The following is a 72,089-nucleotide window of genomic DNA, read 5'->3' on the forward strand; positions in this document are numbered from 1 at the left end:
TATCAGAGTGTTGATGAAACACAGAAGATGCATCGGGATTAAATACAACACTCACCATGCGCACTTTCCTCCACGGGAGTAATGTCTCAAACAGTCTACGCTTTGATCGTTCCCTGGAAGTCCAGTAGTAGTTTCCGATGAACATCTGGAGGCATTCTGTAATCTATGGACCTTCAAAGTGTTGATGAAACACAGATATTGCATCGGGTTTGAATAAAACAGTCACCATGCGCACTTTCCTCCATGTTAGTAATGTCTCAATAAGTCTACGCTTTGATCGTTAACTGGAAGACCAGTGGTAGTTTCCAATGCACATTTGGAGGCATTCTGTAATATGCTGACTATCAGAGTGTTGATGAAACACAAAAATTGCATTGGGATTGAATACAACAGTCACCATGCGCACTTCCCTTCATCGGGATTGAATACAACAGTCACCATGCGCACTTCCCTCCATGGGCGTAATGTCTCTAACAGTCTACGCTTGGATCGTTCCCAGGAAGACCAGTAGTAATTTACGATGCACATCTGGAGTCATTCTGTAATCTGTGGAGTATCAGAGTGTTGATGAAACCCAGAAATTGCACCGCGATTGAATACAAAAGTCACCATGCGCACTTCCCTCCATGGGAGTAATATCTCTAACAGTCTACGCTTGGATCGTTCCCAGGAAGACCAGGAGTAGTTTACGATGCACATCTGGAGTCATTCTGTAATCTGTGGAGTATCAGAGTGTTGACGAAACACAGAAATTGCACCGCGATTGAATACAAAAGTCACCATGCGCACTTCCCTCCATGGGAGTAATGTCTCTAACAGTCTACGCTTGGATCGTTCCCAGGAAGACCAGGAGTAGTTTACGATGCACATCTGGAGGCATTCTGTAATCTGTTCACTATCAGAGTGTTGACGAAACACAGAAACTGCATCGCGAATGAATACAACAGTCACCATGCGCACCTTCCTCCAAGGGAGTTATGTCTCAAAGAGTTTACGCTTTGATCATTCCCTGGAAGACCAGTAGTAGTTTCCGATGCACATCTGGAGGCATTCTGTAATCTGTGGACTATCAGAGTGTTGATGAAACACAGAAGATGCATCGGGATTAAATACAACACTCACCATGCGCACTTTCCTCCACGGGAGTAATGTCTCAAACAGTCTACGCTTTGATCGTTCCCTGGAAGTCCAGTAGTAGTTTCCGATGCACATCTGGAGGCATTCTGTAATCTATGGACCTTCAAAGTGTTGATGAAACACAGATATTGCATCGGGTTTGAATAAAACAGTCACCATGCGCACTTTCCTCCATGTTAGTAATGTCTCAATAAGTCTACGCTTTGATCGTTAACTGGAAGACCAGTGGTAGTTTCCAATGCACATTTGGAGGCATTCTGTAATATGCTGACTATCAGAGTGTTGATGAAACACAAAAATTGCATTGGGATTGAATACAACAGTCACCATGCGCACTTCCCTTCATCGGGATTGAATACAACAGTCACCATGCGCACTTCCCTCCATGGGCGTAATGTCTCTAACAGTCTACGCTTGGATCGTTCCCAGGAAGACCAGTAGTAATTTACGATGCACATCTGGAGTCATTCTGTAATCTGTGGAGTATCAGAGTGTTGATGAAACACAGAAATTGCACCGCGATTGAATACAAAAGTCACCATGCGCACTTCCCTCCATGGGAGTAATGTCTCTAACAGTCTACGCTTGGATCGTTCCCAGGAAGACCAGGAGTAGTTTACGATGCACATCTGGAGTCATTCTGTAATCTGTGGAGTATCAGAGTGTTGACGAAACACAGACATTGCACCGCGATTGAATACAAAAGTCACCATGCGCACTTCCCTCCATGGGAGTAATGTCTCTAACAGTCTACGCTTGGATCGTTCCCAGGAAGACCAGTAGCTGTTTCCGATGCACATCTGGAAGCATTCTGTAATCTGTGGAGTATCAGAGTGTTGTTGAAACACAGAACTTGCATCGGGATTGAATAAAACAGCCACCATGTGCACTGTCCTCCACGGGGGGTATGTCTCAAACAGTCTACGCTTGGATCGTTCCCAGGAAGACTAGTAGCAGTTTCCGATGCACATCTGGAGGCATTCTGTAATCTGTGGAGTATCAGAGTGTTGATGAAACACAGAAATTCCATCGGGATTGAATAATTCAGTCATCATGCGCACTTTCCTCCACAGGAGCAATGTCTCAAACAGTCTACGCTTTGATCGTTCCCTGGAGGACCTGTAGTAGTTTCCGATGCACATCTCGTGGCATTCTGTAATCTGTGGACTATCAGAGTGTTGATGAAACACAGAAACTGCATCGGGATTGAATACAACAGTCACCATGCGCACTTTCCTCCATGTTAGTAATGTCTCAATAAGTCTACGCTTTGATCGTTCCCTGGAAGACCAGTGGTAGTTTCCAATGCACATCTGGAGGCATTCTGTAATATACTGATTATCAGAGTGTTGATGAAACACAAAAATTGCATTGGGATTGAATACAACAGTCACCATGCGCACTTCCCTCCATGGGAGTAATGTCTCTAACAGTCTACGCTTGGATCGTTCCCAGGAAGACCAGTAGCAGTTTCCGATGCACATCTGGTGGCATTCTGTAATCTGTGGACTATCAGAGTGTTGATGAAACACATAAATTGCATAGGGATTGAATACAACAGTCACCATGCGCACTTTCCTCCACAGGAGCAATGCCTCAAACAGTCTACGCTTTGATCGTTCCCTGGAAGACCAGTAGTAGTTTCCGATGCACATCTGGTGGCATTCTGTAATCTGTGGACTATCAGAGTGTTGATGAAACACAGAAAATGCATCGGGATTGAATACAACAGTCACCATGCGCACTTCCCTCCATAGGAGTAATGTCTCTAACAGTCTACGCTTGGATCGTTCCCAGGAAGACCAGTAGTAATTTACGATGCACATCTGGAGTCATTCTGTAATCTGTGGAGTAACAGAGTGTTGATGAAACACAGAAATTGCACCGCGATTGAATACAACAGTCACCATGCGCACTTCCCTCCATGGGAGTAATGTCTCTAACAGTCTACGCTTGGATCGTTCCCAGGAAGAGCAGGAGTAGTTTACGATGCACATCTGGAGGCATTCTGTAATCTGTTCACTATCAGAGTGATGACGAAACACAGAAATTGCATCACGAATGAATACAACAGTCACCATGCGCACCTTCCTCCAAGGGAGTAATGTCTCAAAGAGTTTACGCTTTGATCATTCCCTGGAAGACCAGTAGTAGTTTCCAATGCACATCTGGAGGCATTCTGAAATCTGTGGACTATCAGAGTGTTGATGAAACACAGAAATTGCTTCGGGATTGAATACAGCAGTCACCATGCGCACCTTCCCCCATGTTAGTAATGTCTCAAACAGTCTACGCTTTGATCGACCCTGAAAGACCAGTGGTTGTTTCCAATGCACATCTGGAGGCATTCTGCAATCTGTGGACTTTCGGAGTTTTGATGAAACACAGAAATTGCATCGGGATTGAATACAACAGTCTCCATGCATACTTTCCTCCATGGGAGTTATGTCTGAAACAGTCCACCCTTTGATCGTTCCCTGGAAGACCAGTAGTAGTTTCCGATGCACATCTGGTCGCATTCTGTAATCTGTGGACTATTGGAGTGTTGATGAAACACAGAAATTGCATCGGGATTGAATAATTCAGTCACCATGCGCACTTTCCTCCACGGGAGGTATGTCTCAAAGAGTCTACGCTTTGATCGTTACCTGGAAGTCCAGTAGTAGTTTGCGATGCACATCTGGTGACATTCTGTAATCTGTGGACTATCAGAGTGTTGATGAAACACAGAAATTGCATCGGGATTGAATACAACAGTCACCATGCGCACATTCCTCCACGGGAGTAATGTCTGAAACAATCCAACCTTTGATCGTTCCCATGAAGACCAGTAGTAGTTTCCGATGCACATCTGGTGGCATTCTGTAATCTGTGGACTATCAGAGTGTTATGAAACACAGAAATTGCATCGGGATTGAATACAACAGTCACCATGCGCACTTCCCTCCATGTTAGTAATGTCTCAAACAGTCTACGCTTTGATCGTTTCCTGGAAGACTAGTGGCAGTTTCCAATGCACATCTGGAGGCATTCTGTAATCTGTGGACTATCAGAGTGTTGATGAAACACAGAAATTGCATCGGGATTGAATACAACATTCACCAGGCGCACTTTCCTCCATGGGAGTAATGTCTGAAACAGTCCACACTTTGATCGTTCCCTGGATGACCAGTAGTAGTTTCCGATGCACATCTGGTGGCATTCTCTTATCTGTGGACTATCAGAGTGTTAATGAAACACAGAAATTTCATCGGGATTGAATAAAACAGCCACATGCGCACTTTCCTCCACGGGAGGTATGTCTCAAACAGTCTACAATTTGATCGTTCCCTGGAAGACCAGTTGTAGTTTCCGAAGCACATCTGGAGGCATTCTGTTATCTGTGGACCTTCAAAGTGTTGATTAAACACAGAAATTGCATCGGGATTGAATAAAACAGTCACCTTGCGCACTTTCTTCCACGGGAGGTATGTCTCAAAGAGTCTACGCCTTGATCGTTACCTGGAAGACCCGTAGTAGTTTCCGATGCACATCTGGAGGCATTCTGTAAACTGTGGACTATCAGAGTGTTGATGAAACACAGAAGATGCATCGGGATTAAATACAACACTCACCATGCGCACTTTCCTCCACGGGAGTAATGTCTCAAACAGTCTACGCTTTGATCGTTCCCTGGAAGTCCAGTAGTAGTTTCCGATGCACATCTGGAGGTATTCTATAATCTATGGACCTTCAAAGTGTTGATGAAACACAGATATTGCATCGGGTTTGAATAAAACAGTCACCATGCGCACTTTCCTCCATGTTAGTAATGTCTCAATAAGTCTACGCTTTGATCGTTAACTGGAAGACCAGTGGTAGTTTCCAATGCACATTTGGAGGCATTCTGTAATATGCTGACTATCAGAGTGTTGATGAAACACAAAAATTGCATTGGGATTGAATACAACAGTCACCATGCGCACTTCCCTCCATGGGAGTAATGTCTCTAACAGTCTACGCTTGGATCGTTCCCAGGAAGACCAGTAGCAGTCTCCGATGCACGTCGGGAGGCATTCTGTAATCTGTGGAGTATCAGAGTGTTGATGAAACACAGAAATTGCATCGGGATTGAATAAAACAGCCACCATGCGCACTTTCCTCCACGGGGGGTATGTCTCAAACAGTCTACGCTTTGATCGTTCCCTGGAGGACCTGTAGTAGTTTCCGATGCACATCTCGTGGCATTCTGTAATCTGTGGACTATCAGAGTGTTGATGAAACACAGAAAATTCATCGGGATTGAATACAACAGTCACCATGCGCACTTCCCTCCATGGGCGTAATGTCTCTAACAGTCTACGCTTGGATCGTTCCCAGGAAGACCAGTAGTAATTTACGATGCACATCTGGAGTCATTCTGTAATCTGTGGAGTATCAGAGTGTTGATGAAACACAGAAATTGCACCGCGATTGAATACAAAAGTCACCATGCGCACTTCCCTCCATGGGAGAAATGTATCTAACAGTCTACGCTTGGATCGTTCCCAGGAAGACCAGGAGTAGTTTACGATGCACATCTGGAGGCATTCTGTAATCTGTTCACTATCAGAGTGTTGACGAAACACAGAAACTGCATCGCGAATGAATACAACAGTCACCATGCGCACCTTCCTCCAAGGGAGTTATGTCTCAAAGAGTTTACGATTTGATCATTCCCTGGAAGACCAGTAGTAGTTTCCGATGCACATCTGGAGGCATTCTGTAATCTGTGGACTATCAGAGTGTTGATGAAACACAGAAATTGCAACGGGATTGAATGCAACAGTCACCATGCGCACTTTCCCCCATGTTAGTAATGTCTCAAACAGTCTACGCTTTGATCGACCCTGAAAGACCAGTGGTTGTTTCCAATGCACATCTGGAGGCATTCTGTAATCTGTGGACTTTCAGAGTTTTGATGAAACACAGATATTGCATCGGGATTGAATACAACAGTCTCCATGCATACTTTCCTCCATGGGAGTAATGTCTGAAACAGTCCACCCTTTGATCGTTCCCTGGAAGACCAGTAGTAGTTTCCGATGCACATCTGGTCGCATTCTGTAATCTGTGGACTATCGGAGTGTTGATGAAACACAGAAATTGCATAGGGATTGAATAATTCAGTCACCATGCTCACTTTCCTCCACGGGAGGTATGTCTCAAAGAGTCTACGCTTTGATCGTTACCTGGAAATTCAGTAGTAGTTTCCGATGCACATCTGGTGACATTCTGTAATCTGTGGACTATCAGAGTGTTGATGAAACACAGAAATTGCATCGGGATTGAATACAACAGTCACCATGCGCACTTTAGTCCATGGGAGTAATGTCCGAAACAATCAACCCTTTAATCGTTCCCTGGAAGACCAGTAGTAGTTTCCGATGCACATCTGGAGGCATTCTGTAATCTGTGGAGTATCAGAGTGTTGATGAAACACAGAAATTGCATCGGGATTGAATACAACAGTCACCATGCGCACTTCTCTCCATGGGAGTAATGTCTCAAATTGTCTACGCTTTGATCGTTCCCTGGAATACCAGTAGTAGTCTCCGATGCACATCTGGAGGCATTCTGTAATCTGTGGACTATCAGAGCGTTGATGAAACACAAAAATTGCATTGGGATTGAATACAACAGTCACCATGCGCACTTCCCTCCGTGGGAGTAATGTCTGTAACAGTCTACGCTTGGATCGTTCCCAGGAAGACCAGTAGCAGTTTCCGATGCACATCTGGAGGCATTCTGTAATCTGTGGAGTATCAGAGTGTTGATGAAACACAGAAATTGCATCGGGTTTGAATAAAACAGCCACCATGCGCACTGTCCTCCAGGGGGGGTATGTCTCAAACAGTCTAGGCTTTGATCGTTACCTGGAAGACCAGTAGTAGTTTCCGAATCACATCTGGTGGCATTCTGTAATCTGTGGACTATCAGAGTGTTGATGAAACACAGAAATTGCTTCCGGATTGAATACAACAGTCAATACGCGCACTTTCCTATATGGGAGTAACGTCTCAAACAGTCTATGTTTTTATCGTTCCCTGGATGACCAGTAGTAGTTTCCGATGCACATCTGGTGGCATTCTGTAATCTGCGGACTATCAGAGTGTTGATGAAACACAGAAATTGCATCGGGATTGAATAATTCAGTCATCATGTTCACTCTCCTCCACAGGAGCAATGTCTCAAACAGTCTACGCTTTGATCGTTCCCTGGAGGACCTGTAGTAGTTTCCGATGCACATCTCGTGGCATTCTGTAATCTGTGGACTATCAGAGTGTTGATGAAACACAGAAATTGCATAGGGATTGAATACAACAGTCACCATGCGCACTTTCCTCCACAGGAGCAATGTCTCAAACAGTCTACGCTTTGATCATTCCCTGGAAGACCAGTAGTAGTTTCCGGTGCACATCTGGTGGCATTCTGTAATCTGTGCACTATCAGAGTGTTGATGAAACACAGAAAATGCATCGGGATTGAATACAACAGTCACCATGCGCACTTCCCCCCAAGGGAGTAATGTCTCTAACAGTCTACGCTTGGATCGTTCCCAGGAAGACCAGTAGTAATTTACGATGCACATCTGGAGTCATTCTGTAATCTGTGGATTATGAGAGTCTTGATGAAACACAGAAATTGCACCGCGATTGAATACAACAGTCACCATGCGCACTTCCCTCCATGGGAGTAATGTCTCTAACAGTCTACGCTTGGATCGTTCCCAGGAAGACCAGGAGTAGTTTACGATGCACATCTGGAGGCACTCTGTAATCTGTTCAGTATCAGAGTGTTGACGAATCACAGAAATTGCATCGCGAATGAATACAACAGTCACCATGCGCACCTTCCTCCAAGGGAGTAATGTCTCAAAGAGTTTACGCTTTGATCATTCCCTGGAAGACCAATAGTAGTTTCCGATGCACATCTGGAGGCATTCTGAAATCTGTGGACTATCAGAGTGTTGATGAAACACAGAAATTGCATCGGGATTGAATACAACAGTCACCATGCGCACTTTCCTCCATGTTAGTAATGTCTGAAACAGTCTACGCTTTGATCGACCCTGGAAGACCATTGGTTGTTTCCAATGCACATCTGGAGGCATTCTGTAATCTGTGGTCTTTCAGAGTGTTGATGAAACACAGAAATTGCATCGGGATTGAATACAACAGTCACCATGCGCCCTTTCCTCCACGGGAGTAATGTCTGAAACAATCCACACTTTGATCGTTCCCTGGAAGACCAGTAGTAGTTTCCGATGCACATCTGGTGGCATTCTGTAATCTGTGGACTATCAGAGTGTTATGAAACACAGAAATTGCATCGGGATTGAATACAACACTCACCATGCGCACTTTCCTCCACGGGAGTAATGTCTCATACAGTCTACGCTTTCGTCGTTCCCTTGAAAACCAGTAGTAGTTTCCGATGCACATCTGGAGGCATTCTGTTATCTGTGGACCTTCAAAGTGTTGATGAAACAGAGAAATTGCATCGGGATTGAATACAACAATCACCATGCGCACTTTCCTCGTCGGGAGTAATGTCTCATACAGTCTACGCTTTCGTCGTTTCCTTGAAGACCAGTAGTAGTTTCCGATGCACATCTGGAGGCATTCTGTTATCTGTGGACCTTCAAAGTGTTGATGAAACAGGGAAATTGCATCGGGATTGAATACAACAGTCACCATGCGCACTTCCCTCCATGGGAGTAATGTCTCTAACAGTCTACGCTTGGATCGTTCACAGGAAGACCAGGAGTAGTTTACGATGCACATCTGGAGGCATTCTGTAATCTGTTCAGTATCAGAGTGTTGACGAATCACAGAAATTGCATCGCGAATGAATACAACAGTCACCATGCGCTCCTTCCTCCAAGGGAGTAATGTCTCAAAGAGTTTACGCTTTGATCATTCCCTGGAAGACCAGTAGTAGTTTCCGATGCACATCTGGAGGCATTCTGTATTCTGTGGACCTTCAAAGTGTTGATGAAACAGAGAAATTGCATCGGGATTGAATACAACAGTCACCATGCGCACTTTCCTCCACGGGAGTTATGTCTCAAAGAGTCTACGCTTTGATCGTTACCTTGAAGACCAGTAGTAGTTTCCGATGCACATCTGGTGACATTCTGTAATCTGTGGACTATCAGAGTGTTGATGAAACACAGTAATTGCATCGAGATTGAACACCACAGTCACCATGCGCACTTCCCTCCGTGGGACTAATGTCTGTAACAGTCTACGCTTCGATCGCTCCCAGGAAGACCAGTAACAGTTTCCGATGCACATCTGGAGGCATTCTGTAATCTGTGGACTATCAGAGTGTTGATGAAACACAGAAATTGCATCGGGATTGAATACAACAGTCACCATGCACACTTTCCTCCATGGGAGTAATGTCAGAAACAGTCCACCTTTTGATCGTTCCCTGGAAGACCAGTAGTAGTTTCCGTTGCACATTTGGTGGCATTCTGTTATCTGTGGACTATTGGAGTGTTGATGAAACACATAAATTGCATCGGGATTGAATAAAACAGTCACCATGCGCACTTTCCTCCACGGGATGTATGTCTCCAGGAGTCTACGCTTTGATCCTTACCTGGAAGACCAGTAGTAGTTTCCGATGCACATCTGGTGGCATTCTGTAATCTGTGGACTATCAGAGTGTTGATGAAGCACAGAAATTGCATCGAGATTGAATACAACAGTCACCATGCGCACTTCATTCCATGGGAGTAATGTCTCTAACAGTCTACGCTTGGATCGTTCTCAGGAAGACCATTAGTAGTTTACGATGCACATCTGGAGTCATTCTGTAATCTGTGGAGTATCAGAGTGTTGATGAAACACAGAAATTGCATCGCGATTGAATACAACAGTCACCATGCGCGCTTGCCTCCATGTTAATAATGTCTCAAACAGTCTACGGTTTGATCGTCCCTGGAAGACCAGTGGTAGTTTCCAATGCACATCTGCTGGCATTCTGTAATCTGTGAACTATCAGAGTGTTGATGAAACACAGAAATTTCATCGGGATTGAATACAACAGTCACTATGCACACTTTCCTCCATGGGAGTAATGTCTGAAACAGTCCACCCTTTGATCGTTCCCTGGAAGACCAGTAGTAGTTTACGATGCACATCTGGAGTCATTCTGTAATCTGTGGAGTATCAGAGTGTTGATGAAACACAGAAATTGCACCGCGATTGAATACAACAGTCACCATGCGCACTTTCCTCCATGTTAATAATGTCTCAAACAGTCTACGCTTTGATCGTCCCTGGAAGACCAGTGGTAGTTTCCAATGCACATCTGCAGGCATTCTGTAATCTGTGGACTATCTGAGTGTTGATGAAACACAGAAATTGCATCGGGATTGAATACACCAGTCACCATGCGCACCTTCCTCCAAGGGAGTAATGTCTCAAAGAGTTTACGCTTTGATCATTCCCTGGAAGACCAGTAGTAGTTTCCGATGCACATCTGGAGGCATTCTGTAATCTGTGGAGTATCAGAGTGTTGATGAAACACAGAAATCGCATCGGGATTGAATACAATAGTCACCATGCACACTTTCCTCCATGTTAGTAATGTCTCAAACAGTCTACGCTTCGATCGACCCTGGAAGACCATTGGTTGTTTCCAATGCACATCTGGAGGCATTCTGTAATCTGTGGACTTTAAAAGTTTTGATGAAACACAGAAATTGCATCGGGATTGAATACAACAGTCTCCATGCATACTTTCCTCCATGGGAGTAATGTCTGAAATAGTCCACCCTTTGATCGTGTCCTGGGTACCAGTAGTAGTTTCCGATGCACATCTGGTCGCATTCTGTAATCTGTGGACTATTGGAGTGTTGATGAAACACAGAAATTGCATCGGGATTGAATAATTCAGTCACCATGCGCACTTTCCTCCATGGGAGGTATGTCTCAAAGAGTCTACGCTTTGATCGTTACCTGAAAGTCCAGTAGTAGTTTCCGATGCACATCTGGTGAAATTCTGTAATCTGTGGACTATCAGAGTGTTGATGAAACACAGAAATTGCATCGGGATTGAATACAACAGTCACCATGCGCACTTTCCTCCACGGGAGTAATGTCTGAAACAATCCACCCTTTGATCGTTCCCTGGAAGACCAGTAGTAGTTTCCGATGCACATCTGGTGGCATTCTGTAATCTGTGGACTATCAGAGTGTTGATGAAACAGAGAAATTGCATCGGGATTGAATACAACAGTCGACACGCACACTTTCCTCCATGGGAGTAATGTCTCAAAGAGTCTACGCTTTGATCGTTACCTGAAAGTCCAGTAGTAGTTTCCGATGCACATCTGGTGACATTCTGTAATCTGTGGACTATCAGAGTGTTGATGAAACACAGAAATTGCATCGGGATTGAATACAACTCTCACCAAGCGCACTTTCCTCCATGGGAGTAATGTCTCTAACAGTGTACACTTGGATCGTTCCCAGGAAGACCACGAGTAGTTTACGATGCACATCTGGAGGCATTCTGTAATCTGTTCAGTATCAGAGTGTTGACGAAACACAGAAATTGATCGCGAATGAATACAACAGTCACCATGCGCACCTTCCTCCAAGGGAGTAATGTCTCAAAGGGTTTACGCTTTGATCATTCCCTGGAAGACCAGTAGTAATTTACGATGCACATCTGGAGGCATTCTGTAATCTGTGGAGTATCAGAGTGTTGATGAAACACAGAAATTGCAAAGGGATTGAATACAACAGTCACCATGCGCACCTTCCTCCAAGGGAGTAATGTCTCAAAGAGTTTACGCTTTGATCGTTCAATGGAAGACCAGTACTAGTTTCTGATGCACATATGGAGGCATTCTGTAATCAGTGGACTATCAGAGTGTTGATGAAACAGAGAAATTGCATCGGGATTGAATACAACAGTCGACACGCACACTTTCCTCCATGGGAGTAATGTCTCAAACAGTCTACGTTTTGATCGTTCCCTGGATGACCAGTAGTAGTTTCCAATGCACATCTGGTGACATTCTGTAATCTGCGGACTATCAGAGTGTTGATGAAACACAGACATTGAATAGGGATTGAATACAACAGTCATCAAGCGCACTTTCCTCAACAGGAATAATGTCTCAAACAGTCTACGCTTTGATCGTTCCCAGAAAGACCAGTAGTAGTTTACGATGCACATCTTTAGGCATTCTGTAATCTGTGGAGTATCAGAGTGTTGACGAAACACAGAAATTGCATCGGGATTGAATACAACAGTCACCATGCGCACTTTCCTCCATGTTAGTAATGTCTCAAACAGTCTACGCTTTGATCGACCCTGGAAGACCAGTGGTTGTTTCCAATGCACATCTGGTGGCATTCTGTAATCTGTGGACTATCAGAGTGTTGATGAAACACAGAAATTGCATGGGGATTGAATACAACAGCCACCATGCGCACTTTCCTCCACGGGAGTAATGTCTGAAACAGTCCACCTTTTGATCGTTCCCTGGAAGAAAAGTAGTAGTTTCCGTTGCACATGTGGTCGCATTCTGTTATCTGTGGACAATCGGAGTGTTGATGAAACACAGAAATTGCATCGGGATTGAATAAAACAGTCACCATGCGCACTTTCCTCCACGGGATGTATGTCTCAAACAGTCTACGCTTTGATCGTTACCTGGAAGACCAGTAGTAGTTTCCGATGCACATCTGGTGGCATTCTGTAATCTGTGGACTATCAGAGTGTTGATGAAACACAGAAATTGCATCGAGATTGAATACAACAGTCACCATGCGCACTTCATTCCATGGGAGTAATGTCTCTAACAGTCTATGCTTGGATCGTTCCCAGGAAGACCGGTAGTAGTTTACGATGCACATCTGGAGTCATTCTGTAATCTGTGGAGTATCGGAGTGTTGATGAAACACAGAAATTGCATCGCGATTGAATACAACAGTCACCATGCGCACTTTCCTCCATGTTAATAATGTCTCAAACAGTCTACGCTTTGATCGTCCCTGGAAGACCAGTGGTAGTTTCCAATGTACATCTGCAGGCATTCTGTAATCTGTGGACTATCTGAGTGTTGATGAAACACAGAAATTGCATCGGGATTGAATACAACAGTCACCATGCGCACCTTCCTCCAAGGGAGTAATGTCTCAAAGAGTTTACGCTTTGATCATTCCCTGGAAGACCAGTAGTAGTTTCCGATGCACATCTGGAGGCATTCTGTAATCTGTGGAGTATCAGAGTGTTGATGAAACACAGAAATCGCATCGGGATTGAATACAATAGTCACCATGCACACTTTCCTCCATGTTAGTAATGTCTCAAACAGTCTACGCTTCGATCGACCCTGGAAGACCATTGGTTGTTTCCAATGCACATCTGGAGGCATTCTGTAATCTGTGGACTTTAAGAGTTATGATGAAACACAGAAATTGCATCGAGATTGAATACTACAGTCTCCAAGCATACTTTCCTCCATGGGAGTAATGTCTGAAATAGTCCACACTTTGATCGTTCCCTGGATACCAGTAGTAGTTTCCGATGCACATCTGGTCGCATTCTGAATTTCTGTGGACTATTGGAGTGTTGATGAAACACAGAAATTGCATCGGGATTGAATAATTCAGTCACCATGCGCACTTTCCTCCATGGGAGGTATGTCTCAAAGAGTCTACGCTTTGATCGTTACCTGAAAGTCCAGTAGTAGTTTCCGATGCACATCTGGTGACATTCTGTAATCTGTGGACTATCAGAGTGTTGATGAAACACAGAAATTGCATCGGGATTGAATACAACAGTCACCATGCGCACTTTCCTCCACGGGAGTAATGTCTGAAACAATCCACCCTTTGATCGTTCCCTGGAAGACCAGTAGTAGTTTCCGATGCACATCTGGTGGCATTCTGTAATCTGTGGACTATCAGAGTGTTATGAAACACAGAAATTGCATCGGGATTGAATACAACACTCACCATGCGCACTTTCCTCCATGGGAGTAATGTCTCTAACAGTGTACGCTTGGATCGTTCCCAGGAAGACCACGAGTAGTTTACGATGCACATCTGGAGGCATTCTGTAATCTGTTCAGTATCAGAGTGTTGACGAAACACAGAAATTGATCGCGAATGAATACAACAGTCACCATGCGCACCTTCCTCCAAGGGAGTTATGTCTCAAAGGGTTTACGCTTTGATCATTCCCTGGAAGATCAGTAGTAGTTTAAGATGCACATCTGGAGGCATTCTGTAATCTGTGGACTATCAGAGTGTTGATGAAACACAGAAATTGCATCGGGATTGAATACAACAGTCACCATGCGCACTTTCATCCATGTTAGTAATGTCTCAAACAGTCTACGCTTTGATCGACCCTGGAAGACCATTGGTTGTTTCCAATGCACATCTGGAGGCATTCTGTAATCTGTGGACTTTAAGAGTTATGATGAAACACAGAAATTGCATCGAGATTGAATACTACAGTCTCCAAGCATACTTTCCTCCATGGGAGTAATGTCTGAAATAGTCCACACTTTGATCGTTCCCTGGATACCAGTAGTAGTTTCCGATGCACATCTGGTCGCATTCTGAATTTCTGTGGACTATTGGAGTGTTGATGAAACACAGAAATTGCATCGGGATTGAATAATTCAGTCACCATGCGCACTTTCCTCCATGGGAGGTATGTCTCAAAGAGTCTACGCTTTGATCGTTACCTGAAAGTCCAGTAGTAGTTTCCGATGCACATCTGGTGGCATTCTGTAATTTGTGGACTATCAGAGTGTTGATAAAACACAGAAATTGCATCGAGATTGAATACAACAGTCACCATGCGCACTTCATTCCATGGGAGTAATGTCTCTAACAGTCTACGCTTGGATCGTTCCCAGGAAGACCAGTAGTAGTTTACGATGCACATCTGGAGTCATTCTGTAATCTGTGGAGTATCAGAGTGTAGATGAAACACAGGAATTGCATCGCGATTGAATACAACAGTCACCATGCGCACTTTCCTCCATGTTAATAATGTCTCAAACAGTCTACGCTTTGATCGTCCCTGGAAGACCAGTGGTAGTTTCCAATGCACATCTGGAGGCATTCTGTAATCTGTGGACTATCAGAGTGTTGATGAAACACAGAAATTGCATCGGGATTGAATACAACAGTCACAATGTACACTTTCCTCCATGGGAGTAATGTCTGAAACAGTCCACCCTTTGATCGTTCCCTGGAAGAGCAGTAGTAGTTTCCGATGGACATCTGGTGGCATTCTGTAATCTGTGGACTATCGGAGTGTTGATGAAACACAGAAATTGCATCGGTATTGAATAACACAGTCACCATGCGCACTTTCCTCAACGGAAGGTATGTCTTAAAGAGTCTACGCTTTGATCGTTACCTGGAAGACCAGTATTAGTTTCCGATGCACATTGGTGGCATTCTGTAATCTGTGCACTATCAGAGTGTTGATGAAACACAGAAATTGCATCGAGACTGAATACAACAGTCACCATGCGCACTTCCCTCCGTGGGAGTAATGTCTCTAACAGTCTAGGCTTGGATCGTTCCCAGGAAGACCAGTAGCAGTTTCCGATGCACATCTGGAGGCATTCTCTAATCTGTGGAGTATCAGAGTGTTGATGAAACACAGAAATTGCAACGGGATTCAATACAAGAGTCACCATGCGCACCTTCCTCCAAGGGAGTAAAGTCTCAAAGAGTTTACGCTTTGATCGTTCCCTGGAAGACCAGTAGTAGTTTCCGATGGACATATGGAGGCATTCTGTAATCAGTGGACTATCAGAGTGTTGATGAAACACAGAAATTGCAACGGGATTGAATACAACAGTCGACACGCACACTTTCCTCCATGGGAGTAATGTCTGAAACAGTCTACGCTTTGATCGTTCCCTGGATGACCAGTAGTAGTTTCCAATGCACATCTGGTGACATTCTGTAATCTGCGGACTATCAGAGTGTTGATGAAACACAGAAATTGCATAGGGATTGAATACAACAGTCATCATGCGCACTTTCCTCAACATGAATAATGTCTCAGACAGTCTAGGCTTTGATCGTTCCCTGGAAGACCATTGGTAGTTTCCGATGCACATCTGGAGGCATTCTGTAATCTGTGGACCTTCAAAGTGTTGATGAATCACAGAAATTGCATCGGGATTGAATACAACAGGCACCATGCGTACATTTCTGCATTGGATTATTGTCTCAAACTGTCATCGCTTTGATCGTTCCCTCAAGACCAGTAGTAGTTTCCGATGCACATCTGGAGGCATTCTTTAATCTGTGGAGTATGAGATTGTTGATGAAACACAGAAATTGCAAAGGGATTGAATACAACAGTCACCATGCGCACCCTCCTCCAAGGGAGTAATGTCTCAAAGGGTTTACGCTTTGATCGTTCCCTGGAAGACCAGTAGTAGTTTCCGATGCACATCTGGAGGCATTCTGTAATCTGTGGACTATCAGAGTGTTGATGAAACACAGTAATTGCATCGGGAATGAATACAACAGTCACAATGCACACTTTCCTCCATGGGAGTAATGTCTGAAACAGTCCACCTTTTGATCGTTCCCTGGAAGACCAGTAGTAGTTTCCGTTGCACATGTGATGGCATTCTGTAATCTGTGGACTATCGGAGTGTTGATGAAACACAGAAATGGCATCGGGATTGAATAAAACAGTCACCATGCGCACTTTCCTCCATGGGATGTATGTCTCAAAGAGTTTACGCTTTCATCATTCCCTGGAAGACCAGTAGTAGTTTCCGATGCACATCTGGAGGCATTCTGTAATCTGTGGACTATCAGAGTGTTGATGAAACACAGAAATTGCATCAGGATTGAAAACAACCGTCACCATGCGCTATTTCATCAATGGGAGTAATGTCTCCAACAGATTACGCTTTAATCGTTCTCTGGAAGACCAGTTGTAGTTTCCGATGCACACCTGTGTGCATTCTGTATTGTGTGGACTATCAGAGTGTTGTTGAAACACAGAAATTGAATCGGGATTGAATACAACAGCCACCATGCGCAATTTTCCTAAATGGGAGTAATGGCTCAAACAGTCTACGCTTTGATCGTTCCCTGAAAGACCAGTAGTAGTTTCCGATGCACATCTGGGTTCATTCTGTAATGTGTGGACTATCAGTGTGTTGTTGAAATACAGAAATTGCATCGGGATTGAATACAACAGTCACCATGCGCACTTTCCTCCATGGGACTAACGTCTCAAACAGTCTACGCTTTGATCGTTCCCTGGATGAGCAGTAGTAGTTTCCATTGCACATCTGGAGGCATTCTGTAATCTGTGCACTATAAGAGTGTTGATGAAACACAGAAATTGCATCGAGATTGAATACAACAGTCACCATGCGCACTTCCCTCCGTGGGAGTAATGTCTCTAACAGTCTACGCTTGGATCGTTCCCAGGAAGAACTGTAGCAGTTTCCGATGCACATCTGGAGGCATTCTAAAATCTGTGGAGTATCAGAGTGTTGATGAAACACAGAAATTGCAAAGGGATTGAATACAACAGTCACCATGCGCACCTTCCTCCAAGGGAGTAATGTCTCAAAGAGTTTACGCTTTGATCGTTCCCTGGAAGACCAGTAATAGTTTCCGATGCACATATGGCGGCATTCTGTAATCAGTGGACTATCAGAGTGTTGATGAAACACAGATATTGCATCGGGATTGAATATAACAGTCGACACGCACACTTTCCTCCATGGGAGTAATGTCTCAAACAGTCTACGTTTTTATCGTTCCCTGGATGACCAGTAGTAGTTTCCTATGCACATCTGGTGACATTCTGTAATCTGCGGACTATCAGAGTGTTGATGAAACAAAGAAATTGCATAGGGATTGAATACAACAGTCATCATGCGCACTTTCCTCAACAGGAATAATGTCTCAAACAGTCTACGCTTTGATCGTTCCCTGGAAGACCATTGGTAGTTTCCAATGCACATCTGGAGGCATTCTGTAATATGTGGACTATCAGAGTGTTGATGAAACACAGAAATTGCACCGGGATTAAATACAACAGTCACCATGCGCACTCCCCTCCATTGGAGTAATGTCTCAAACTGTCTACGCTTTAATCGTTCCCTGGAAGACCAGTAGTATTTTCCGATGCACATCTGGAGGCATTCTGTAATCTGTGGACTATCAGAGTGTTGATGAAACACAGATATTGCATCGGGAATGAATACAACATTCACCATGCACACTTTCCTCCATGGGAGTAATGTCTGAAACAGTCCACCTTTTGATCGTTCCCTGGAAGACCAGTAGTAGTTTCCGTTGCACATGTGGTGGCATTCTGTAATCTGTGGACTATCGGAGTGTTGATGAAACACAGAAATTGCATCGGGATTGAATAAAACAGTCACCTTGCGCACTTACCTCCACGGGATGTATGTCTCAAAGAGTCTACGCTTTGATCGTTACCTGGAAGACCAGTAGTAGTTTCCGATGCACATCTGGTGGCATTCTGTAATCTGTGCACTATCAGAGTGTTGATGAAACACAGAAGTTGCATCGAGATTGAATACAACAGTCACCATTCGCACTTCCCTCCATAGGAGTAATGTCTCTAACAGTCTACGCTTGGATCGTTCCCAGGAAAACCAGTAGTAGTTTACGATGCACATCTGGAGTCATTCTGTAATCTGTGGAGTATCAGAGTGTTGATGAAACACAGAAATTGCATCGCGATTGAATACAACAGTCACCATGCGCACCTTCCTCCAAGTGAGTAATGTCTCAAAAAGTTTACGCTTTGATCATTCCCTGGAAGACCAGTAGTAGTTTCCGATGCACATCTGGAGGCATTCTGTAATCTGTGGACTATCAGAGTGTTGATGAAACACTGAAATTGCATCAGGATTGAATACAACCGTCACCATGCGCACTTTCATCCATGGGAGTAATGTCTCCAACAGATTACGCTTTAATCATTCTCTGGAAGACCAGTTGTAGTTTCCGATGCACATCTGGGAGCATTCTGTAATGTGTGGACTATCAGAGTGTTGTTGAAAAACAGAAATTGCATCGGGATTGAATACAACAGCCACCATGCGCAATTTTCCTAAATGGGAGTAATGGCTCAAACAGTCTACGCTTTGATCGTTCCCTGCAAGACCAGTAGTAGTTTCCGATGCACATCTGGGTTCATTCTGTAATGTGTGGACTATCAGTGTGTTGTTGAAACACAGAAATTGCATCGGGATTGAATACAACAGTCACTATGCGCACTTCCTCCATGGGACTAATTTCTCAAACAGTCTACGCTTTGATCGTTCCCTGGATGAGCAGTAGTAGTTTCCATTGCACATCTGGAGGCATTCTGTAATCTGTGCACTATCAGAGTGTTGATGAAACACAGAAATTGCATCAGGATTGAATACAACCGTCACCATGCGCACTTTCATCCATGGGAGTAATGTCTCCAACAGATTACGCTTTAATCGTTCTCTGGAAGACCAGTTGTAGTTTCCGATGCACATCTGGGTGCATTCTGTAATGTGTGGACTATCAGTGTGTTGATGAAACACAGAAATTGCATCGGGATTGAATACAACAGCCACCATGCGCAATTTTCCTAAATGGGAGTAATGGCTCAAACAGTCTACGCTTTGATCGTTCCCTGCAAGACCAGTAGTAGTTTCCTATGCACATCTGGTGACATTCTGTAATCTGCGGACTATCAGAGTGTTGATGAAACAAAGAAATTGCATAGGGATTGAATACAACAGTCATCATGCGCACTTTCCTCAACAGGAATAATGTCTCAAACAGTCTACGCTTTGATCGTTCCCTGGAAGACCATTGGTAGTTTCCAATGCACATCTGGAGGCATTCTGTAATATGTGGACTATCAGAGTGTTGATGAAACACAGAAATTGCATCGGGATTAAATACAACAGTCACCATGCGCACTCCCCTCCATTGGAGTAATGTCTCAAACTGTCTACGCTTTCATCGTTCCCTGGAAGACCAGTAGTAGTCTCCGATGCACATCTGGTGGCATTCTGTAATCTGTGGACAATCAGAGTGTTGATGAAACACAGAAATTGCCTCGTAATTGAATACAGCATTCACCACGTGCACTTTCCTCCATGGGAGTAATGTCTCAAACAGTCTACGTTTTGATCGTTTCCTGGATGACCAATAGTAGTTTCCGATGCACATCTGGTGGCATTCTGTAATCTGCGGACTATCAGAGTGTTGATGAAACACAGAAATTGCATAGGGATTGAATACAGCTTTCATCATGCGCACTTTCCTCCTCAGGAGTAATGTCTCAAACAGTCTACGCTTTGATCGTTCCCTAGAAGACCAGTGGTAGTATCCGATGCACATCTGGAAGCATTCTGTAATCTGTGGACTATCAGAGTGTTGATGAAACACAGAAGTTGCATCGCAATTGAATACAACACTCACCATGCGCACTTTCCCCCAAGGGAGTAATGTCTCAAACAGTCTACCCTTTGATCGTTCCCTGGAAGACCAGTAGTAGTTTCCGATGCACATCTGGTCGCATTCTGTAATCTGTGGACTATCGGAGTGTTGATGAAACACAGAAATTGCATCGGGATTGAATAATTCAGTCACCATGCGCACTTTCCTCCACGGGAGGTATGTCTCAAAGAGTCTACGCTTTGATCGTTACCTGGAAGACCAGTTCTAGTTTCCGATGCACATCTGGTGGCATTCTGTAATCTGTGGACTATCAGAGTGTTGATGAAACACAGAAATTGCATCGGGATTGAATACAACAGTCACAATGCGCACTTCCCTCCGTGGGAGTAATGTCTCTAACAGTCTACGTTTGGATCGTTCCCAGGAAGACCAGTAGCAGCTTCCGATGCACATCTGGAGGCATTCTGTAATCTGTGGACTATCAGAGTGTTGATGAAACACAGAAATTGCATCGGGATTGAATACAACAGTCACCATGCGCACTTTCCTCCACGGGAGTAATGTCTCAAACAGTCTACGCTTTGATCGTTCCCTGGAAGACCAGTAGTAGTCTCCGATGCTCATCTGGAGGCATTCTGTAATCTGTGGACTATCAGAGTGTTGATGAAACACAAAAATTGCATCGGGATTGAATACAGCAGTAACCATGCGCACTTCACTCCATGGGAGTAATGTCTCTAACAGTCTACGCTTGGATCGTTCCCAGGAAGACCAGTAGCAGTTTCCGATGCACATCTGGAGGCATTCTGTAATCTGTGGAGTATCAGAATGTTGATGAAACATAGAAATTGCATCGGGATTGAATACAACAGTCACCATGCACACTTTCCTCCATGGGAGTAATGTCTGAAACAGTCCACCTTTTGATCGTTCCCTGGAAGACCAGTAGTATTTTCCGTTGCACATGTGGTGGCATTCTGTAATCTGTGGACTATCGGAGTGTTGATGAAACACAGAAATTGCATCGGGATTGAATAAAACAGTCATCATGCGCACTTTCCTCCACGGGATGTATGTCTCAAAGAGTCTACGCTTTGATCGTTACCTGGAAGACCAGTAGTAGTTTCCGATGCACATCTGGTGGCATTCAGTAATCTGCGGACTATCAGAGTGTTGATGAAACATAGAAATTGCATAGGGATTGAATACAAGAGACACCATGCGCACTCTCCTCCATGGGAGTAATATCTCAAACTGCCTACGCTTTGATCGTACCCTGGAAGACCAGTAGTAGTCTCCGATGCACATCTGGAGGCATTCTGTAATCTGTGGAGTATCAGAGTGTTGATAAAACACAGAAATTTCATCGGGATTGAATACAACAGCCACCATGCGCACATTCCTCCATGTTAGTAGTGTCTCAAACAGTCTACGCTTTGATCGTCCCTGGAAGACCAATGGTAGTTTCCAATGCACATCTGGAGGCATTCTGTAATCTGTGGACTATCAGAGTGTTGATGAAACACTGAAATTGCATCGGGATTGAATACAACAGTCACAATGCGCACTTTCCTCCACTGGAGTAATGTCTCAAACAGTCTACGCTTGGATCGTTCCCTGGATGACCAGTAGTAGTTTCCGATGCACATCTGTTGGCATTCTGTAATCTGTGGACTATCAGAGTGTTGATGAAACACAGTAATTGCATCGGGATTGAATAAAACAGTCATCATGCGCACTTTCCTACACAGGAGTAATGTCTACAACAGTCTACTCTTTGGTCGTTCCCTGGAAGACCAGTGGTAGTTTCCGATGCACATCTGGAGGCATTCTGTAATCTGAGGACTATCAGAGTGTTGATGAAACACAGAAGTTGCATCGGGCTTGAATACAGCAGTCACCATGCGCACTTCTCTAAATGGGAGAAATGTCTCTAACAGTCTACGCTTGGATCGTTCCCAGGAAGACCAGTAGCAGTTTCCGATGCACATCTGGAGGCATTCTGTAATCTGTGGAGTATCAGAATGTTGATGAAACCCAGAAATTGCATCGGGATTGAATACAACAGTCACCATGCACACTTTCCTCCATGGGAGTAATGTCTGAAACAGTCCACCTTTTGATCGTTCCCTGGAAGACCAGTAGTATTTTCCGTTGCACATGTGGTGGCATTCTGTAATCTGTGGACTATCGGAGTGTTGATGAAACACAGAAATTGCATCAGGATTGAATAAAACAGTCACCATGCGCACTTTCCTCCACGGGATGTATGTCTCAAAGAGTCTACGCTTTGATCGTTACCTGGAAGACCAGTAGTAGTCTCCGTTGCACATCTGGAGGCATTCTGAAATCTGTGGACTAACTGAGTGTTGATGAAACACAGAAATTGAATCGGGATTGAATACAACAGTCACCATGTGCACTTTCCTCCATGGGAGTAATGTCTCAAACAGTCTACGCTTCGATCGTTCCCTGGAACCCCAGTGGTAGTTTCCGATGCACATCTGGAGGCATTCTGTAATCTGTGGACTATCAGAGTGTTGATGAAACACAGAAATTGCATCGGGATTGAATACAACAGTCACCATGCGCACTTCCCTCCATGGGAGTAATGTCTCTAACAGTCTACGCTTGGATCGTTCCCAGGAAGACCAGTAGTAGTTTACGATGCACATCTTTAGGCATTCTGTAATCTGTGGAGTATCAGAGTGTTGATAAAACACAGAAATTTCATCGGGATTGAATACAACAGTCACCATGCGCACATTCCTCCATGTTAGTAATGTCTCAAACAGTCTACGCTTTGATCGTCCCTGGAAGACCAATGGTAGTTTCCAATGCACATCTGGAGGCATTCTGTAATCTGTGGACTATCAGAGTGTTGATGAAACACTGAAATTGCATCGGGATTGGATACAACAGTCACAATGCGCACTTCCCTCCATGGGAGTAATGTCTCTAACAGTCTACGCTTGGATCGTTCCCAGGAAGACCAGTAGCAGTTTCCGATGCACATCTGGAGGCATTCTGTAATCTGTGGAGTATCAGAGTGTTGATGAAACACAGAAATTGCATCGGGATTGAATACAAGAGTCACCATGCGCACCTTTCTACAAGGGAGTAATGTCTCAAAGAGTTTACGCTTTGATCGTTCACTGGAAGGCCAGTAGTAGTTTCCGATGCACATCTGGAGGCATTCTGTAATCTGTGGACCTTCAAAGTGTTGATGAAACACAGAAATTGCATCGGGATTGAATACAACAGTCACCATGCGCACTTTCCTCCATGTTAGTAATGTCTGAAACAGTCTATGTCTTGATCGTTCACTGGAAGACCAGTGGTAGTTTCCAATGCACATCTGGAGGCATTCTGTAATCTGTGGACTATCAGAGTGTTGTTGAAACACAGATTTTGCATCGGGATTGAATACAACACTCACCATGCGCAGCTTCCTAGATGGGAGTAAGGTCACAAACAGTCTACACTTTGATCGTTCCCTGGAAGAATAGTAGTAGTTTCCGATGTACATCTGGAGGCATTCTGTAATCTGTGGACTATCAGAGTGTTGATGAAACATAGAAATTGCATCAGGATTGAATACAACAGTCACCATGCACACTTTCCTCCATGGGAGTAATGTCTTAAACATTCCACCCTTTGATCGTTCACTGGAAGACCAGTAGTAGTTTCCGATGCACATCTGGTGGCATTCTGTAATCTGTGGACTATCAGAGTGTTGATGAAACACAGAAATTGCATCGGGATTGAATAAAACAGTCACCTTGCGCACTTTCCTCCACGGGAGGTATGTCTCAAAGAGTCTACGCTTTGATCGTTACCTGGAAGACCAGTAGTAGTTTCAGATGCATATCTGGTGGCATTCTGTAATCTGTGGACCTTCAAATTGTTGATTAAACACAGAAATTGCATCGGGATCGAATACTACAGTCACCATGCGCACTTTCCTACATGTTAGTAATGTCTCAAACAGTCAACGCTTTGATCGTTCCCTGGAAGACCAGTGGTAGTTTCCAATGCACATCTAGAGGCATTCTGTAATCTGTGGACTACCAGAGTGTTGATGAAACACAGAGATTGCATCGGGATTGAATACAACAATCACCATGCACACTTTACTCCACGGGAGTAATGTCTCAAACAGTCTACACTTTGATCGTTCCCTGGAAGAATAGTAGTAGTTTCCGATGTACATCTGGAGGCATTCTGTAATCTGTGGACTATCAGAGTGTTGATAAAACACAGAAATTTCATCGGGATTGAATACAACAGCCACCATGCGCACATTCCTAAATGTTAGTAATGTCTCAAACAGTCTACCCTTTGATCGTCCCTGGAAGACCAATGGTAGTTTCCAATGCACATCTGGAGGCATTCTGTAATCTGTGGACTATCAGAGTGTTGATGAAACACTGAAATTGCATCGGGATTGGATACAACAGTCACAATGCGCACTTCCCTCCGTGGGAGTAATGTCTCTAACAGTCTACGCTTGGATCGTTCCCAGGAAGACCAGTAGCAGTTTCCGATGCACATCTGGAGGCATTCTGTAATCTGTGGAGTATCAGAGTGTTGATGAAACACAGAAATTGCATCGGGATTGAATACAAGAGTCACCATGCGCACCTTTCTACAAGGGAGTAATGTCTCAAAGAGTTTACGCTTTGATCGTTCACTGAAAGGCCAGTAGTAGTTTCCGATGCACATCTGGAGGCATTCTGTAATCTGTGGGCTATCAGAGTGTTGATGAAACACAGAAATTGCATCGGGATTGAATACAACAGTCACCATGCGCACTTTCCTCCACTGGAGGTATGTCTCAAACAGTCTACGCTTGGATCGTTCCCTGGAAGACTAGTGGCAGTTTCCAATGCACATCTGGAGGCATTCTGTAATCTGTGGACTATCAGAGTGTTGATGAAACACAGAAATTGCATCGGGATTGAATACAACAGTCACCAGGCGCACTTTCCTCCATGGGAGTAATGTCTGAAACAGTCCACCCTTTGATCGTTCCCTGGATGACCAGTAGTAGTTTCCGATGCACATCTGTTGGCATTCTGTAATCTGTGGACTATCAGAGTGTTGATGAAACACAGAAATTGCATCGGGATTGTATACAACAGGCACAATGCGCACTTCCCTCCGTGGGAGTAATGTCTCTAACAATCTACGCTTGGATCGTTCCCAGGAAGACCAGTAGCAGTTTCCGATGCACATCTGGAGGCATTCTGTAATCTGTGGAGTATCAGAGTGTTGATGAAACACAGAAATTGCATCGGAATTGAATACAAGAGTCACCATGCGCACCTTTCTACAAGGGAGTAATGTCTCAAAGAGTTTACGCTTTGATCGTTCACCGGAAGGCCAGTAGTAGTTTCCGATGCACATCTGGAGGCATTCTGTAATCTGTGGACTATCAGAGTGTTGATGAAACACAGAAATTGCATCGGGATTGAATACAACAGTCACCATGCGCACTTTCCTCCACTGGAGTAATGTCTCAAACAGTCTACGCCTGGATCGTTCCCTGGAAGACTAGTGGCAATTTCCAATGCACATCTGGAGGCATTCTGTAATATGTGGACTATCAGAGTGTTGATGAAACACAGAAATTGCATCGGGATTGAATACAACAGTCACCAGGCGCACTTTCCTCCATGGGAGTTATGTCTGAAACAGTCCACCCTTTGATCGTTCCCTGGATGACCAGTAGTAGTTTCCGATGCACATCTGTTGGCATTCTGTAATCTGTGGACTATCAGAGTGTTGATGAAACACAGAAATTGCATCGGGATTGAATAAAACAGTCATCATGCGCACTTTCCTCCACAGGAGTAATGTCTACAACAGTCTACTCTTTGGTCGTTAACTGGAAGACCAGTGGTAGTTTCCGATGCACATCTGGAGGCATTCTGTAATCTGTGGACTATCAGATTGTTGATGAAACACAGAAGTTGCATCGGGATTGAATACAACACTCACCATGCGCACTTTCCTCCACGGGAGTAATGTCTCAAACAGTCTACGCTTTGATCGTTCCCAGGAAGACCAGTAGCAGTTTCCGATGCACATCTGGAGGCATTCTGTAATCTGTGGAGTATCAGAATGTTGATGAAACACAGAAATTGCATCGGGATTGAATACGACAGTCACCATGCACACTTTCCTCCATGGGAGTAATGTCTGAAACAGTCCACCTTTTGATCGTTCTCTGGAAGACCAGTAGTATTTTCCGTTGCACATGTGGTGGCATTCTGTAATCTGTGGACTATCGGAGTGTTGATGAAACACAGAAATTGCATCGGGATTGAATAAAACAGTCACCATGCGCACTTTCCTCCACGGGATGTATTTCTGAAAGAGTCTACGCTTTGATCGTTACGTGGAAGACCAGTAGTAGTTTCCGATGCACATCTGGTGGCATTCTGTAATCTGCGGACTATCAGAGTGTTCATGAAACACAGAAATTGCATAGGGATTGAATACAAGAGTCACCATGCGCACTCTCCTCCATGGGAGTAATATCTCAAACTGCCTACGCTTTGATCGTACCCTGGAAGACCAGTAGTAGTCTCCGATGCACATCTGGAGGCATTCTGAAATCTGTGGACTAACTGAGTGTTGATGAAACACAGAAATGGAATCGTAATTGAATACAACAGTCACCATGTGCACTTTCCTCCATGTTAGTAATGTCTGAAACAGTCTATGTCTTGATCGTTCACTGGAAGACCAGTGGTAGTTTCCAATGCACATCTGGAGGCATTCTGTAATCTGTGGACTATCAGAGTGTTGATGAAACACAGATATTGCATCGGGATTGAATACAACACTCACCATGCGCAGCTTCCTAGATGGGAGTAAGGTCACAAACAGTCTACACTTTGATCGTTCCCTGGAAGACCAGTAGTAGTTTCCGATGCACATCTGGAGGCATTCTGTAATCTGTGGACCTTCAAATTGTTGATTAAACACAGAAATTGCATCGGGATTGAATACTACATTCACCATGCGCACTTTCCTACATGTTAGTAATGTCTCAAACAGTCAACGCTTTGATCGTTCCCTGGAAGACCAGTGGTAGTTTCCAATGCACATCTGGAGGCATTCTGTAATCTGTGGACTACCAGAGTGTTGATGAAACACAGAGATTGCATCGGGATTGAATACAACAATCACCATGCGCACTTTACTCCACGGGAGTAATGTCTCAAACAGTCTACACTTTGATCGTTCCCTGGAAGAATAGTAGTAGTTTCCGATGTACATCTGGAGGCATTCTGTAATCTGTGGACTATCAGAGTGTTGATGAAACATAGAAATTGCATCAGGATTGAATACAACAGTCACCATGCACACTTTCCTCCATGGGAGTAATGTCTTAAACATTCCACCCTTTGATCGTTCACTGGAAGACCGGTAGTAGTTTCCGATGCACATCTGGTGGCATTCTGTAATCTGTGGACTATCAGAGTGTTGATGAAACACAGAAATTGCATCGGGATTGAATAAAACAGTCACCTTGCACACTTTCCTCCACGGGAGGTATGTCTCAAAGAGTCTACGCTTTGATCGTTACCTGGAAGACCAGTAGTAGTTTCAGATGCATATCTGGTGGCATTCTGTAATCTGTGGACTTTCCGAGTGTTGATGAAACACAGAAATTTCATAGGGATTGAATACAACAGTCACCATGCGCACTTTCCTCCATGGGAGTAATGTCTAAACAGTTTACGCTTTGATCGTACCCTGGAATACCAGTAGTAGTTTCCGATGCACATCTGGAGGCATTCTGTAATCTGTGGAGTATCAGAGTGTTGATGAAACACAGTAATTGCAACGGGATTGAATACAACAGTCACCATGCGCACCTTCGTCCAAGTGAGTAATGTCTCAAAGAGCTTACGCTTTGATCGTTCCCTGGAAGACCAGTAGTAGTTTCCGATGCACATATGGAGGCGTTCTGTAATCTGTGGACTAACAGAGTGTTGATGAAACACAGAAAATGCATCGGGATTGAATACAACAGTCACCATGCGCACATTCCTCCATGTTAGTAATGTTTCAAACAGTCTACGCTTTGATCGTTCCCAGGAAGACCAGTAGTAGTTTCTGATGCACATCTGGAGGCATTCTGTAATCTGTGGAGTATCAGATTGTTGATGAAACACAGAAATTGCATCGGGATTGAATACAACAGTCACCATGCTCACCTTCCTCCAAGGGAGTAATGTCTCAAACAGTTTACGCTTTGATCGTTCCCTGGAAGACCAGTAGTAGTTTGCGATGCACATCTGGAGGCATTCTGTAATCTGTGGACTATCAGAGTGTTGATGAAACACAGAAATTGCATAGGGATTGAATAGAACAGTCACCATTCGCACTTTCCTCTACAGGATCAATGTCTCAATCTGTCTACGCTTTGATCGTTACCTGGAAGACCAGTAGTAGTTTCCGATGCACATCTGGTGGCATTCTGTAATCTGTGAACTATCAGAGTGTTGATGAAACACAGGAAATTGCATCGGGATTGAATACAACACTCAACATGCGCACTTTCCTCCACGGGAGTAATGTCTCAAAGAGTCTACGCTTTGATCGTTCCTTGGAAGACCAGTAGTAGTTTCCGATGCACATCTGGAGGCATTCTGTAATCTGTTGACCTTCAAAGTGTTGATGAAACACAGAAATTGCATCGGGATTGAATACAACAGTCACCATGCGCACATTCCTCCATGTTAGTATTGTTTCAAACAGTCTACGCTTTGATCGTTCACTGTAAGACCCGTGATAGTTTCCATTGCACATCTGGATGCATTCTGTAATCTGTGGACTATCAGAGTGTTGATGAAACACAGAAATTGCATCGGGATTGAATACAACAGTCACCATGCGCACTTCCCTCCATGGGAGTAATGTCTCTAACTGTCTACGATTGGATCGTTCCCTGGAAGACCAGTAGTAGATTCCGATGCACATCTGGAGCCATTCTGTAAACTGTGGAGTATCAGAATGTTGATGAAACACAGAAATTGCATCGGGATTGAATACAATAGTCACCATGCGCACTTTCCTCCATGGAAGTAATAACTCAAACAGTCTACGCTTTGATCGTCCATTGGAAGACCAGTAGTAGCTTCCGATGCACATCTGGTGGCATTCTGTAATCTGTGGACTATCAGAGTGTTGATGAAACACAGAAATTGCATAGCGATTGAATACTACAGTCACCATGCGCACTTTCCCCCATAGGAGTAATGTCTCAAACTGTCTAAGCTTTGATCGTACCCTGGAAGGCCAGTAGTTGTTTCCGATGAACATCTGGTCGCATTCTGTAATCTGTGGACTATCAGAGTGTTGATGAAACACAGAAACTGCATCGGGATTGAATACAACACTCACCATGCGCACTTTCCTCCACGGGAGTAATGTCTCAAACAGTCTACGATTTGATCGTTCCCTGGAAGACCAGTAGTGGTTTCCGATGCACATCTGGAGGCATTCTGTAATCTGTGGACCTTGAAAGTGTTGATGAAACACAGAAATTGCATCGGGATTGAATACTACAGTCACCATGCGCACTTTCCTCCATGTTAGTAATGTCTCAAACAGTCTACGATTTGATCGTTCCCTGGAAGACCAGTGGTAGTTTCCAATGCACATCTGGAGGCATTCTGTAATCTGTGGACTATCAGAGTGTTGATGAAACACAGAGATTGCATCGGGATTGAATACAACAGTCACCATGCACACTTTCCTCCATGGGAGTAATGTGTCAAACAGCCTACGCGTGGATCGTTCCCTGGAAGACCAGTAGTAGTTTCCGATGCACATCGGGAGGCATTCTGAAATCTGTGGACTAACTAAGTGTTGATGAAACAAGAAATTGCATCTAGATTGAATACAACAGTCACCATGCGCACTTTCCTCCATGGGAGTAATGCCTCAAACAGTCTACGCTTTGATCGTTCCCTGGAAGACCAGTGGTAGTTTCCGATGCACATCTGGAGGCATTCTGTAACGTGTGGACTATCAGAGTGTTGATCAAACACAGAAATTGCATCGGGATTGAACACAACAGTCACCATGCGCACTTTCCTCCATGTTAGTAATGTCTCAAACAGTCTAGGTCTTGATCGTTCCCTGGAAGACCAGTGAAAGTTTCCAATGCACATTTGGAGGCATTCTGTAATCTGTGGACGATCAGAGTGTTGATGAAACACAGATATTGCATAGGGATTGAATACAACAGTCAACATTCGCACTTTCCTCCACTGGAGTAATGTCTCAAACAGTCTGCGCTTGGATCGTTCCCAGGAAGACAAGTAGTAGTTTCTGAAACACATCTGGATGCATTCTGTAATCTGTGGACCTTCAAAATGTTGATGAAACACAGAAATTCCTTTGGGAGTGAATACAACAGTCACCATGCGCACTTTCCTCCACGGGAGGTATGTCTCAATCAGTCTACGCTTTGATCGTTACCTGGAAGACAAGTAGTAGTTTCCGATGCACTTCTAGTGGCATTCTGTAATCTGTGGACTATCAGAGTGTTGATGAAACACAGAAATTGCATAGCGATTGAATACAACAATCACCATGCGCACTTTCCGCCATGGGAGTAATGTCTCAAACAGTCTACGCTTTGATCGTTCATTGGAAGACCAGTAGTAGTTTCCGATGCACATCTGGAGGCATTATGTAATCTGTGGACCTTCAAAGTGTTGATGAAACACAGAAATTGCATCGGGATTGAATACTACAGTCACCATGCGCACTTTCCTCCATGTTAGTAATGTCTCAAACAGTCTACGATTTGATCGTTCCCTGGAAGACCAGTGGTAGTTTCCAATGCACATCTGGAGGCATTCTGTAATCTGTGGACAATCAGAGTGTTGATGAAACACAGAGATTGCATCGGGATTGAATACAACAGTCACCATGCACACTTTCCTCCATGGGAGTAATGTGTCAAACAGCCTACACGTTGATCGTTGCCTGGAAGACCAGTAGTAGTTTCCGATGCACATCGGGAGGCATTCTGAAATCTGTGGACTAACTGAGTGTTGATGAAACAAGAAATTGCATCTAGATTGAATACAACAGTCACCATGCGCACTTTCCTCCATGGGTGTAATGTCTCAAACAGTCTACGCTTTGATCGTTCCCTGGAAGACCAGTGGTAGTTTCCGATGCACATCTGGAGGCATTCTGTAACGTGTGGACTATCAGAGTGTTGATGAAACACAGAAATTGCATCGGGATTGAACACAACAGTCACCATGCGCACTTTCCTCCATGTTAGTAATGTCTCAAACAGTCTAGGTCTTGATCGATCCCAGGAAGACCAGTGGTAGTTTCCAATGCACATCTGGAGGCATTCTGTAAACTGTGGACTATCAGAGTGTTGATGAAACACAGAAATTGCATAGGGATTGAATACAACAGTCACCATTCGCACTTTCCTCCACTGGAGTAATGTCTCTAACAGTCTGCGCTTGGATCGTTCCCAGGAAGACAAGTAGTAGTTTCTGAAACACATCTGGATGCATTCTGTAATCAGTGGACCTTCAAAATGTTGATGAAACACAGAAATTCCATCGGGAGTGAATACAACAGTCACCTTGCGCACTTTCCTCCACGGGAGGTATGTCTCAATCAGTCTACGCTTTGGTCTTTACCTGGAAGACAAGTAGTAGTTTCCGATGCACTTCTGGTGGCATTCTGTAACCTGTGGACTATCAGAGTGTTGATGAAAGACAGAAATTGCATAGCGATTGAATACAACAATCACCATGCGCACTTTCCTCCATGGGAGTAATGTGTCAAACAGTCTACGCTTTGATCGTTCCCTGGAAGACCAGTAGTAGTTTCCGATGCACATCTGGAGGCATTCTGTAATCTGTGGAGTATCAGAGTGTTGATGAAACACAGAAATTGCATCGGGATTGAATACAACAGTCCCCATGCGCACTTCCCTCCATGTTTGTAATGTCTCAAACAGTCTACGCTTTGATCGTTCCTTGGAAGACCAGTAGTAGTTTCCGATGCACATCTGGAGGCATCCTGTAATCTGTGGACTATCAGAGTGTTGATGAAACACAGAAATTGCATCGGGATTAAATACACAGTCACCATGCGCACTGTCCTCCATAGGAGTAATGTCTCAAACAGTCTACGCTTTGATCTTTCCCTGGAGGACCAGTAGTAGTTCCCGATGCACATCTGGAGGCATTCTGAAATCTGTGGACTATCAGAGTGTTGATGAAACACAGAAATTGTAACCGGATTGAATACAACAGTCACCATGCGCACCTTCCTCCAAGGGAGTAATGTCTCAAAGAGTTTACGCGTTGATCGTTCCCTGGAAGACCAGTAGTAGTTTCCGATGCACATCGGGAGGCATTCTGAAATATGTGGACTAACTGAGTGTTGATGAAACAAGAAATTGCATCTAGATTGAATACAACAGTCACCATGCGCACTTTCCTCCATGGGAGTAATGTCTCAAACAGTCTACGCTTTAATCGTTCCCTGGAAGACCAGTGGTAGTTTCCGATGCACATCTGGAGGCATTCTGTAACGTGTGGACTATCAGAGTGTTGATGAAACACAGAAATTGCATCGGGATTGAACACAACAGTCACCATGCGCACTTTCCTCCATGTTAGTAATGTCTCAAAGAGTCTAGGTCTTGATCGTTCCCTGGAAGACCAGTGGTAGTTTCCAATGCACATCTGGAGGCATTCTGTAATCTGTGGACTATCAGAGTGTTGATGAAACACAGAAATTGCATTGGGATTGAATACAACAGTCACCATTCGCACTTTCCTCCACTGGAGTAATGTCTCAAACAGTCTGCGCTTGGATCGTTCCCAGGAAGACAAGTAGTAGTTTCTGAAACACATCTGGATGCATTCTGTAATCTGTGGACTATCAGAGTGTTGATGAAACACAGAAATTGCATAGCGATTGAATACAACAATCACCATGCGCATTTTCCTCCATGGGAGTAATGTCTCAAACAGTCTACGCTTTGATCGTTCCCTGGTAGACCAGTAGTAGTTTCCGATGCACATCTGGAGGCATTCTGTAATCTGTGGATTATCAGAGTGTTGATGAAACACAGAAATTGCAACGGGATTGAATACAACAGTCACCATGCGCACCTTCCTCCAAGGGAGTAATGTCTCAAAGAGTTTACGCTTTGATCGTTCCCTGGAAGACCAGTAGTAGTTTCCGATGCACATCTGGAGGCATTCTGTAATCTGTGGACTAACAGAGTGTTGATGAAACACAGAAATTGCATCGGGATTGAATACAACAGTCCCCATGCGCACTTCCCTCCATGTTAGTAATGTCTCAAACAGTCTACGCTTTGATCGTTCCTTGGAAGACCAGTAGTAGTTTCCGATGCACATCTGCAGGCATACTGTAATCTGTGGACTATCCGATTGTTGATGAAACACAGAAATTGCATTCGGATTGAATACAACAGACAGCATGCGCACTTTCCTCCATGTTAGCAATGTCTCAAAGAGTCTACGTTTTGGTCGTTCCCTAGAAATCCAGTGGTAGTTTCCAATGCACATCTGGAGGCATTCTGTAATCTGTGGACTATCAGAGTGGTGATGAAACACAGAAATTGCAACGGGGTTGAATACAACAGTCACCATGCGCACTTCCCTCCATGGGAGTAATGTCTCAAACTGTCTACGCTTGGATCGTTTCCAGGAAGACCAGTAGTAGCTTCTGATGCACATCTGGAAGCAATCTGTAATCTGTGGAGTATCAGATTGTTGATGAAACACAGAAATTGCATCGGGATTGAATAAAACAGTCACCATGCTCACCTTCCTCCAAGGGAGTAATGTCTCAAACAGTTTACGCTTTGATCGTTCCCTGGAAGACCAGTAGTAGTTTGCGATGCACATCTGGAGGCATTCTGTAATCTGTGGACTATTAGAGTGTTGATGAAACACAGAAATTGCATTCGGATTGAATACAACAGTCAGCATGCGCACTTTCCTCCATGTTAGTAATGTCTCAAACATTCTACGCTTGGACGTTCCCTGGAAGACCGGTAGTAGTTTCCGATGCACATCTGGTGGCATTCTGTAATCTGTGAACTATCAGAGTGTTGATGAAACACAGAAATTGCATCGGGATTGAATACAACACTCACCATGCGCACTTTCCTCCACAGGAGTAATGTCTCAAAGAGTTTACGAATTGTTCGTTCCCTAGAAGACCAGTAGTAGTCTCCGATGCACATCTGCAGGCATTCTGAAATCTGTGGACCAACTGAGTGTTGATGAAACACAGAAATTACATCGGGATTGAATACAACAGTCACCATGCGCACTTTCCTCCATGAAAGTAATAACTCAAACAGTCTATGCTTTTATCCTTCATTGGAAGACCAGTATTAGCTTCCGATGCACGTCTGGTGGCATTCTGTAATCTGTGGACTATCAGAGTGTTGATGAAACACAGAAATTGCATCGGGATTGAATACAACAGTCACCATGCGCACTTCCCTCCATGGGAGTAATGTCTCTAACTGTCTACGATTGGATCGTTCCCTGGAAGACCAGTAGTAGTTTCCGATGCACATCTGGAGGCATTCTGTAAACTGTGGAGTATCAGAATGTTGATGAAACACAGAAATTGCATCGGGATTGAATACAACAGTCACCATGCGCACCTTCCTCCATGGAAGTAATAACTCAAACAGTCTACGCTTTGATCGTTCATTGGAAGACCAGTAGTAGTTTCCGATGCACATCTGGAGGCATTCTGTAATCTGTGGACCTTCAAAGTGTTGATGAAACACAGAAATTGCATCGGGATTGAATACCACAGTCACCGTGCGCACTTTCCTCCATGTTAGTAATGTCTCAAACAGTCTACGATTTGATCGTTCCCTGGAAGACCAGTGGTAGTTTCCAATGCACATCTGGAGGCATTCTGTAATCTGTGGACTATCAGAGTGTTGATGAAACACTGAGATTGCATCGGGATTGAATACAACAGTCACCATGCACACTTTCCTCCATGGGAGTAATGTGTCAAACAGCCTACGCGTTGATCGTTCCCTGGAAGACCAGTAGTAGTTCCCGATGCACATCGGGAGGCATTCTCAAATCTGTGGGCTAACTGAGTGTTGATGAAACAAGAAATTGCATCTAGAATGAATACAACAGTCACCATGCGCACTTTCCTCCATGGGAGTAATGTCTCAAACAGTCTACGCTTTGATCGTTCCCTGGAAGACCAGTGGTAGTTTCCGATGCACATCTGGTGGCATTCTGTAACGTGTGGACTATCAGAGTGTTGATGAAACACAGAAATTGCATCGGGATTGAACACAACAGTCACCATGCGCACTTTCCTCCATGTTAGTAATGTCTCAAACAGTCTAGGTCTTGATCGTTCCCTGGAAGACCAGTGGTAGTTTCCAATGCACATCTGGAGGCATTCTGTAATCCGTGGACTATCAGAGTGTTGATGAAACACAGAAATTGCATAGGGATTGAATACAACAGTCACCATTCGCACTTTCCTCCACTGGAGTAATGTCTCTAACAGTCTGCGCTTGGATCGTTCCCAGGAAGACAAGTAGTAGTTTCTGAAACACATCTGGATGCATTTTGTAATCTGTGGACCTTCAAAATGTTGATGAAACACAGAAATTCCATCGGGAGTGAATACAACAGTCACCATGCGCACTTTCCTCCACGGGAGGTATGTCTCAATCAGTCTACGCTTTGATCGTTACCTGGAAGACAAGTAGTAGTTTCCGATGCACTTCTGGTGGCATTCTGTAATCTGTGGACTATCAGAGTGTTGATGAAACACAGAAATTGCATAGCGATTGAATACAACAATCACCATGCGCACTTTCCTCCATGGGAGTAATGTCTCAAACAGTCTATGCTTTGATCGTTCCCTGGAAGACCAGTAGTAGTTTCCGATGCACATCTGGAGGCATTCTGTAATCTGTGGAGTATCAGAGTGTTGATGAAACACAGAAATTGCATCGGAATTGAATACAACAGTCCCCATGCGCACTTCCCTCCATGTTAGTAATGTCTCAAACAGTCTACGCTTTGATCGTTCCTTGGAAGACCAGTAGTAGTTTCCGATGCACATCTGGTGGCATTCTGTAATCTGTGGACTATCAGAGTGGTGATGAAACACAGAAATTGCATAGCGATTGAATACAACAATTACCATGCGCACTTTCCTCCATGGGAGTAATGTCTCAAACATTCTACGCTTTGATCGTTCCGTGGAAGACCAGTAGTAGTTTCCGATGCACATCTGGAGGCATTCTGTAATCTGTGGATTATCAGAGTGTTCATGAAACACAGAAATTGCATCGGGATAGAATACAACAGTCACCATGCGCACTTCCCTCCATGAGAGTAATGTCTCAAACTGTCTACGATTGGATCGTTTCCAGGAAGACCAGTAGTAGCTTCTGATGCACATCTGGAAGCATTCTGTAATCTGTGGAGTATCAGATTGTTGATGAAACACAGAAATTGCATCGGGATTGAATAAAACAGTCACCATGCTCACCTTCCTCCAAGGGAGTAATGTCTCAAACAGTTTACGCTTTGATCTTTCCCTGGAAGACCAGTAGTAGTTTGCGATGCACATCTGGAGGCATTCTGTAACCTGTGGACTATTAGAGTGCTGATGAAACACATAAATTGCATTCGGATTGAATACAACAGTCAGCATGCGCACTTTCCTCCATGTTAGTAATGTCTCAAAGAGTCTACGTTTTGGTCGTTCCCTAGAAATCCAGTGGTAGTTTCCAATGCACATCTGGAGGCATTCTGTAATCTGTGGACTATCAGAGTGTTGATGAAACACAGAAATTACATCGGGATTGAATAAAACAGTCACCATGCGCACTTTCCTCCACGGGAGGTATGTCTCAAACAGTCTACGCTTTGAAACTTCCTGGCAGATTAAAACTGTGTGCCCGACCGAGACTCGAACTCGGGACCTTTGCGTTTCGCGTGCAAGTGCTCTACCAACTGAGCTACCGAAGCACGACTCACGTCCGGTACTCACAGCTTTACTTCTGCCAGTATCCGTCTCCTACCTTCCAAACTTTACAGAAGCTCTTCTGTTAAGTTCGGAAGGTAGGAGACGGATACTGGCAGAAGTAAAGCTGTGAGTACCGGACGTGAGTCGTGCTTCGGTAGCTCAGTTGGTAGAGCACTTGCACGCGAAACGCAAAGGTCCCGAGTTCGAGTCTCGGTCGGGCACACAGTTTTAATCTGCCAGGAAGTTTCATATCAGCGCACACTCCGCTGCAGAGTGAAAATCTCATTCGGGAGTCTACGCTTTGATCGTTACCTGGAAGACCAGTAGTAGTTTCCGATGCACACCTGGTGGCATTCTGTAATCTGTGGACTATCAGAGTGATGATGAAACACAGAAATTGCATCGGGATTGAATACAACAGTCACCATGCGCACTTTCCTACATGGGTGTAATGTCTCAAACATTCTACGCTTGGACGTTCCCTGGAAGACCGGTAGTAGTTTCCGATGCACATCTGGTGGCATTCTGTAATCTGTGGACTATCAGAGTGTTGATGAAACACAGAAATTGCATAGGGATTGAATAGAACAGTCACCATTCGCACTTTCCTCTACCGGATCAATCTCTCAATCTGTCTACGCTTTGATCGTTACCTGGAAGTCCAGTAGTAGTTTCCGATGCACATCTGGTGGCATTCTGTAATCTGTGAACTATCAGAGTGTTGATGATACACAGAAATTGCATCGGGATTGAATACAACACTCACCATGCGCACTTTCCTCCACAGGAGTAATGTCTTAAAGAGTCTACGATTTGTTCGTTCCCTAGAAGACCAGTAGTAGTCTCCGATGCACATCTGCAGGCATTCTGAAATCTGTTGACCAACTGAGTGTTGATGAAACACAGAAATTGCATCGGGATTGAATACAACAGTCACCATGCGCACTTTCCTCCATGGAAGTAATAACTCAAACAGTCTATGCTTTGATCGTTCATTGGAAGACCAGTATTAGCTTCCGATGCACATCTGGTGGCATTCTGTAATCTGTGGACTATCAGAGTGTTGATGAAACACAGAAATTGCATCGGGATTGAATACAACAGTCACCATGCACACTTCCCTCCATGGGAGTAATGTCTCTAACTGTCTACGATTGGATCGTTCCCTGGAAGACCAGTAGTAGTTTCCGATACACATCTGGAGGCATTCTGTAATCTGTGGACTATCAGAGTGTTGATGAAACACAGAGATTGCATCGGGATTGAATACAACAGTCACCATGCACACTTCCCTCCATGGGAGTAATGTGTCAAACAGCCTACGCTTTGATCGTTCCCTGGAAGACCAGTGGTAGTTTCCGATGCACATCTGGAGGCATTCTGTAACGTGTGGACTATCTGAGTGTTGATGAAACACAGAAATTGCATCGGGATTGAACACAACAGTCACCATGCGCACTTTCCTCCATGTTAGTAATGTCTCAAACAGTCTAGGTCTTGATCGTTCCCTGGTAGACCAGTGGTAGTTTCCAATGCACATCTGGAGGCATTCTGTAATCTGTGGACTATCAGAGTGTTGATGAAACACAGAAATTGCATAGGGATTGAATACAACAGTCACCATGCGCACTTTCCTCCACTGGAGTAATGTCTCAAACAGTCTGCGCTTGGATCGTTCCCAGGAAGACAAGTAGTAGTTTCTGAAACACATCTGGATGCATTCTGTTATCTGTGGACCTTCAAAATGTTGATGAAACACAGAAATTCCATCGGGAGTGAATACATCAGTCACCATGCGCACTTTCCTCCACGGGAGGTATGTCTCAATCAGTCTACGCTTTGATCGTTACCTGGAAGACAAGTAGTAGTTTGCGATGCACTTCTGGTGGCATTCTGTAATCTGTGGACTATCAGAGTGTTGATGAAACACAGAAATTGCATAGCGATTGAATACAACAATCACCATGCGCACTTTCCTCCATGGGAGTAATGTCTCAAACAGTCTACGCTTTGATCGTTCCCTGGAAGACCAGTAGTAGTTTCCGATGCACATCTGGAGGCATTCTGTAATCTGTGGAGTATCAGATTGTTGATGAAACACAGAAATTGCAACGGGATTGAATACAACAGTCACCATGCGCACCTTCCTCCAAGGGAGTAATGTCTCAAAGAGTTTACGCTTTGATCGTTCATTGGAAGACCAGTATTAGCTTCCGATGCACATCTGGTGGCATTCTGTAATCTGTGGACTATCAGAGTGTTGAAGAAACACAGAAATTGCATCGGGATTGAATACGACAGTCACCATGCGCACTTCCCTCCATGGGAGTAATGTCTCTAACTGTCTACGATTGGATCGTTCCCTGGAAGACCAGTAGTAGTTTCCGATACACATCTGGAGGCATTCTGTAATCTGTGGACTATCAGAGTGTTGATGAAACACAGAGATTGCATCGGGATTGAATACAACAGTCACCATGCGCACTGTCCTCCATAGGAGTAATGTCTCAAACAGTCTACGCTTTGATCGTTCCCTGGAGGACCAGTAGTAGTTCCCGATGCACATCTGGAGGCATTCTGAACTTTGTGGACTATCAGAGTGTTGATGAAACACAGAAATTGCATCGGGATTGAATTCAACAGTCACCATGCGCACTTTCCTCCATGGGAGTAATGTCTCAAACAGTCTACGCTTTGATCGTTCCCTGGAAAACCAATGGGAGTTTCCGATGCACATCTGGAGGCATTCTGTAATCTGTGGACTATCAGACTGTTGATGAAACGCAGAAATTGCATCGAGATTGAATACAACAGTCACCATGCGCACTTCCCTCCATGTTAGTAATGTCTCAAACTGTCTACGCTTGGATCGTTTCCAGGAAGACCAGTAGTAGCTTCTGATGCACATCTGGAAGCATTCTGTAATCTGTGGAGTATCAGATTGTTGATGAAACACAGAAATTGCATCGGGATTGAATAAAACAGTCACCATGCTCACCTTCCTCCAAGGGAGTAATGTCTCAAACAGTTTACGCTTTGATCGTTCCCTGGAAGACCAGTAGTAGTTTGCGATGCACATCTGGAAGCATTCTGTAATCTGTGGACTATTGGAGTGTTGATGAAACACAGAAATTGCATTCGGATTGAATACAACAGTCACCATGCGCACTTTCATCCATGTTAGTAATGTCTCAAAGAGTCTACGTTTTGGTCGTTCCCTAGAAGACCAGTGGTAGTTTCCAATGCACATCTGGAGGCATTCTGTAATCTGTGGACTATCAGAGTGTTGATGAAACCCAGAAATTACATCGGGATTGAATAAAACAGTCCCCATGCGCACTTTCCTCCACGGGGGGTATGTCTCAAACAGTCTACGGTTTAATCGTTACCTGGAGGACCAGTAGTAGTTTCCGATGCACACCTGGTGGCATTCTGTAATCTGTGGACTATCAGAGTGATGATGAAACACAGAAATTGCATCGGGATTGAATACAACAGTCACCATGCACACTTTCCTACATGGGTGTAATGTCTCAAACATTCTACGCTTGGACGTTCCCTGGAAGACCGGTAGTAATTTCCGATGCACATCTGGTGGCATTCTGTAATCTGTGGACTATCAGAGTGTTGATGAAACACAGAAATTGCATAGGGATTGAATAGAACAGTCACCATTCGCACTTTCCTCTACAGGATCAATCTCTCAATCTGTCTACGCTTTGATCGTTACCTGAAAGTCCAGTAGTAGTTTCCGATGCACATCTGGTGGCATTCTGTAATCTGTGAACTATCAGAGTGTTGATGAAACACAGAAATTGCATCGGGATTGAATACAACACTCACCATGCGCACTTTCCTCCACAGGAGTAATGTCTCAAAGAGTTTACGAATTGTTCGTTCCCTAGAAGACCAGTAGTAGTCTCCGATGCACATCTGCAGGCATTCTGAAATCTGTGGACCAACTGAGTGTTGATGAAACACAGAAATTACATCGGGATTGAATACAACAGTCACCATGCGCACTTTCCTCCATGGAAGTAATAACTCAAACAGTCTATGCTTTTATCCTTCATTGGAAGACCAGTATTAGCTTCCGATGCACATCTGGTGGCATTCTGTAATCTGTGGACTATCAGAGTGTTGATGAAACACAGAAATTGCATCGGGATTGAATACAACAGTCACCATGCGCACTTCCCTCCATGGGAGTAATGTCTCTAACTGTCTACGATTGGATCGTTCCCTGGAAGACCAGTAGTAGTTTCCGATGCACATCGGGAGGCATTCTCAAATCTGTGGGCTAACTGAGTGTTGATGAAACAAGAAATTGCATCTAGAATGAATACAACAGTCACCATGCGCACTTTCCTCCATGGGAGTAATGTCTCAAACAGTCTACGCTTTGATCGTTCCCTGGAAGACCAGTGGTAGTTTCCGATGCACATCTGGAGGCATTCTGTAACGTGTGGACTATCAGAGTGTTGATGAAACACAGAAATTGCATCGGGATTGAACACAACAGTCACCATGCGCACTTTCCTCCATGTTAGTAATGTCTCAAACAGTCTAGGTCTTGATCGTTCCCTGGAAGACCAGTGGTAGTTTCCAATGCACATCTGGAGGCATTCTGTAATCTGTGGACTATCAGAGTGTTGATGAAACACAGAAATTGCATAGGGATTGAATACAACAGTCACCATTCGCACTTTCCTCCACTGGAGTAATGTCTCTAACAGTCTGCGCTTGGATCGTTCCCAGGAAGACAAGTAGTAGTTTCTGAAACACATCTGGATGCATTTTGTAATCTGTGGACCTTCAAAATGTTGATGAAACACAGAAATTCCATCGGGAGTGAATACAACAGTCACCATGCGCACTTTCCTCCACGGGAGGTATGTCTCAATCAGTCTACGCTTTGATCGTTACCTGGAAGACAAGTAGTAGTTTCCGATGCACTTCTGGTGGCATTCTGTAATCTGTGGACTATCAGAGTGTTGATGAAACACAGAAATTGCATAGCGATTGAATACAACAATCACCATGCGCACTTTCCTCCATGGGAGTAATGTCTCAAACAGTCTATGCTTTGATCGTTCCCTGGAAGACCAGTAGTAGTTTCCGATGCACATCTGGAGGCATTCTGTAATCTGTGGAGTATCAGAGTGTTGATGAAACACAGAAATTGCATCGGAATTGAATACAACAGTCCCCATGCGCACTTCCCTCCATGTTAGTAATGTCTCAAACAGTCTACGCTTTGATCGTTCCTTGGAAGACCAGTAGTAGTTTCCGATGCACATCTGGTGGCATTCTGTAATCTGTGGACTATCAGAGTGGTGATGAAACACAGAAATTGCATAGCGATTGAATACAACAATCACCATGCGCACTTTCCTCCATGGGAGTAATGTCTCAAACAATCTACGCTTTGATCGTTCCGTGGAAGACCAGTAGTAGATTCCGATGCACATCTGGAGGCATTCTGTAATCTGTGGATTATCAGAGTGTTCATGAAACACAGAAATTGCATCGGGATAGAATACAACAGTCACCATGCGCACTTCCCTCCATGGGAGTAATGTCTCAAACTGTCTACGATTGGATCGTTTCCAGGAAGACCAGTAGTAGCTTCTGATGCACATCTGGAAGCATTCTGTAATCTGTGGAGTATCAGATTGTTGATGAAACACAGAAATTGCATCGGGATTGAATAAAACAGTCACCATGCTCACCTTCCTCCAAGGGAGTAATGTCTCAAACAGTTTACGCTTTGATCTTTCCCTGGAAGACCAGTAGTAGTTTGCGATGCACATCTGGAGGCATTCTGTAACCTGTGGACTATTAGAGTGCTGATGAAACACATAAATTGCATTCGGATTGAATACAACAGTCAGCATGCGCACTTTCCTCCATGTTAGTAATGTCTCAAAGAGTCTACGTTTTGGTCGTTCCCTAGAAATCCAGTGGTAGCTTCCAATGCACATCTGGAGGCATTCTGTAATCTGTGGACTATCAGAGTGTTGATGAAACACAGAAATTACATCGGGATTGAATAAAACAGTCACCATGCGCACTTTCCTCCACGGGAGGTATGTCTCAAACAGTCTACGCTTTGAAACTTCCTGGCAGATTAAAACTGTGTGCCCGACCGAGACTCGAACTCGGGACCTTTGCGTTTCGCGTGCAAGTGCTCTACCAACTGAGCTACCGAAGCACGACTCACGTCCGGTACTCACAGCTTTACTTCTGCCAGTATCCGTCTCCCACCTTCCAAACTTTACAGAAGCTCTTCTGTAAAGTTTGGAAGGTAGGAGACGGATACTGGCAGAAGTAAAGCTGTGAGTACCGGACGTGAGTCGTGCTTCGGTAGCTCAGTTGGTAGAGCACTTGCACGCGAAAGGCAAAGGTCCCGAGTTCGAGTCTCGGTTGGGCACACAGTTTTAATCTGCCAGGAAGTTTCATATCAGCGCACACTCCGCTGCAGAGTGAAAATCTCATTCGGGAGTCTACGCTTTGATCGTTACCTGGAAGACCAGTAGTAGTTTCCGATACACACCTGGTGGCATTCTGTAATCTGTGGACTATCAGAGTGATGATGAAACACAGAAATTGCATCGGGATTGAATACAACAGTCACCATGCGCACTTTCCTACATGGGTGTAATGTCTCAAACATTCTACGCTTGGACGTTCCCTGGAAGACTGGTAGTAGTTTCCGATGCACATCTGGTGGCATTCTGTAATCTGTGGACTATCAGAGTGTTGATGAAACACAGAAATTGCATAGGGATTGAATAGAACAGTCACCATTCGCACTTTCCTCTACAGGATCAATCTCTCAATCTGTCTACGCTTTGATCGTTACCTGGAAGTCCAGTAGTAGTTTCCGATGCACATCTGGTGGCATTCTGTAATCTGTGAACTATCAGAGTGTTGATGATACACAGAAATTGCATCGGGATTGAATACAACACTCACCATGCGCACTTTCCTCCACAGGAGTAATGTCTTAAAGAGTCTACGATTTGTTCGTTCCCTAGAAGACCAGTAGTAGTCTCCGATGCACATCTGCAGGCATTCTGAAATCTGTGGACCAACTGAGTGTTGATGAAACACAGAAATTGCATCGGGATTGAATACAACAGTCACCATGCGCACTTTCCTCCATGGAAGTAATAACTCAAACAGTCTATGCTTTGATCGTTCATTGGAAGACCAGTATTAGCTTCCGATGCACATCTGGTGGCATTCTGTAATCTGTGGACTATCAGAGTGTTGATGAAACACAGAAATTGCATCGGGATTGAATACAACAGTCACCATGCACACTTCCCTCCATGGGAGTAATGTCTCTAACTGTCTACGATTGCATCGTTCCCTGGAAGACCAGTAGTAGTTTCCGATACACATCTGGAGGCATTCTGTAATCTGTGGACTATCAGAGTGTTGATGAAACACAGAGATTGCATCGGGATTGAATACAACAGTCACCATGCACACTTCCCTCCATGGGAGTAATGTGTCAAACAGCCTACGCTTTGATCGTTCCCTGGAAGACCAGTGGTAGTTTCCGATGCACATCTGGAGGCATTCTGTAACGTGTGGACTATCTGAGTGTTGATGAAACACAGAAATTGCATCGGGATTGAACACAACAGTCACCATGCGCACTTTCCTCCATGTTAGTAATGTCTCAAACAGTCTAGGACTTGATCGTTCCCTGGTAGACCAGTGGTAGTTTCCAATGCACATCTGGAGGCATTCTGTAATCTGTGGACTATCAGAGTGTTGATGAAACACAGAAATTGCATAGGGATTGAATACAACAGTCAACATGCGCACTTTCCTCCACTGGAGTAATGTCTCAAACAGTCTGCGCTTGGATCGTTCCCAGGAAGACAAGTAGTAGTTTCTGAAACACATCTGGATGCATTCTGTTATCTGTGGACCTTCAAAATGTTGATGAAACACAGAAATTCCATCGGGAGTGAATACATCAGTCACCATGCGCACTTTCCTCCACAGGAGGTATGTCTCAATCAGTCTACGCTTTGATCGTTACCTGGAAGACAAGTAGTAGTTTGCGATGCACTTCTGGTGGCATTATGTAATCTGTGGACTATCAGAGTGTTGATGAAACACAGAAATTGCATAGCGATTGAATACAACAATCACCATGCGCACTTTCCTCCATGGGAGTAATGTCTCAAACAGTCTACGCTTTGATCGTTCCCTGGAAGACCAGTAGTAGTTTCCGATGCACATCTGGAGGCATTCTGTAATCTGTGGAGTATCAGATTGTTGATGAAACACAGAAATTGGAACGGGATTGAATACAACAGTCACCATGCGCACCTTCCTCCAAGGGAGTAATGTCTCAAAGAGTTTACGCTTTGATCGTTCATAGGAAGACCAGTATTAGCTTCCGATGCACATCTGGTGGCATTCTGTAATCTGTGGACTATCAGAGTGTTGATGAAACACAGAAATTGCATCGGGATTGAATACAACAGTCACCATGCGCACTTCCCTCCATGGGAGTAATGTCTCTAACTGTCTACGATTGGATCGTTCCCTGGAAGACCAGTAGTAGTTTCCGATACACATCTGGAGGCATTCTGTAATCTGTGGACTATCAGAGTGTTGATGAAACACAGAGATTGCATCGGGATTGAATACAACAGTCACCATGCGCACTGTCCTCCATAGCAGTAATGTCTCAAACAGTCTACGCTTTGATCGTTCCCTGGAGGACCAGTAGTAGTTCCCGATGCACATCTGGAGGCATTCTGAACTTTGTGGACTATCAGAGTGTTGATGAAACACAGAAATTGCATCGGGATTGAATTCAACAGTCACCATGCGCACTTTCCTCCATGGGAGTAATGTCTCAAACAGTCTACGCTTTGATCGTTCCCTGGAAAACCAATGGGAGTTTCCGATGCACATCTGGAGGCATTCTGTAATCTGTGGACTATCAGAGTGTTGATGAAACGCAGAAATGGCATCGGGATTGAATACAACAGTCACCATGCGCACTTCCCTCCATGTTAGTAATGTCTCAAACTGTCTACGCTTGGATCGTTTCCAGGAAGACCAGTAGTAGCTTCTGATGCACATCTGGAAGCATTCTGTAATCTGTGGAGTATCAGATTGTTGATGAAACACAGAAATTGCATCGGGATTGAATAAAACAGTCACCATGCTCACCTTCCTCCAAGGGAGTAATGTCTCAAACAGTTTACGCTTTGATCGTTCCCTGGAAGACCAGTAGTAGTTTGCGATGCACATCTGGAAGCATTCTGTAATCTGTGGACTATTGGAGTGTTGATGAAACACAGAAATTGCATCGGAATTGAATACAACAGTCCCCATGCGCACTTCCCTCCACTGGAGTAATGTCTCAAACAGTCTGCGCTTGGATCGTTCCCAGGAAGACAAGTAGTAGTTTCTGAAACACATCTGGATGCATTCTGTTATCTGTGGACCTTCAAAATGTTGATGAAACACAGAAATTCCATCGGGAGTGAATACATCAGTCACCATGCGCACTTTCCTCCACAGGAGGTATGTCTCAATCAGTCTACGCTTTGATCGTTACCTGGAAGACAAGTAGTAGTTTGCGATGCACTTCTGGTGGCATTATGTAATCTGTGGACTATCAGAGTGTTGATGAAACACAGAAATTGCATAGCGATTGAATACAACAATCACCATGCGCACTTTCCTCCATGGGAGTAATGTCTCAAACAGTCTACGCTTTGATCGTTCCCTGGAAGACCAGTAGTAGCTTCCGATGCACATCTGGAGGCATTCTGTAATCTGTGGAGTATCAGATTGTTGATGAAACACAGAAATTGGAACGGGATTGAATACAACAGTCACCATGCGCACCTTCCTCCAAGGGAGTAATGTCTCAAAGAGTTTACGCTTTGATCGTTCATAGGAAGACCAGTATTAGCTTCCGATGCACATCTGGTGGCATTCTGTAATCTGTGGACTATCAGAGTGTTGATGAAACACAGAAATTGCATCGGGATTGAATACAACAGTCACCATGCGCACTTCCCTCCATGGGAGTAATGTCTCTAACTGTCTACGATTGGATCGTTCCCTGGAAGACCAGTAGTAGTTTCCGATACACATCTGGAGGCATTCTGTAATCTGTGGACTATCAGAGTGTTGATGAAACACAGAGATTGCATCGGGATTGAATACAACAGTCACCATGCGCACTGTCCTCCATAGGAGTAATGTCTCAAACAGTCTACGCTTTGATCGTTCCCTGGAGGACCAGTAGTAGTTCCCGATGCACATCTGGAGGCATTCTGAACTTTGTGGACTATCAGAGTGTTGATGAAACACAGAAATTGCATCGGGATTGAATTCAACAGTCACCATGCGCACTTTCCTCCATGGGAGTAATGTCTCAAACAGTCTACGCTTTGATCGTACCCTGGAAAACCAATGGGAGTTTCCGATGCACATCTGGAGGCATTCTGTAATCTGTGGACTATCAGAGTGTTGATGAAACGCAGAAATGGCATCGGGATTGAATACAACAGTCACCATGCGCACTTCCCTCCATGTTAGTAATGTCTCAAACTGTCTACGCTTGGATCGTTTCCAGGAAGACCAGTAGTAGCTTCTGATGCACATCTGGAAGCATTCTGTAATCTGTGGAGTATCAGATTGTTGATGAAACACAGAAATTGCATCGGGATTGAATAAAACAGTCACCATGCTCACCTTCCTCCAAGGGAGTAATGTCTCAAACAGTTTACGCTTTGATCGTTCCCTGGAAGACCAGTAGTAGTTTGCGATGCACATCTGGAAGCATTCTGTAATCTGTGGACTATTGGAGTGTTGATGAAACACAGAAATTGCATTCGGATTGAATACAACAGTCACCATGCGCACTTTCATCCATGTTAGTAATGTCTCAAAGAGTCTACGTTTTGGTCGTTCCCTAGAAGACCAGTGGTAGTTTCCAATGCACATCTGGAGGCATTCTGTAATCTGTGGACTATCAGAGTGTTGATGAAACCCAGAAATTACATCGGGATTGAATAAAACAGTCCCCATGCGCACTTTCCTCCACGGGAGGTATGTCTCAAACAGTCTACGGTTTAATCGTTACCTGGAGGACCAGTAGTAGTTTCCGATGCACACCTGGTGGCATTCTGTAATCTGTGGACTATCAGAGTGATGATGAAACACAGAAATTGCATCGGGATTGAATACAACAGTCACCATGCACACTTTCCTACATGGGTGTAATGTCTCAAACATTCTACGCTTGGACGTTCCCTGGATGACCGGTAGTAATTTCCGATGCACATCTGGTGGCATTCTGTAATCTGTGGACTATCAGAGTGTTGATGAAACACAGAAATTGCATAGGGATTGAATAGAACAGTCACCATTCGCACTTTCCTCTACAGGATCAAAGTCTCAATCTGTCTACGCTTTGATCGTTACCTGGAAAACCAGTAGCAGTTTCCGATGCATATCTGGTGGCATTCTGTAATCTGTGAACCATCAGAGGGTTGATGAAACACAGAAATTGCATTGGGATTGAATACAACACTCACCATGCGCACTTTCCTCCACAGGAGTAATGTCTCAAAGAGTCTACGATTTGTTCGTTCCCTAGAAGACCAGTAGTAGCCTCCGATGCACATCTGCAGGCATTCTGATATCTGTGGACCAACTGAGTGTTGATGCAACACAGAAATTGCATCGGGATTGAATACAACAGTCACCATGCGCACCTTCCTCCATGGAAGTAATAACTCAAACAGTCTACGCTTTGATCGCTCATTGGAAGACCAGTAGTAGTTTCCGATGCACATCTGGAGGCATTCTGTAATCTGTGGACCTTCAAAGTGTTGATGAAACACAGAAATTGCATCGGGATTGAATACCACAGTCACCGTGCGCACTTTCCTCCATGTTAGTAATGTCTCAAACAGTCTACGATTTGATCGTTCCCTGGAAGACCAGTGGTAGTTTCCAATGCACATCTGGAGGCATTCTGTAATCTGTGGACTATCAGAGTGTTGATGAAACACAGAGATTGCATCGGGATTGAATACAACAGTCACCATTCGCACTTTCCTCCACTGGAGTAAGGTCTCTAACAGTCTGCGCTTGGATCGTTCCCAGGAAGACAAGTAGTAGTTTCTGAAACACATCTGGATGCATTTTGTAATCTGTGGACCTTCAAAATGTTGATGAAACACAGAAATTCCATCGGGAGTGAATACAACAGTCACGATGCGCACTTTCCTCCACGGGAGGTATGTCTCAATCAGTCTACGCTTTGATCATTACCTGGAAGACAAGTAGTAGTTTCCGATGCACTTCTGGTGGCATTCTGTAATCTGTGGACTATCAGAGTGTTGATGAAACACAGAAATTGCATAGCGATTGAATACAACAATCACCATGCGCACTTTCCTCCATGGGAGTAATGTCTCAAACAGTCTATGCTTTGATCGTTCCCTGGAAGACCAGTAGTAGTTTCCGATGCACATCTGGAGGCATTCTGTAATCTGTGGAGTATCAGAGTGTTGATGAAACACAGAAATTGCATCGGAATTGAATACAACAGTCCCCATGCGCACTTCCCTCCATGTTAGTAATGTCTCAAACAGTCTACGCTTTGATCGTTCCTTGGAAGACCAGTAGTAGCTTCTGATGCACATCTGGAAGCATTCTGTAATCTGTGGAGTATCAGATTGTTGATGAAACACAGAAATTGCATCGGGATTGAATAAAACAGTCACCATGCTCACCTTCCTCCAAGGGAGTAATGTCTCAAACAGTTTACGCTTTGATCGTTCCCTGGAAGACCAGTAGTAGTTTGCGATGCACATCTGGAAGCATTCTGTAATCTGTGGACTATTGGAGTGTTGATGAAACACAGAAATTGCATTCGGATTGAATACAACAGTCACCATGCGCACTTTCATCCATGTTAGTAATGTCTCAAAGAGTCTACGTTTTGGTCGTTCCCTAGAAGACCAGTGGTAGTTTCCAATGCACATCTGGAGGCATTCTGTAATCTGTGGACTATCAGAGTGTTGATGAAACCCAGAAATTACATCGGGATTGAATAAAACAGTCCCCATGCGCACTTTCCTCCACGGGAGGTATGTCTCAAACAGTCTACGGTTTAATCGTTACCTGGAGGACCAGTAGTAGTTTCCGATGCACACCTGGTGGCATTCTGTAATCTGTGGACTATCAGAGTGATGATAAAACACAGAAATTGCATCGGGATTGTATACAACAGTCACCATGCACACTTTCCTACATGGGTGTAATGTCTCAAACATTCTACGGTTGGACGTTCCCTGGAAGACCGGTAGTAATTTCCGATGCACATCTGGTGGCATTCTGTAATCTGTGGACTATCAGAGTGTTGATGAAACACAGAAATTGCATAGGGATTGAATAGAACAGTCACCATTCGCACATTCCTCTACAGGATCAAAGTCTCAATCTGTCTACGCTTTGATCGATACCTGGAAAACCAGTAGCAGTTTCCGATGCATATCTGGTGGCATTCTGTAATCTGTGAACTATCAGAGGGTTGATGAAACACAGAAATTGCATCGGGATTGAATACAACACTCACCATGCGCACTTTCCTCCACAGGAGTAATGTCTCAAAGAGTCTACGATTTGTTCGTTCCCTAGAAGACCAGTAGTAGCCTCCGATGCACATCTGCAGGCATTCTGATATCTGTGGACCAACTGAGTGTTGATGCAACACAGAAATTGCATCGGGATTGAATACAACAGTCACCATGCGCACCTTCCTCCATGGAAGTAATAACTCAAACAGTCTACGCTTTGATCGTTCATTGGAAGACCAGTAGTAGTTTCCGATGCACATCTGGAGGCATTCTGTAATCTGTGGACCTTCAAAGTGTTGATGAAACACAGAAATTGCATCGGGATTGAATACCACAGTCACCGTGCGCACTTTCCTCCATGTTAGTAATGTCTCAAACAGTCTACGATTTGATCGTTCCCTGGAAGACCAGTGGTAGTTTCCAATGCACATCTGGAGGCATTCTGTAATCTGTGGACTATCAGAGTGTTGATGAAACACAGAGATTGCATCGGGATTGAATACAACAGTCACCATGCACACTTTCCTCCATGGGAGTAATGTGTCAAACAGCCTACGCGTTGATCGTTCCCTGGAAGACCAGTAGTAGTTTCCGATGCACATCGGGAGGCATTCTCAAATCTGTGGGCTAACTGAGTGTTGATGAAACAAGAAATTGCATCTAGAATGAATACAACAGTCACCATGCGCACTTTCCTCCATGGGAGTAATGTCTCAAACAGTCTACGCTTTGATCGTTCCCTGGAAGACCAGTGGTAGTTTCCGATATACATCTGGAGGCATTCTGTAACGTGTGGACTATCAGAGTGTTGATGAAACACAGAAATTGCATCGGGATTGAACACAACAGTCACCATGCGCACTTTCCTCCATGTTAGTAATGTCTCAAACAGTCTAGGTCTTGATCGTTCCCTGGAAGACCAGTGGTAGTTTCCAATGCACATCTGGAGGCATTCTGTAATCTGTGGACTATCAGAGTGTTGATGAAACACAGAAATTGCATAGGGATTGAATACAACAGTCACCATTCGCACTTTCCTCCACTGGAGTAATGTCTCTAACAGTCTGCGCTTGGATCGTTCCCAGGAAGACAAGTAGTAGTTTCTGAAACACATCTGGATGCATTTTGTAATCTGTGGACCTTCAAAATGTTGATGAAACACAGAAATTCCATCGGGAGTGAATACAACAGTCACCACGCGCACTTTCCTCCACGGGAGGTATGTCTCAAGCAGTCTACGCTTTGATCGTTACCTGGAAGACAAGTAGTAGTTTCCGATGCACTTCTGGTGGCATTCTGTAATCTGTGGACTATCAGAGTGTTGATGAAACACAGAAATTGCATAGCGATTGAATACAACAATCACCATGCGCACTTTCCTCCATGGGAGTAATGTCTCAAACAGTCTATGCTTTGATCGTTCCCTGGAAGGCCAGTAGTAGTTTCCGATGCACATCTGGAGGCATTCTGTAATCTGTGGAGTATCAGAGTGTTGATGAAACACAGAAATTGCATCGGAATTGAATACAACAGTCCCCATGCGCACTTCCCTCCATGTTAGTAATGTCTCAAACAGTCTACGCTTTGATCGTTCCTTGGAAGACCAGTAGTAGTTTCCGATGCACATCTGGTGGCATTCTGTAATCTGTGGACTATCAGAGTGGTGATGAAACACAGAAATTGCATAGCGATTGAATACAACAATCACCATGCGCACTTTCCTCCATGGGAGTAATGTCTCAAACAATCTACGCTTTGATCGTTCCGTGGAAGACCAGTAGTAGTTTCCGATGCACATCTGGAGGCATTCTGTAATCTGTGGATTATCAGAGTGTTCATGAAACACAGAAATTGCATCGGGATAGAATACAACAGTCACCATGCGCACTTCCCTCCATGGGAGTAATGTCTCAAACTGTCTACGATTGGATCGTTTCCAGGAAGACCAGTAGTAGCTTCTGATGCACATCTGGAAGCATTCTGTAATCTGTGGAGTATCAGATTGTTGATGAAACACAGAAATTGCATCGGGATTGAATAAAACAGTCACCATGCTCACCTTCCTCCAAGGGAGTAATGTCTCAAACAGTTTACGCTTTGATCTTTCCCTGGAAGACCAGTAGTAGTTTGCGATGCACATCTGGAGGCATTCTGTAACCTGTGGACTATTAGAGTGCTGATGAAACACATAAATTGCATTCGGATTGAATACAACAGTCAGCATGCGCACTTTCCTCCATGTTAGTAATGTCTCAAAGAGTCTACGTTTTGGTCGTTCCCTAGAAATCCAGTGGTAGTTTCCAATGCACATCTGGAGGCATTCTGTAATCTGTGGACTATCAGAGTGTTGATGAAACACAGAAATTACATCGGGATTGAATAAAACAGTCACCATGCGCACTTTCCTCCACGGGAGGTATGTCTCAAACAGTCTACGCTTTGAAACTTCCTGGCAGATTAAAACTGTGTGCCCGACCGAGACTCGAACTCGGGACCTTTGCGTTTCGCGTGCAAGTGCTCTACCAACTGAGCTACCGAAGCACGACTCACGTCCGGTACTCACAGCTTTACTTCTGCCAGTATCCGTCTCCTACCTTCCAAACTTTACAGAAGCTCTTCTGTAAAGTTTGGAAGGTAGGAGACGGATACTGGCAGAAGTAAAGCTGTGAGTACCGGACGTGAGTCGTGCTTCGGTAGCTCAGTTGGTAGAGCACTTGCACGCGAAAGGCAAAGGTCCCGAGTTCGAGTCTCGGTCGGGCACACAGTTTTAATCTGCCAGGAAGTTTCATATCAGCGCACACTCTGCTGCAGAGTGAAAATCTCATTCGGGAGTCTACGCTTTGATCGTTACCTGGAAGACCAGTAGTAGTTTCCGATGCACACCTGGTGGCATTCTGTAATCTGTGGACTATCAGAGTGATGATGAAACACAGAAAATGCATCGGGATTGAATACAACAGTCACCATGCGCACTTTCCTACATGGGTGTAATGTCTCAAACATTCTACGCTTGGACGTTTCCTGGAAGACCGGTAGTAGTTTCCGATGCACATCTGGTGGCATTCTGTAATCTGTGGACTATCAGAGTGTTGATGAAACACAGAAATTGCATAGGGATTGAATAGAACAGTCACCATTCGCACTTTCCTCTACAGGATCAATCTCTCAATCTGTCTACGCTTTGATCGTTACCTGGAAGTCCAGTAGTAGTTTCCGATGCACATCTGGTGGCATTCTGTAATCTGTGAACTATCAGAGTGTTGATGATACACAGATATTGCATCTGGATTGAATACAACACTCACCATGCGCACTTTCCTCCACAGGAGTAATGTCTTAAAGAGTCTACGATTTGTTCGTTCCCTAGAAGACCAGTAGTAGTCTCCGATGCACATCTGCAGGCATTCTGAAATCTGTGGACCAACTGAGTGTTGATGAAACACAGAAATTGCATCGGGATTGAATACAACAGTCACCATGCGCACTTTCCTCCATGGAAGTAATAACTCAGTCTATGCTTTGATCGTTCATTGGAAGACCAGTATTAGCTTCCGATGCACATCTGGTGGCATTCTGTAATCTGTGGACTATCAGAGTGTTGATGAAACACAGAAATTGCATCGGGATTGAATACAACAGTCACCATGCACACTTCCCTCCATGGGAGTAATGTCTCTAACTGTCTACGATTGGATCGTTCCCTGGAAGACCAGTAGTAGTTTCCGATACACATCTGGAGGCATTCTGTAATCTGTGGACTATCAGAGTGTTGATGAAACACAGAGATTGCATCGGGATTGAATACAACAGTCACCATGCACACTTCCCTCCATGGGAGTAATGTGTCAAACAGCCTACGCTTTGATCGTTCCCTGGAAGACCAGTGGTAGTTTCCGATGCACATCTGGAGGCATTCTGTAACGTGTGGACTATCTGAGTGTTGATGAAACACAGAAATTGCATCGGGATTGAACACAACAGTCACCATGCGCACTTTCCTCCATGTTAGTAATGTCTCAAACAGTCTAGGTCTTGATCGTTCCCTGGTAGACCAGTGGTAGTTTCCAATGCACATCTGGAGGCATTCTGTAATCTGTGGACTATCAGAGTGTTGATGAAACACAGAAATTGCATAGGGATTGAATACAACAGTCACCATGAGCACTTTCCTCCACTGGAGTAATGTCTCTAACAGTCTGCGCTTGGATCGTTCCCAGGAAGACAAGTAGTAGTTTCTGAAACACATCTGGATGCATTCTGTTATCTGTGGACCTTCAAAATGTTGATGAAACACAGAAATTCCATCGGGAGTGAATACATCAGTCACCATGCGCACTTTCCTCCACGGGAGGTATGTCTCAATCAGTCTACGCTTTGATCGTTACCTGGAAGACAAGTAGTAGTTTGCGATGCACTTCTGGTGGCATTCTGTAATCTGTGGACTATCAGAGTGTTGATGAAACACAGAAATTGCATAGCGATTGAATACAACAGACACCATGCGCACTTTCCTCCATGGGAGTAATGTCTCAAACAGTCTACGCTTTGATCGTTCCCTGGAAGACCAGTAGTAGTTTCCGATGCACATCTGGAGGCATTCTGTAATCTGTGGAGTATCAGATTGTTGATGAAACACAGAAATTGCAACGGGATTGAATACAACAGTCACCATGCGCACCTTCCTCCAAGGGAGTAATGTCTCAAAGTGTTTACGCTTTGATCGTTCATTGGAAGACCAGTATTAGCTTCCGATGCACATCTGGTGGCATTCTGTAATCTGTGGACTATCAGAGTGTTGATGAAACACAGAAATTGCATCGGGATTGAATACAACAGTCACCATGCGCACTTCCCTCCATGGGAGTAATGTCTCTAACTGTCTACGATTGGATCGTTCCCTGGAAGCCAGTAGTAGTTTCCGATACACATCTGGAGGCATTCTGTAATCTGTGGACTATCAGAGTGTTGATGAAACACAGAGATTGCATCTGGATTCAATACAACAGTCACCATGCGCACTGTCCTCCATAGGAGTAATGTCTCAAACAGTCTACGCTTTGATCGTTCCCTGGAGGACCAGTAGTAGTTCCCGATGCACATCTGGAGGCATTCTGAACTTTGTGGACTATCAGAGTGTTGATGAAACACAGAAATTGCATCGGGATTGAATTCAACAGTCACCATGCGCACTTTCCTCCATGGGAGTAATGTCTCAAACTGTCTACGCTTGGATCGTTTCCAGGAAGACCAGTAGTAGCTTCCGATGCACATCTGGAAGCATTCTGTAATCTGTGGAGTATCAGATTGTTGATGAAACACAGAAATTGCATCGGGATTGAATAAAACAGTCACCATGCTCACCTTCCTCCAAGGGAGTAATGTCTCAAACAGTTTACGCTTTGATCGTTCCCTGGAAGACCAGTAGTAGTTTGCGATGCACATCTGGAAGCATTCTGTAATCTGTGGACTATTGGAGTGTTGATGAAACACAGAAATTGCATTCGGATTGAATACAACAGATACCATGCGCACTTTCGTCCATGTTAGTAATGTCTCAAAGAGTCTACGTTTTGCTCGTTCCCTAGAAGACCAGTGGTAGTTTCCAATGCACATCTGGAGGCATTCTGTAATCTGTGGACTATCAGAGTGATGATGAAACACAGAAATTGCATCGGGATTGAATACAACACTCACCATGCGCACTTTCCTGCACAGGAGTAATGTCTCAAAGAGTCTACGATTTGTTCGTTCCCTAGAAGACCAGTAGTAGCCTCCGATGCACATCTGCAGGCATTCTGATATCTGTGGACCAACTGAGTGTTGATGCAACACAGAAATTGCATCGGGATTGAATACAACAGTCACCATGCGCACTTTCCTCCATGGAAGTGATAACTCAAACAGTCTATGCTTTGATCGTTCATTGGAAACCCAGTATTAGCTTCCGATGCACATCTGGTAGCATTCTGTAATCTGTGGACTATCAGAGTGTTGATGAAACACAGAAATTGCATTGCGATTGAATACTACAGTCACCATGCGCACTTTCCCCCACAGGAGTAATGTCTCAAACTGTCTACGCTTTGATCGTTCCCTGGAAGACCAGTAGTAGTTTCCGATGAACATCTGGTGGCATTCTGTCATCTGTGGACTATCAGAGTGTTGATGAAACACAGAAACTGCATCGGGATTGAGTACAACACTCACCATGCGCACTTTCCTCCATGGGAGTAATGCCTCAAACATTCTACGCTTTGATCGTTCCCTGGGAGACCAGTAGTAGTTTCCGATGCACATCTGGAGGCATTCTGTAATCTGTGGACCTTCAAAGTGTTGATGAAACACAGAATTTGCATCGTGATTGAATACTACAGTCACCATGCGCACTTTACTCCATGTTAGTAATGTCTCAAACAGTCTACGATTTGAACGTTCCCTGGAACACCAGTGGTAGTTTCCATTGCACATCTGGAGGCATTCTGTAATCTGTGGACTATCAGAGTGTTGATGAAACACAGCGATTGCATCGGGATTGAATACAACAGTCACCATGCACACTTTCCTCCATGGGAGCAATGTGTCAAACAGCCTACGCGTTGATCGTTCCCTGGGAGACCAGTGGTAGTTTCCAATGCACATCGGGAGGCATTCTGAAATCTGTGGACTAACTGAGTGTTGAGGAAACACAGAAATTGCATCGGGATTGAATAGAACAGTCATCATTCGCACTTTCCTCCACGGGAGGTATGTCTCAATCAGTCTACGCTTTGATCGTTACCTGGAAGACAAGTAGTCGTTTCCGATGCACTTCTTTTGGCATTCTGTAATCTGTGGACTATCAGAGTGTTGATGAAACACAGAAATTGCATCGGGATTGATTACAACAGTCACCATGCGCACTTCCCTCCATGGGAGTAATGTCTCTAACAGTCTACGCTTGGATCGTTTTTAGGAAGATCAGTAGTAGTTTCTGATGCACATCTGGAGGCATTCTGTAATCTGTAGACCTTCAAAATGTTGATGATACACAGAAATTCCATCGGGAGTGAATACAACAGTCACCATGCGCACTTTCCTCCACGGGAGGTATGTCTCAATCAGTCTACGCTTTGATCGTTACCTGGAAGACAAGTAGTAGTTTCCGATGCACTTCTTTTGGCATTCTGTAATCTGTGGACTAACAGAGTAATGATGAAACACAGAAATTGCGTCGGGATTGATTACAACAGTCACCATGCGCACTTCCGTCCATGGGAGTAATGTCTCTAACAGTCTACGCTTGGATCGTTTTTAGGAAGATCAGTAGTAGTTTCTGATGCACATCTGGAGGCATTCTGTAAACTGTGGAGTATCAGAGTGTTGATGAAACACAGAAATTGCATCGGGATTGAATACAACACTCACCATGCTCACTTTCCTCCACGGGAGTAATGTCTCAAACAGTCTACGCTTTGATCGTTCCCTGGAAGACCAGTAGTAGTTTCCGATGCACATCTGGAGGCATTCTGTAATCTGTGGACTTTCAAAGTGTTGATGAAACACAGAGATTGCATCGGGATTGAATACTACAGTCACCATGCGCACTTTAATCCATGTTAGTAATGTCTCAAACAGTCTACGCTTTGATCGTTACCTGGAAGACTGGTAGTAGTTTTCGATGCACATCTGGTGGCATTCTGTAATCTGTGGACTATCAGAGTGTTGATGAAACACAGATATTGCATAGGGATTGAATTGAACAGTCACCATTCGCACTTTCCTCCACAGGATCAATGTCTCAATCTGTCTACGCTTTGATCGTTACCTGGAAGACCAGTAGTAGTTTCCGAAGCACATCTGGAGGCATTCTGTAAACTGTGGAATATCAGAGTGTTGATGAAACACAGAAATTCCATCGGGAGTGAATTCAACAGTCACCATGCGCACTTTCCTTCATGGAAGTAATAACTCAAACAGTCTACGCTTTGATCGTTCATTGGAAGACCAGTAGTAGCTTCCGATGCACATCTGGTGGCATTCTGTAATCTGTGGACTATCAGAGTGTTTATTTAACACAGAAACTGCATCGGGATTGAATACAACACTCACCATGCGCACGTTCCTCCACGGGAGTAATGTCTCAAACAGTCTACGCTTTGATCGTTCCCTGGAAGACCAGTGGTAGTTTCCGATGCACATCTGGAGGCATTCTGTAACGTGTGGACTATCAGAGTGTTGATGAAACACAGAAATTGCATCGGGATTGAACACAACAGTCACCATGCGCACTTTCCTCCATGTTAGTAATGTCTCAAACAGTCTAGGTCTTGATCGTTCCCTGGAAGACCAGTGGTAGTTTCCAATGCACATCTGGAGGCATTCTGTAATCTGTGGACTATCAGAGTGTTGATGAAACACAGAAATTGCATAGGGATTGAATACAACAGTCACCATTCGCACTTTCCTCCACTGGAGTAATGTCTCTAACAGTCTGCGTTTGGATCGTTCCCAGGAAGACAAGTAGTAGTTTCTGAAACACATTTGGATGCATTTTGTAATCTGTGGACCTTCAAAATGTTGATGAAACACAGAAATTCCATCGGGAGTGAATACAACAGTCACCATGCGCACTTTCCTCCACGGGAGGTATGTCTCAATCAGTCTACGCTTTGATCGTTACCTGGAAGACAAGTAGTAGTTTCCGATGCACTTCTGGTGGCATTCTGTAATCTGTGGACTATCAGAGTGTTGATGAAACACAGAAATTACATAGCGATTGAATACAACAATCACCATGCGCACTTTCCTCCATGGGAGTAATGTCTCAAACAATCTACGCTTTGATCGTTCTGTGGAAGACCAGTAGTAGTTTCCGATGCACATCTGGAGGCATTCTGTAATCTGTGGATTATCAGAGTGTTCATGAAACACAGAAATTGCATCGGGATAGAATACAACAGTCACCATGCGCACTTCCCTCCATGGGAGTAATGTCTCAAACTGTCTACGATTGGATCGTTTCCAGGAAGACCAGTAGTAGCTTCTGATGCACATCTGGAAGCATTCTGTAATCTGTGGAGTATCCGATTGTTGATGAAACACAGAAATTGCATCGGGATTGAATAAAACAGTCACCATGCTCACCTTCCTCCAAGGGAGTAATGTCTCAAACAGTTTACGCTTTGATCTTTCCCTGGAAGACCAGTAGTAGTTTGCGATGCACATCTGGAGGCATTCTGTAACCTGTGGACTATTAGAGTGCTGATGAAACACATAAATTGCATTCGGATTGAATACAACAGTCAGCATGCGCACTTTCCTCCATGTTAGTAATGTCTCAAAGAGTCTACGTTTTGGTCGTTCCCTAGAAATCGAGTGGTAGTTTCCAATGCACATCTGGAGGCATTCTGTAATCTGTGGACTATCAGAGTGTTGATGAAACACAGAAATTAGATCGGGATTGAATAAAACAGTCACCATGCGCACTTTCCTCCACGGGAGGTATGTCTCAAACAGTCTACGCTTTGAAACTTCCTGGCAGATTAAAACTGTGTGCCCGACCGAGACTCGAACTCGGGACCTTTGCGTTTCGCGTGCAAGTGCTCTACCAACTGAGCTACCGAAGCACGACTCACGTCCGGTACTCACAGCTTTACTTCTGCCAGTATCCGTCTCCTACCTTCCAAACTTTACAGAAGCTCTTCTGTAAAGTTTGGAAGGTAGGAGACGGATACTGGCAGAAGTAAAGCTGTGAGTACCGGACGTGAGTCGTGCTTCGGTAGCTCAGTTGGTAGAGCACTTGCACGCGAAACGCAAAGGTCCCGAGTTCGAGTCTCGGTCGGGCACACAGTTTTAATCTGCCAGGAAGTTTCATATCAGCGCACACTCCGCTGCAGAGTGAAAATCTCATTCGGGAGTCTACGCTTTGATCGTTACCTGGAAGACCAGTAGTAGTTTCCGATGCACACCTGGTGGCATTCTGTAATCTGTGGACTATCAGAGTGATGATGAAACACAGAAATTGCATCGGGATTGAATACAACAGTCACCATGCGCACTTTCCTACATGGGTGTAATGTCTCAAACATTCTACGCTTGGACGTTCCCTGGAAGACCGGTAGTAGTTTCCGATGCACATCTGGTGGCATTCTGTAATCTGTGGACTATCAGAGTGTTGATGAAACACAGAAATTGCATAGGGATTGAATAGAACAGTCACCATTCGCACTTTCCTCTACCGGATCAATCTCTCAATCTGTCTACGCTTTGATCGTTACCTGGAAGTCCAGTAGTAGTTTCCGATGCACATCTGGTGGCATTCTGTAATCTGTGAACTATCAGAGTGTTGATGATACACAGAAATTGCATCGGGATTGAATACAACACTCACCATGCGCACTTTCCTCCACAGGAGTAATGTCTTAAAGAGTCTACGATTTGTTCGTTCCCTAGAAAACCAGTAGTAGTCTCCGATGCACATCTGAAGGCATTCTGAAATCTGTGGACCAACTGAGTGTTGATGAAACACAGAAATTGCATCGGGATTGAATACAACAGTCACCATGCGCACTTTCCTCCATGGAAGTAATAACTCAAACAGTCTATGCTTTGATCGTTCATTGGAAGACCAGTATTAGCTTCCGATGCACATCTGGTGGCATTCTGTAATCTGTGGACTATCAGAGTGTTGATGAAACACAGAAATTGCATCGGGATTGAATACAACAGTCACCATGCACACTTCCCTCCATGGGAGTAATGTCTCTAACTGTCTACGATTGGATCGTTCCCTGGAAGACCAGTAGTAGTTTCCGATACACATCTGGAGGCATTCTGTAATCTGTGGACTATCAGAGTGTTGATGAAACACAGAGATTGCATCGGGATTGAATACAACAGTCACCATGCACACTTCCCTCCATGGGAGTAATGTGTCAAACAGCCTACGCTTTGATCGTTCCCTGGAAGACCAGTGGTAGTTTCCGATGCACATCTGGAGGCATTCTGTAACGTGTGGACTATCTGAGTGTTGATGAAACACAGAAATTGCATCTGGATTGAACACAACAGTCACCATGCGCACTTTCCTCCATGTTAGTAATGTCTCAAACAGTCTAGGTCTTGATCGTTCCCTGGTAGACCAGTGGTAGTTTCCAATGCACATCTGGAGGCATTCTGTAATCTGTGGACTATCAGAGTGTTGATGAAACACAGAAATTGCATAGGGATTGAATACAACAGTCACCATGCGCACTTTCCTCCACTGGAGTAATGTCTCAAACAGTCTGCGCTTGGATCGTTCCCAGGAAGACAAGTAGTAGTTTCTGAAACACATCTGGATGCATTCTGTTATCTGTGGACCTTCAAAATGTTGATGAAACACAGAAATTCCATCGGGAGTGAATACATCAGTCACCATGCGCACTTTCCTCCACGGGAGGTATGTCTCAATCAGTCTACGCTTTGATCGTTACCTGGAAGACAAGTAGTAGTTTGCGATGCACTTCTGGTGGCATTCTGTAATCTGTGGACTATCAGAGTGTTGATGAAACACAGAAATTGCATAGCGATTGAATACAACAATCACCATGCGCACTTTCCTCCATGGGAGTAATGTCTCAAACAGTCTACGCTTTGATCGTTCCCTGGAAGACCAGTAGTAGTTTCCGATGCACATCTGGAGACATTCTGTAATCTGTGGAGTATCAGATTGTTGATGAAACACAGAAATTGCAACGGGATTGAATACAACAGTCACCATGCACACCTTCCTCCAAGGGAGTAATGTCTCAAAGAGTTTACGCTTTGATCGTTCATTGGAAGACCAGTATTAGCTTCCGATGCACATCTGGTGGCATTCTGTAATCTGTGGACTATCAGAGTGTTGATGAAACACAGAAATTGCATCGGGATTGAATACAAAAGTCACCATGCGCACTTCCCTCCATGGGAGTAATGTCTCTAACTGTCTACGATTGGATCGCTCCCTGGAAGACCAGTAGTAGTTTCCGATACACATCTGGAGGCATTCTGTAATCTGTGGACTATCAGAGTGTTGATGAAACACAGAGATTGCATCGGGATTGAATACAACAGTCACCATGCGCACTGTCCTCCATAGGAGTAATGTCTCAAACAGTCTACGCTTTGATCGTTCCCTGGAGGACCAGTAGTAGTTCCCGATGCACATCTGGAGGCATTCTGAACTTTGTGGACTATCAGAGTGTTGATGAAACACAGAAATTGCATCGGAATTGAATTCAAGAGTCACCATGCGCACTTTCCTCCATGGGAGTAATGTCTCAAACAGTCTACGCTTTGATCGTTCCCTGGAAAACCAATGGGAGTTTCCGATGCACATCTGGAGGCATTCTGTAATCTGTGGACTATCAGAGTGTTGATGAAACGCAGAAATTGCATCGGGATTGAATACAACAGTCACCATGCGCACTTCCCTCCATGTTAGTAATGTCTCAAACTGTCTACGCTTGGATCGTTTCCAGGAAGACCAGTAGTAGCTTCTGATGCACATCTGGAAGCTTTCTGTAATCTGTGGAGAATCAGATTGTTGATGAAACACAGAAATTGCATCGGGATTGAATAAAACAGTCACCATGCTCACCTTCCTCCAAGGGAGTAATGTCTCAAACAGTTTACGCTTTGATCGTTCCCTGGAAGACCAGTAGTAGTTTGCGATGCACATCTGGAAGCATTCTGTAATCTGTGGACTATTGGAGTGTTGATGAAACACAGAAATTGCATTCGGATTGAATACAACAGTCACCATGCGCACTTTCATCCATGTTAGTAATGTCTCAAAGAGTCTACGTTTTGGTCGTTCCCTAGAAGACCAGTGGTAGTTTCCAATGCACATCTGGAGGCATTCTGTAATCTGTGGACTATCAGAGTGTTGATGAAACCGAGAAATTACATCGGGATTGAATAAAACAGTCCCCATGCGCACTTTCCTCCACGGGAGGTATGTCTCAAACAGTCTACGGTTTAATCGTTACCTGGAGGACCAGTAGTAGTTTCCGATGCACACCTGGTGGCATTCTGTAATCTGTGGACTATCAGAGTGATGATGAAACACAGAAATTGCATCGGGATTGAATACAACAGTCACCATGCACACTTTCCTACATGGGTGTAATGTCTCAAACATTCTACGTGTGGACGTTCCCTGGAAGACCGGTAGTAATTTCCGATGCACATCTGGTGGCATTCTGTAATCTGTGGACTATCAGAGTGTTGATGAAACACAGAAATTGCATAGGGATTGAATAGAACAGTCACCATGCGCACTTTCCTCCATGGAAGTAATAACTCAAACAGTCTATGCTTTGATCGTTCATTGGAAAACCAGTATTAGCTTCCGATGCACATCTGGTAGCATTCTGTAATCTGTGGACTATCAGAGTGTTGATGAAACACAGAAATTGCATTGCGATTGAATACTACAGTCACCATGCGCACTTTCCCCCACAGGAGTAATGTCTCAAACTGTCTACGCTTTGATCGTTCCCTGGAAGACCAGTAGTAGTTTCCGATGAACATCTGGTGGCATTCTGTCATCTGTGGACTATCAGAGTGTTGATGAAACACAGAAACTGCATCGGGATTGAGTACAACACTCACCATGCGCACTTTCCTCCATGGGAGTAATGCCTCAAACAGTCTACGCTTTGATCGTTCCCTGGGAGACCAGTAGTAGTTTCCGATGCACATCTGGAGGCATTCTGTAATCTGTGGACCTTCAAAGTGTTGATGAAACACAGAAATTGCATCGTGATTGAATACTACAGTCACCATGCGCACTTTACTCCATGTTAGTAATGTCTCAAACAGTCTACGATTTGAACGTTCCCTGGAACACCAGTGGTAGTTTCCATTGCACATCTGGAGGCATTCTGTAATCTGTGGACTATCAGAGTGTTGATGAAACACAGAGATTGCATCGGGATTGAATACAACAGTCACCATGCACACTTTCCTCCATGGGAGTAATGTGTCAAACAGCCTACGCGTTGATCGTTCCCTGGGAGACCAGTAGTAGTTTCCGATGCACATCTGGAGGCATTCTGAAATCTGTGGCCTAAGTGAGTGTTGATGAAACACAGAAATTGCATCTAGATTGAATACAACAGTCACCATGCGCACTTTCCTCCATGGGAGTAATGTCTCAAACAGTCTACGCTTTGATCGATCCCTGGAAGACCAGTGGTAGTTTCCGATGCACATCTGGAGGCATTCTGTAACCTGTGGACTATCAGAGTGTTGATGAAACACAGAAATTGCATCGGGTTTGAACACAACAGTCACCATGCGCACTTTCCTCCATGTTAGTAATGTCTCAATTATTCTAGGTCTTGATCGTTCCCTGGAAGACCAGTGGTAGTTTCCAATGCACATCTGGAGGCATTCTGTAATCTGTGGACTATCAGAGTGTTGATGAAACACAGAAATTGCATAGGGATTGAATTCAACAGTCACCATGCGCAGTTTCCTCCACTCGAGTAATGTCTCAAACTGTCTCCGTTTGGATCGTTACCAGGAAGACAAGTAGTAGTTTCTGAAACACATCTGAATGCATTCTGTAATCTGTGGACCTTCAAAATGTTGATGAAACACAGAAATTCCATCGGGAGTGAATACAACAGTCACCATGCGCACTTTCCTCCACGGGAGGTATGTCTCAATCAGTCTACGCTTTGAACGTTACCTGGAAGACAAGTGGTAGTTTCCGATGCACTTCTGGTGGCATTCTGTAATCTGTGGACTATCAGTGTGTTGATGAAACACAGAAATTGCATAGCGATTGAATACAACAGTCACCATGCGGACTTTCCTCCACAGGAGTTATGTCTCAAACAGTCTACGCTTTGATCGTTCCCTGGAAGACCAGTAGTAGTTTCCGATGAACATCTGGTGGCATTCTGTAATCTGTGGACTGTCAGAGTGCTGATGAAACACAGAAATTTCATCGGGATTGAATACAACAGTCACCATGCTCACCTTCCTCCAAGGGAGTAATGTCTCAAACAGTTTACGCTTTGATCGTTCCCTGGAAGACCAGTAGTAGTTTGCGATGGACCTCTGGAGGCATTCTGTAATCTGTGGACTCTCAGAGTGTTGATGAAACACAGAAATTGCATCGGGATTGAATACAACAGTCACCATGCGCACTTTAGTCCATGTTAGTAATGTCTCAAACAGTCTACGCTTTGATCGTTACCTGGAAGACCAGTAGTAGTTTCCGATGCACACCTGGTGGCATTCTGTAATCTGTGACCTATCACAGTGATGATGAAACACAGAAATTGCATCGGGATTGAATACAACAGTCACCATGCGCACTCTCCTCCATGGGTGTAATGTCTCAAACAGTCTACGCTTGGACGTTCCCTGGAAGACCGGTAGTAGTTTCCGATGCACATCTGGTGGCATTCTGTAATCTGTGGACTATCAGAGTGTTGATGAAACACAGAAATTGCATATGGATTGAATAGAACAGTCACCATTCGCACTTTCCTCCACAGGATCAATGTCTCAATCTGTCTACGCTTTGATCGTTACCTGGAAGAACAGTAGTAGTTTCCGATGCACATCTGGAGGGCAGTCTGTAAACTGTGGAGTATCAGAGTGTTGATGAAACACAGAAATTGCTTCGGGATTGAATACAACAGTCACCATGCGCTCTTTCCTCCATGGAAGTAATAACTCAAACAGTCTACGCTTTGATCGTTCATTGGAAGACCAGTAGTAGCTTCCGATGCACATCTGGTGGCATTCTGTAATCTGTGGACTATCAGGGTGTTGATGAAACACAGAAATTGCATAGCGATTGAATACTACAGTCACCATGCGCACTTTCCTCCACAGGATCCATGTCTCAATCTGTCTACGCTTTGATCGTTACCTGGAAGACCAGTAGTAGTTTCCTATGCACATCTGGAGGGCATTCTGTAAACTGTGGAGTATCAGAGTGTTGATGAAACCCAGAAATTGCATCGGGATTGAATACAACACTCACCATGCGCACTTTCCTCAACGGGAGTAATGTCTCAAACAGTCTACGATTTGATCGTTCCCTGGAAGACCAGTAGTAGTTTCCGATGCACATCTGGAGGCATTCTGTAATCTGTGGACCTTCAAAGTGTTGATGAAACACAGAAATTGCATCGGGATTGAATACTACAGTCACCATGCGCACTTTCCTCCATGTTAGTAATGTCTCAAACAGTCTACGATTTGATCGTTCCCTGGAAGACCAGTGGTAGATTCCAATGCACATCGGGAGGCATTCTGAAATCTGTGGACTAACGGAGTGTTGATGAAACACAGAAATTGCATCGGGATTGAATAGAACAGTCATCATTCGCACTTTCCTCCACGGGAGGTATGTCTCAATCAGTCTACGCTTTGATCGTTACCTGGAAGACAAGTAGTAGTTTCCGATGCACTTCTTTTGGCATTCTGTAATCTGTGGACTATCAGAGTGTTGATGAAACACAGAAATTGCATCGGGATTGATTACAACAGTCACCATGCGCACTTCCCTCCATGGGAGTAATGTCTCTAACAGTCTACGCTTGGATCGTTTTTAGGAAGATCAGTAGTAGTTTCTGATGCACATCTGGAGGCATTCTGTAATCTGTAGACCTTCGAAATGTTGATGATACACAGAAATTCCATCGGGAGTGAATACAACAGTCACCATGCGCACTTTCCTCCACGGGAGGTATGTCTCAATCAGTCTACGCTTTGATCGTTACCTGGAAGACAAGTAGTAGTTTCCGATGCACTTCTTTTGGCATTCTGTAATCTGTGGACTAACAGAGTGTTGATGAAACACAGAAATTGCGTCGGGATTGATTACAACAGTCACCATGCGCACTTCCCTCCATGGGAGTAATGTCTCTAACAGTCTACGCTTGGATCGTTTTTAGGAAGATCAGTAGTAGATTCTGATGCACATCTGGAGGCATTCTGTAAACTGTGGAGTATCAGAGTGTTGATGAAACACAGAAATTGCATCGGGATTTAATACAACACTCACCATGCTCACTTTCCTCCAAGGGAGTAATGTCTCAAACAGTCTACGCTTTGATCGTTCCCTGGAAGACCAGTAGTAGTTTCCGATGCACATCTGGAGGCATTCTGTAATCTGTGGACTTTCAAAGTGTTGATGAAACACAGAGATTGCATCGGGATTGAATACTACAGTCACCATGCGCACTTTAATCCATGTTAGTAATGTCTCAAACAGTCTACGCTTTGATCGTTACCTGGAAGACTGGTAGTAGTTTCCGATGCACATCTGGTGGCATTCTGTAATCTGTGGACTATCAGAGTGTTGATGAAACACAGATATTGCATAGGGATTGAATTGAACAGTCACCATTCGCACTTTCCTCCACAGGATCAATGTCTCAATCTGTCTACGCTTTGATCGTTACCTGGAAGACCAGTAGTAGTTTCCGATGCACATCTGGAGGCATTCTGTAAACTGTGGAATATCAGAGTGTTGATGAAACACAGAAATTCCATCGGGAGTGAATTCAACAGTCACCATGCGCACTTTCCTTCATGGAAGTAATAACTCAAACAGTCTACGCTTTGATCGTTCATTGGAAGACCAGTAGTAGCTTCCGATGCACATCTGGTGGCATTCTGTAATCTGTGAACTATCTTGTTGATGAAACACAGAAATTGCATAGCGATTGAATACTACAGTCACCATGCGCACTTTCCCCCACAGAAGTAATGTCTCAAACTGTCTACGCTTTGATCGTTCCCTGGAAGACCGGTAGTAGTTTCCGATGAACATCTGGTGGCATTCTGTAATCTGTGGACTATCAGAGTGTTTATTTAACACAGAAACTGCATCGGGATTGAATACAACACTCACCATGCGCACGTTCCTCCACGGGAGTAATGTCTCAAACAGTCTACGCTTTGATCGTTCCCTGGAAGACCAGTAGTAGTTTCCGTTGCACATCTGGAGGCATTCTGTAATCTGTGGACCTTCAAAGTGTTGATGAAACACAGAAATTGCATCGGGATTGAATACTACAGTCACCATGCGCACTTTCCTCCATGTTAGTAATGTCTCAAACAGTCTACGATTTGATCGTTCCCTGGAAGACCAGTGGTAGTTTCCAATGCACATCTGGAGGCATTCTGTAATCTGTGGACTATGAGATTGTTGATGAAACACAGAGATTGCATCGGGATTGAATACAACAGTCACCATGCACACTTCCCTCCATGGGAGTAATGTGTCAAACAGCCTACGCGTTGATCGTTCCCTGGAACACCAGTAGTAGTTTCCGATGCACATCTGGAGTCGTTCTGTAATCTGTGGACCATCAGAATGTTGATGAAACAGAAATTGCATCGGGATTGAATACAACAGTCACCATGCGCACTTTCCTCAACGGGAGTAATGTCTCAAACAGGCTACGTTTTGATCGTTACCTGGAAGACAAGTGGTAGTTTCCGATGCGCTTCTGGTGGCATTCTGTAATCTGTGGACTATCAGTGTGTTGATGAAACACAGAAATTGCATAGCGTTTGAATACAAAAGTCACCATGCGGACTTTCCTCCACAGGAGTAATGTCTCAAACAGTCTACGCTTTGATCGTTCCCTGGAAGACCAGTTGTAGTTTCCGATGAACATCTGGAGGCATTCTGTAATCTGTGGACTGTCAGAGTGTTGATGAAACACAGAAATTTCATCGGGATTGAATACATCAGTCACCATGCTCACCTTCCTCCAAGGGAGTAATGTCTAAAACTGTTTACGCTTTGATCGTTCCCTGGAAGACCAGTAGTAGTTTGCGATGCACCTCTGGAGGCATTCTGTAATCTGTGGACTATCGGAGTGTTGATGAAACAAAGAAATTGTATCGGGATTGAATACAACAGTCACCATGCGCACTTTAGTCCATGTTAGTAATGACTCACACAGTTTACGCTTTGATCGTTACCTGGAAGACCAGTAGTAGTTTCCGATGCACACCTGGTGGCATTCTGTAATCTGTGACCTATCACAGTGATGATGAAACACAGAAATTGCATCGGGATTGAATACAACAGTCACCATGCGCACTCTCCTCCATGGGTGTAACGTCTCAAACAGTCTACGCTTGGACGTTCCCTGGAAGACCGGTAGTAGTTTCCGATGCACATCTGGTGGCATTCTGTAATCTGTGGACTATCAGGGTGTTGATGAAACACAGAAATTGCATAGCGATTGAATACTACAGTCACCATGCGCACTTTCCTCCACAGGATCAATGTCTCAATCTGTCTACGCTTTGATCGTTACCTGGAAGAGCAGTAGTAGTTTCCGATGCACATCTGGAGGGCAGTCTGTAAACTGTGGAGTATCAGAGAGTTGATGAAACACAGAAATTGCATCGGGATTGAATACAACAGTCACCATGCGCTCTTTCCTCCATGGAAGTAATAACTCAAACAGTCTACGCTTTGATCGTTCATTGGAAGACCAGCAGTAGCTTCCGATGCACATCTGGTGGCATTCTGTAATCTGTGGACTATCAGGGTGTTGATGAAACACAGAAATTGCATAGCGATTGAATACTACAGTCACCATGCGCACTTTCCTCCACAGGATCCATGTCTCAATCTGTCTACGCTTTGATCGTTACCTGGAAGACCAGTAGTAGTTTCCGATGCACATCTGGAGGGCATTCTGTAAACTGTGGAGTATCAGAGTGTTGATGAAACCCAGAAATTGCATCGGGATTGAATACAACACTCACCATGCGCACTTTCCTCAATGGGAGTAATGTCTCAAACAGTCTACGTTTTGATCGTTCCCTGGAAGACCAGTAGTAGTTTCCGATAAACATCTGGAGGCATTCTGTAATCTGTGGACCTTCAAAGTGTTGATGAAACACAGAAATTGCATCGGGATTGAATACTACAGTCACCATGCGCACTTTCCTCCATGTTAGTAATGTCTCAAAGAGTCTACGATTTGATCGTTCCCTGGAAGACCAGTGGTAGTTTCCAATGCACATCGGGAGGCATTCTGAAATCTGTGGACTAACTGAGTGTTGATGAAACACAGAAATTGCATCGGGATTGAATAGAACAGTCATCATTCGCACTTTCCTCCACGGGAGGTATGTCTCAATCAGTCTACGCTTTGATCGTTACCTGGAAGACAAGTAGTAGCTTCCGATGCACTTCTTTTGGCATTCTGTAATCTGTGGACTATCAGAGTGTTGATGAAACACAGAAATTGCATCGGGATTGATTACAACAGTCACCATGCGCACTTCCCTCCATGGGAGTAATGTCTCTAACAGTCTACGCTTGGATCGTTTTTAGGAAGATCAGTAGTAGTTTCTGATGCACATCTGGAGGCATTCTGTAATCTGTAGACCTTCAAAATGTTGATGATACACAGAAATTCCATCGGGAGTGAATACAACAGTCACCATGCGCACTTTCCTCCACGGGAGGTATGTCTCAATCTGTCTACGCTTTGATCGTTACCTGGAAGACAAGTAGTAGTTTCCGATGCACTTCTTTTGGCATTCTGTAATCTGTGGACTATCAGAGTGTTGATGAAACACAGAAATTGCATCGGGATTGATTACAACAGTCACCATGCGCACTTCCCTCCATGGGAGTAATGTCTCTAACAGTCTACGCTTGGATCGTTTTTAGGAAGATCAGTACTAGTTTCTGATGCACATCTGGAGGCATTCTGTAAACTGT

This window comes from Schistocerca gregaria, chromosome 7, assembly GCF_023897955.1.
Source record: "Schistocerca gregaria isolate iqSchGreg1 chromosome 7, iqSchGreg1.2, whole genome shotgun sequence".
Lineage (NCBI taxonomy): Eukaryota > Metazoa > Arthropoda > Insecta > Orthoptera > Acrididae > Schistocerca > Schistocerca gregaria.